Source organism: Engraulis encrasicolus, chromosome 6, assembly GCF_034702125.1.
Source record: "Engraulis encrasicolus isolate BLACKSEA-1 chromosome 6, IST_EnEncr_1.0, whole genome shotgun sequence".
NCBI classification, from domain to species: domain Eukaryota; kingdom Metazoa; phylum Chordata; class Actinopteri; order Clupeiformes; family Engraulidae; genus Engraulis; species Engraulis encrasicolus.
Window position 1 is genome coordinate 3,881,616 of NC_085862.1, and position 69,712 is coordinate 3,951,327.

Sequence of the window (69,712 nt, forward strand, 5' to 3'; positions counted from 1 at the left end):
TAACTTAAACTGATTTTTACACCTGAATCAGCTTTGTAGTAAAAGCCCCTGATCCCTTAGAGAGACACTGACTTCCTCTCCTGCTCTTCTGGAGGCCTGGGCCGGTGGAAAAGAGAGGACACAAACAAAGAGCAGACATAGGAAAGGCATCGGGAAATAGCCTTGGCTACAAATACTATGATGGTTTCTATTAGGTTGTTACACAACATACATGCTGTGTACAGTATGTGTCCCTCTAAAGTAAAGTTAAGTTAAGTAAACTAAACTAACATCCAATCCACCACCAACTCTGACAGAGTCAACTTTTTACTCCCCCCACCTTCTCTCCATCCATCTCACCCAGGACCCAGGACCCAGGATCTCTCTCTTTCTCCTCTCTCTCTCTCTCTCTCTCTCTCTCTCTCTCTCTCTCTCTCTCTCTCCTGGGAGTATGTTGGAAGAGTCAGCTAATTACCCAGGGCCAAGCGGGGGGAGAGGAGAGGAGAGGAGAGGAGAGACTCTGACAACACCGTTTCGTCATACGGTCTGAATCTACTGTAAGGTGTTACCATAGCGGAGGGGAAAGAATACAATACATCCGAGGGGAAAATGTGTTCATGAAATACGGTCTTATGAAATAGTACAAGTATGTAGTGTGCAGTTGGTATGTACTGCAATTTCATGTGTCTGCATTATTAGCCTAAATGTTTAGCTATTTATTATAGTAGGCCTATAATATTGATTTTGAATCTTTATGTGTTAATATTCTTCACATCAACTCCAACTATTAACTGACTTACTATTAACACATTTTTGTGCACATAATATTAAAATACCGTTTTGTCACTGTCTTCAGAGTGATGCTGAAAACATTTAGTGGTGGCGAAACATTGTGATTGACTTACGGTAATTATGATTTACCTCATATACAGCATAGTCTCAAGTGCATTTATAGTGAAATATTAAACAGTCGTTAACACTTTACAGTATGCTCTATCATGATTGGATCACTGAGGCCTTCACTTTGAGGACTGTTTAAATGAAAATCTGTAGGCTATATGAAATGGGAGACCAGGTTTCAGAAGATTGACTAAAATAGAAAGTCAGGCTGTAATTTGCATCTTGATGTCCACAACTCCAAAACTGAGTCAAACTTGCTCACAAAGTACACACACAGACTAACTGTCTGTTGAAGCATGTCTCCAACTGTAAAATATGCGACCTTGATAACTAAAGAGGTGTCGCGTAGGCTATAAGGTAAATGGGTCAGTGTGGAAATTATGGGCTAAATAAATGCATAAAATGAAAGTTGAATCTAACAGAATTTTTACCACAACCACAATGTTTATAGCCAACAGATAGGCCGGATTTAGAAACATGTAAGATGTCTTGTGACTTGTAATTTGTTCTAATGACAAGAGCATATGGCTTAAATTGAATTGAAAATTAGTAGAGTAGAGAAGAGTTGAGTAACTTTATTGACACCTTAATTTCCCCCCGGGGATCAATAAAGTTACTCTACTCTAAACTGCTAATTTTCTGGCCCAATTCATGAAACAAAAGAGCCAAGCTATAGGAGAAATTCAGTTTAACAATACTATAGAAGGATGGTCTAAAATGCATAATAGCACAAAGGGCACAAATAAAACCAACATGAACAATCCAAAATTAAACCACCCTTGAAAACCCATTCGGCTAAATGGAATATGAATGAACCTGAAGTGACTATATTTGTTTACTTCACATTTATGTGATCAAGATAATCAAACAAGTGAAAAAAGTACAACTAGCCTACACTCTTCTCAAAAAGATATGCATTACAATTCCAACATAATATTGCTGCTCTTTAATAGTCCACAATGATGCATAACGTATACTGCCACAGGCATAATTATTACACATTTGCGCAGCCTTAAAAAAACCCAAACATAAATCTGTTCAAGCCAAGTATAGCCTAGTGTGGCCTAGTCATAGTTGAAAAAATAGCTCACAAATCCTGATAAGTTAATGATCATACTACATCTGCATTTGAAACAGTATCGTGTTCAATACCTCTCCGTATTCCAGTGTCTCTTACAGCTGTGTTTTGTTTGTTCACCTGTCGCTGGCCTCCCAGCTGTAGGCTACTCTAAACATAGCCAGCATCCCGAGCCTGGATTTGGATATCGGCTGCGAGACTCTGTCAAGTTAACCAGATAACCTACTATAATTACCCGGAGTATTTAAATATGTTACCTTAAGATGTCTTGAGAGTGGAGTGCTGTGGTCTCTTCGTTGTGATACGAAAGCTTGGCAGATCGGGGTTCATTCTCCAGATGCGCTTACAGTAGCCATCCGTCTATTTGTAAATGGAAAAGGAACGCCCACCCGGCTGTGCCATTGGTGTAGCACGGTACTACTGGAGGGCGCTTTCTACGCCTATTTTGAACAAGGCCTCAAAAGCGTGGCGTGTGCCAGTGAATGAAAACTGTCATGCTAACGCTTTAAATAGCCTTTCGTCGGGAGACTTGGCATATGTGATTGCCATGTCTTTGACGCTATTGTTAGGTTTGATATTTTTGTTGCTTCACGTTTTTTTCCCTCTCCTCGCTCAGACGCTCTTGAGCAACTTGTTCCAATAGCCTAAATTAAAATAATTTCAGTCCCTTCATATGTTGCCTTGATATCAAGCTGATTTAATATTGAGGGGCTCTCAAAAAATGTTTATTATTGAGTTTAATTGTGTTTTGACGAAATGATGAAGTGTGCGGCAAAGGGAGACACAAGCAACTATGTGCTGTCAGGAAACTAATTGTAACTTTATTTAGTCTCCTGAAACCTTAACATCTCACTTGTCACCAGCATGCATCTTCTCCAGATATAATCTGCCTCAGAAAAATGTACTTTGAAGCCACATTAGCCTGTGGGGGTGAGAGGTGACTAGTGACGGTGGCTTTATTTAGTTTCTTGCAGAATTTGCTGTGAAGCCGTCATGTTGTCCACAGTCGGACATTAACAAGGCTTCACTTTGTTAAATGATAAACCAAACCAACAAAAAACAGTAAGCCTCGGCCATTTACTAAGACGTACAGTAGCCTACATGACCTTACGTGTGGAGTAGAGTCCTACAGTCTTCGTGAGGCGTTTGTCGATATGTGTATATTTAGAAGGGCTATATCCATCCCTACAGGCTCTTAATTTGGCATACTGTCTCCATGAAGAGAACCCAGATGATCACACCATCATTCAGTATGCATAGCGTAGGAACACTGGAGGTGCTTATTCAAGTGGGCCTAATAGAGTTATTTAGTCAAATGACCCCTATGACCTTTGGGGGTTCCGCATCGCCTGCTGCTTTGGGGCTACCCTTGGCTGATGTCAGGTGAAACGAATTGACTACCAGCTTAAAAAAAATGACATTACTATCTGCCTTGTTTTAGATTCCAAACAAAACAATAATATGGCGGATTTCTACTTATTGATGTGTTAGAAGAGGATCACCTCCTTGAGATGGTGTGCACAGGAATTCTGCCCTACAAAGGAGAAGTGCAGTGACTAGCCTACAGATTTTGTCAAGATATAGACTGAAAATCGTCTGCATTACACTTACTGTAATTACACCTCATTACACATCTTGTGACAAAGTATATGGCCCAAATATGTCCCGGTTTAGAGATATTGCTGTCAAATTTGCAGTGACTATGAAATCCAGTCTAATACAAAGGCTTTGAAGCCATCCTCAGTCTCAGTGTTATTTTTCCGAGTGAGAAGTCTGCACACTTAGAATCCTTTTTATTGTGTTTTATTTTTTCATGGCAGGGAACGTTTCGACCTCAACAGTCTTCTTCAGATTCTCCCTCTCCTTCAACTCAGTTTCAATGTTGGCATGGTTACTGTAGTTTGCCTTTGTAGGGCAGTATTGCTTTATTCTGTAGATCAATGTCTTCACCTTTCGACAGCTGATCCTTGCGCATGACTGCTGATATCAGGATGTAAAATACCTCATTTAGCAGCTGTTTACACATGCAGTACATAGTTATTTTTGGAAAGGCATGATTTTGGCCTCTTGTTTACACATAAATGGTGCTTTAGAACACCCTTTTTAAAAAACATCCCATTTAGGGGACACGCACCTATCACAATGTTTTTATTTGTATCCACCTGTTGTGTTTATACATAAATGGATAAAATATATAAAATGTGTGCATATATAAAATATGTGCATTTAAAAAAATTCGCAAATGTGTAACCAGTGCCTTACAGTCGGCACTTTTGAGTATTTAATGGAGCTATTTGTGTAAATAGGCCTACTGTAAATAGGCCTACTGTTCACTGAATCAGCCTGCACCATGCACTGATTTGGCCTACTACACTACAGCCTATTGCTATCAATATTACCGTAAGAGAATCTAGAGATGGGGTATTCAATTAAATGTCAACGAGGGCCAGTTTTTCAAATTCCTCCCAGTAAAGGGGGCGAAATTTCCGTATTTATTATGGCTGCCGACTGTCAATGAAAAAAATACGGGACACTTCATTGAGGTGGGTCGTCAGGGGGTCCTCAACCAGAAAGTTTTGCATTTCCTAGATGTAATTTCCTGCATTTTAACGTCCCGTGTCCCATTTCAGCTTGATACGGAACCAATACTTCTATCTCTAAATTCCAAAAAACAATTCCATATTTCAAGGGGCCAGAGCCTTGCCGTCCGAGGGCCGCACCTGGCCCCAGGGCCGCCATTTGAATAGCCCTGATCTACAGTATTCAAAGTAGCTTCCCTGTGGACAACCACTGTCCAGGTGCTGGTGATGTGCAGTAAAAGTAATCTAAGTAAAGGAAGGAAGACCGTCCACTGGTAGGCCTATTCTCTGCTGGTAGTTTATTAGGTGAACAGAGTGAACCTGATAAAGCAACAGCGAAACGTATTGTTCACCAAATGAACTACCAGCAAAGAATCTAGACTATATTAAGGTCACAGCAAATGAGATCTCTCAGAATGGAGAGATCTGCAAACCATAGACTCTGTTTTTAGCTGTTGCGCAACTATTTAAAATGCAGAGAGCAGTGAGTACAATAGTCCAAGAATGGCCTCTCATATCACCAGGCTAATACTCAGACTGTCAGGATTTTCTGAGAGAAAAGTGAAAGTGAACATTGTGGATCCAATAGCCCACTAACTGTACTATAGACATTGCTCCCTATCACATTGGTTAACATTTGGGAGCTCGATCACTTAAGGGCTGGGTTAGCATTTTCATGTAGCCTATGACATCTTCGTGAGGTCAACGCAGCATATGCTGTTTGTTATATTTAGAGGCAATAACTCACACATTTATTTTGGAAAAATTATTCTGCGCTGTTTTTAGGTACTCGCTTGCATGTCCTGTCATCACTCCTAAATATACCTCCCGATGTGAAATTCCTAATTTGTGATGAACCATAATCAGTTAGCAAGACACACATTTCTAATCGAAATTGAATGTGAATTAATTTACTACTTGATGGTGTGAGGCAGGCTAGGGAGCTCTCTATGCATATCCTCAGATGTAAGAATCGGCAATGGTCTACTCTACAACAACACTGACATTCTCGACGCAGTAGATAGACTTCTGTCCTCCTCACCACCTTCTATTCTGGGGGTGGGGGATTTACAGTATAATCGAGATTACAAAAAAGAAAAAGATAGGGAAGGAGATGGATGGAAAAAACAAATTTACAGTTTTGGACAGTGCTTTACCAACAAGGAGCTCATTTTTAAGTGTTCAAAATGCCTCCCTACTAGACACATAAAGTCTTTTATCATGTCCGTCAAGTTTTAAGGCAGTGCGGTCTATACAGTTATTCAAACCAAAAGCACATTCAGTACAGTGTACACCAATAATTGAAAAGTAAAATTTTGAACAATATTTCAAGAACAAGAGGAAGTTATTTCCCAAATGTGCAGAGTAAGTTTAAAGTAAATGTGTTTGTTAAAGTAAATGTGTAAGTAATGGTCTCATCAGAGACAAACAGACTAAAGATATGGATTGCTGGAGCCATGTCCTGTGGTCTGATAACACAAAGACAAACTTAAGCCTATTTGTCTTAGATGGTCTCAAGCATGTGTGGCGGTAACCAAGTGAGTAGTACAAAGTGTCACATGCTTGCAGTCAGTCTCTTTGTTTCTTTTTATCACTTTTTAATGTATTTTGTCTTTTTCCTCTTTTTCTATTTAATTATATTTATTTATTGACTCAGAGGGCCTGCACAAGAGTCCCTATGTGCTTGAACTAATAGTCTAAGAACTTTGAACTTTGGTAGTGGGACTGACGTGGGGACTTTGGGGAACATAATTTCACAAAAAATGAATTAAATGTTATATTGACCTTTCTTTTTCCATTGTAAACCCAACAGATGTTGTATTAAACTAACTTTAGGCACATTTTGGAAGTAACTTGAGTGCGTGATTATCAACATAATGTGCAAAATGTGACTTTCAAAAGGGTGTGTGTAGTCATTGTTGGTGTGCACTGTAAAGTGGTATGAGATGAGGGGAAATGATTCCCCTGTAGTGGGCCAAAGTGTCAAGGCGCAACCAGGGCCGTAACCAGACATATCCAAATACCGGGGTCAAATACTGCGTGCTGTACTGCATACTGTACATTTGGAATGCTTCAAACACTTCAGTCAAACTTCCAGGATCAAAAAACGAGAAAGAATTCTCTGACTAAGGCACTCCAAATTAAAATGTCTTTATTAACATGACAGGTCCTACACGGACATATCAAAAACAAGGCCCACGCATAGCGGCATGAGTGCCTTCTTCAGGGCAAACTTTTTTCAAACTCAGGTTAGTTTTCATTAATCACTGCCTTGAGGATAAATAGGGGTGGCATATATAGACTGAATTTATCATTGTTGATCATATATCAGTGTTCATCAATAGATACATTTTACATCACTGAAATAAAACATACTGAGGACATGACCTCTGTGTCCTCAATGGTAGTTGCGGCCATGGGCGCAACATTTGCAACAGCATGCTCGGCCGGCCATAACCTGAATTGGTGCCTCAGCAGTGCAACAGCGGTGTGTGGACATCATAGTCTTTTCAATGCACTGCTGCACATACACGAACAGTAGTAGGCCTGACACTGTGTTTGTATTCAGGGCTCGATGAGGGCCGGCCGGGGAGCCTATGGAGACGAGAGCACTTGCAAAGGTAGTGAGTGAGTGAGAAAAGTTTTTTTGCGTTTTCCCTGAAACTTCTCACTTCTGCTTTTGACAACATCAGTGGCCGCTACCTTTTGAACGTGCGGTGAGCTTGTCAGATTCAGAAATAGAACCCTATGGTTAGTGTGCATGTTAGAACAATTCTTTGTTCGTTGTATATCCTTTTTTTAGCCCCGTGCTTATCTTATTCAGAGCAGCGTAGTAGCTGGCCTTGCGCTCCTCAACCACCAAGACTAGCTACATGCACTACTAACCCCCACAGCACAGACAACCTCCCCCCCAAGCCCCCCTGGTCACCCCCCCCCCCATCACCTATTCTCTAAAAAGCAACTTCACTATAACCGTGAATTTACTGTCTTCTTTTCCTTTCAAATGACTACAGAAATGGAAAACAGCAAAACGGAAAACATTTAAATAGAAAACATACACAACAAAAACATACAAACTTTCGATTTCAATATATCTCTAAAATGCAAAGTTTTGCCTCTTTGTTTTTTCTTCAAATAGGCCTACTTTTTAAATGACAGGCAGACGTCTACACAAAAGTCCACTTCAATTTTTTTTCCTCAATGTTTTATAAGTAGTAGAATCAAAACTGAACAGAAAATGCAATGGTGGATAAACCACAGATTATGTCAGTCATTTCTTGTATTCATGCCAATAACATTCCAAAGTCGTTGTGCATCATTAGTTGTTGTAGTTGTTGTTGTTGTTGTTATTATTATTATTTTCCAGCTATGTGGGAACAAAACAATAGTGTCAGGGGTCACAGTGTGCATGCTGCAGTACATTTGCGTTTTCTTTTTATGCTGTCACACAGATGATGATGATGCAAAAAAGACTTCCAAGTAGGCGACTAGAGGAAGAGAATGTGTATAAACTTCTCTGTATGCCTCACTATAGTATTGTCCATAATGTTGTTGTGAATTTGCTATTCAACTCCTCATGTAAACCTGGGAGACATTCATCACTGGTTGGCCTAACAAGAGCCTTGCTTGTGGGCCTATCACAGTAGTTTTGTATAACACAAACAATCAGTGCAACATGATGTAGTCCAGTTTAAGAAATATTGACCACCAGGTTAGGCTAATGTCAGTCATCTCACACAACCATTTAGTGGGTCAAGATTCTTAAGCGTGGCGTGTTTTTATTGACATTAAATGCATTTTTGTTTTATCTCCCCAGGAATGTCCATGAGCCTTAATGAATGTGATGAATGGATTGCTCAGCAATGTGAGGGTGCAGGCTCTTGAAATGTGTCTCCATAGTAACCATTGAAAAGTTAATTGGATTCAGGGAAGAGAATGAAAGCACATGCCACACCAGGCCGAATTCCCAGCGGCTCAGTGCCTTTAACCCCACCAACTAATAATAGCAAACATGCATGCATAGGCGGGATAGCAATAATGACGGGTGAAATCATGGTTTTCAAGCGCCAAAATAGGCCTATAACAACACTATAATATTAGCCTATGTCCTTTGTGGTGACGCAGCGTCAATTTTATTTGTGCACTGAGAAGCTAAACGGACGAAGAGGCCTAGGCTACTATTAATTGACACAATTCTATCATTGGGCTATTTGGTTGCAACAAAGTAGCTGTTTCTTGGTTAATTTTGTAGCCTTAGGGAAAACATCCTGCAGTTCTTCAGAATTTCACAGACCGCCGATGACAGCCTATTTAAAACGTTTAAGTGCTCAAAGTGCATGGATCCCCCTCTCTATGGGACGAGCAAGTGTTGTCGCTGCATTGTGTCGGAGATTCCCAGTGAAAAGTCCATTGTTGCCACGAAGTTTTTAATCTGGGCTTTTTAAGAACATCACATGGTCAGTTGGAGTGACCGAACGCCGCCAAAACACACTAATGCACATTCCAAAAGCTCGCGTCTCTCTTTTTGCGCATTAGTTTACTACGCTTAGCCGAATGGAAATACTAAACCAACGGGACTGAGGAATCCTCGCGCAGCCGGTCCACTGCGGGCACCTGCAGCTCCATTTTGGAAACTGCGCGTGGGACCCCATCCAAGTTTGTTGTTCGTTACCAGGGGAATTACTTTGCTTTTCCATGAGACTTCTCTTGAACTAAAAATGACCTATTCTTATAGCCAACGGTCTTTAACGGTGCTCGCGTTGCTTGGAGTTTTATCTGCTATAATGTCGGTTCTATCCGTCCTGTTGATTTTTCAACTTCAGTCACAGCAAAAGTCTATCAGGGAATCTACGTCGTCTGCCTTTCCTGCTGAAGTTTTACTAGTTCTCATGCCAGTTGCAACAGTCCTCACTGCCTTGTCTTTAACACTGAATCTGAGTGCAGCAGTGGTGTGCCTTCTGCATAGCTATTTCACCGCCGAGATTTGCAGAGGGGAAGAAGACACGGAGAGGTAGGTTGTTTACTCAGTTGGGGGAGTCTGTCGTCTGGACAGCACAGCTATAACTCACAATGTTTTGGCCATATGTCAAATTCCAAGCCGTTTCAAATTTACGCACGAATGAGATATAGCCCAACTCAGTGGTGGCACTCTAATGGGTGACCTCGTTATCATTTGAATGCAATTCCCACCGAGTTAACCATTCATGACCCACGACATAACTTTGCTTCACTCACATAAACATGCCAGGCAGTGAGAGTCTTCATACAGTTTAGACAACTGTGACACTGACCACACCAATGTTAACTGTCCGACGCAACACATGTACGATAATAATAACTGTAACTGTGGTTTTGTCTACTTTGTGTCTGTCTTTACAGAGCTGACTGGTTTCTGCTGGACAGTCGAGCAGTCCGGCATGTGGCCATAGGTTTATTTTGTCTCGCCGTGTCTGTTTACCTAGCAGGTAAGCAAAAATAGTGTTTGTTTGTTCTTGCGTAAGAGCGCATGTTAGGTTACATGTCCTCGGCTGCTACTCATAAACCTCCCCGAACATCGGTGAACTTGAAAAGAAGAACACTAGTACCTCGTTATTTTACAACAATATTATTTTAATCAACCAATAAAGAAATATTAACAATAATCATTGCAAGCAACAGTGCAATTGATGCTTTTGTAGTAATGCACAGAGGGAGAAGGGAAAAGAAAAGAAAATACATATGCTAAGAAAGAAATGTTTTGAGGCTCACTGAAAACAAAAACCCTTCAGGGTGTGTGTGTCAGTCCATCAGCACCTTAACCTGCAGCGAACTCCCTGTCGAATTCCTCAGGAGCACCGGGCATGGGGCTGAGAACAATTCCCTCTTTTACAGCCGTTCGTTCCCAACACACACGCTAATGGCGAGCCTGGCAGAGCAGAGTGGCAGGTGTCCTGTCCCCAATGGGGAGGTACTGCGTGCGTTACAATATGCAACCTTGCCTCCTCCACTTGTGCTTGTCTCCTTGTACCAGGAAGTAATATGTCATGATGACATCACTGACAACAGCATTGTATTTCAATATCTTGCAAAAGCTCAATTGTAAAGTCTTTTTCTCATTTGCAATTGGGATGGTGAATGAAAAACAGTTCCTCAAAACTTGTTGTGGCTAGGCCGACAGCTGGGAAATTTTATCACTTTCTCCACGGAAGAGGGGCCAGGAGGCGGGACGAGGAGACGAGCACAAGTGGAGGAGGCAAGGTGGCATATTGTAATGCACTCCCTGTTTGGAAAGGTCCTGGTATGCTGATGTAGTGGCCGGCCCTCACAGGATTAAGGGGACAAGGAGCCTTTTTTTAAGAAGTAGCCCACCTCACCTCCCCATTGCTGAAAGCCAGAGGAGGGGGGCTGTAGTGGAACCACTTCAGATTCCTGAGCCGTGCTTGTCGCCCGCTTCCTTCGACACAGTGGGCTCCCCCGCTCGTTTCCTGCACAAAAATAGTTGACACAACACAACAGAAAAGATAACAAACTGTCAGAACCTCGGCATTCCTTTGTCAAAACACTTACTGTACATATGAAGAGCTCTTTTCCAAAATGAGATATATCCATTTTATAGAATGTTGGGCATTCCATTGAAATGCATTGCAAAATGCATTTTTACAGAGGTTTTAAAGTATGTTCTCAAAATATTTGAATGGCAAGAATTCACACATAGATGATAGGACATCTTAACAGTCAATTCCAATGTTAAAATGCGAAAAGTCAAAAATGGTGGATATAGCGTTTTGGAAAAGAGCTCTTCAATATATATATATATCCAACTGTGACCCCCCCACATCTTTTTCAGCCATGTCTATCTACATGTTGCTGGTGTTTGAGAGCGAGACGGGCATCGTTTCCTGCACCAAAAAGTTGACACAGCTCAACAGAAAAGATAACAAACTGTCAGAACCTCGGCATTTCTTTGTCAAGACACTTACTGTACATCATATACATATCCAACTGTGCCCCTCCCCCTCCCCCTCCCCATCGTATCTTTTTCAGCCATGTCCATCTACATGTTGCTGGTGTTTGAGAGTGAGACGGGCATCGCCGGCGTGTGCGTGCTGTCCTCTGGCATCCTGGTGCTGCTCATCATCGTGACCCACTCCCTAGCGCGCGCCGCCCGCACCGGCCGACAACACCCCCACCCCCACCCCGACGACGAGCTACAACTCCACGCGGCGGCCATGTACCAGAACAAGCCCGACGACGGCAGCCCCGGCGCCCTCATCCTGGAGCCCAGTCATCTGGACGCAGCCAGGGCCCAGCACCGCAGCAGCCAGCCCGGCCTCCAGCGCCAGCTGTCATACCCTCCCTGCCCCAACGCTAAGCAGAAACAACAACAACAACAACAACAGTATTCTCCGTCCAGCGGAGCGCCGAGCCATGCCAGCGACATTAAGGACAGCTATGGCGGGGCTCCTCGCATGCACCGGACCCTGTCGGCAGAATCCGGGCTGCTCCAGTCCCCGTCCAAACCTTGGAACGGGGTCAACAGCGAGATGAGGACTGTGCTGGCGCGAAAGTCGGGTGCCATTGGCAAGGACTCCACTCTGGTGTGATGTACAGTACAGTACAGTGCAGTACATGCCACTAATGCATGTGGTCAGCAAGACCAGGACACGGCTTCCATTCAGACGCAGTCGCAGTAGCTCAACTTTCAGAGGAGTAGATGCGTGCACATCCCACCCGATGGGCCAGGTACAGGACAATAAAAGCAATAATCCAGGTAAAAGGGAATGAAGTCCGCAACACTGCTCGTCTTCTGTGAAAATTTAATATTTAACATAATTTAAAAATTTTGGCCATATGCCTGATGAAGACGTGAAGGTCAAAACGTTGCGCTCTTGCTATTACATTTTCACAGAAGACAAGCAGTGTTGCAGACTTTATTCCTTTTTACCTGTAGTAGTTCAACTTGCCAGCACCACAACATGTACAGAATGATGGCATCATTCCAGACAGTCAGAAGGCTCAATCTAGTGTGATACATTTTAAACCACCTGGTTTTACATTTGCGAGTTTTACAGGTTTACATGCATTTGTTTTGCCTCTGCCGGGTTGGAGTTGAGCTAATTAAACTGGATGGATCGGGTATTGTACATTTCAGAGAAAGTTTGCCTTCTGCTGCATAAATAGATTTTAAGGTCCATGCTTTTGCATTGTGCCATGTGTTTGGCATAACAGACCATTCTGATGAGTTACTCTTTCAGCTTCACACAACACAAGCAATTAGTAATGTGGTGGTCAACCATCTCATTTACATCTCCAACTGACCATGTTAAAGCTGAATCAAGACATCATACGTAGGTCTATCCAACCAGACAGTTTTCCGTGGATTAAGGATAACCCATTCATCGCTGTCTGAACTGCTGACCACATTGCGATGGAAAAAAATTGACGTTTCATATTTTTTTGTATTATATTAACTTATTAGTTTACTTTTGGTTGTGGTCTTCTTCATATGGGCACAAATACATAACAATAAATAGAATTTTGTTAACTATCTGTTTGCAAGTGATGGTCTATACGATAACTATGTTTTAGAATACATAATAGGCCTATCACTCTTCATGCATAGACAAAGATATTTGGGCTTCTCAAAGCCTTGCTAACCCATTAATCTAATGTGTCACTAGAGTGTTTTTTTTAAATAGACCTACACCAAAAGAAAAAAATGTTGCCACTGTTAACTAATTAACTAAACAAAGTTGTACCATTCTGTCAATCAGCCTCCATGTAGCCTGATATTCCAGCTAGACAGATTCTGCTTCCCATATATCACTCTTTTTTTAAAACACTCAAAAGTGGGGAAAAACCCATAATAAATTAGAAGAAATACATCCGTTTTACTATTTATATGTGGAAAACAGAGGAGGAGGAGAAAAGGTGAGTCTATTTTACACACATTATAAACATACTCTAGTGTAAAAGTCAAGCTGGAGATTACCCTACCAAGCCTTTGATACAGCTCCCATATTGTGATTTTTAGATTAGACGGTTTATTCCCAGGTTTGTTTTTATGTACAGGCCCCACCATAACAGAGATGTTGTTAGATGACGTGTGAATGTACAACCCAATATTCCCGCATACATAGGTGGTAAAGGCCACATACAGTACATGATGGAACATGCTAGCGCACATGGCCACCGTGTAATCACAATGCATTCTAGTTGGACATTTCTAACCAGAATGCATTCAAGTTCATAAAGGTTGGAGCAGGCTTCCCTCAAACAGATTTTTCTTCTTTTCAGGATACTGATCAAAATATTGTAAAATTAAAAAGTTTGAAAAAAAAAAGGTTGCACCATGCTTTAACTTTCTTTTTATTAATACACAGACGCGTTTCGACACTGAGGAAGGCAGAACACCGAAACGCATCTGTGTAATAACAAAGTTAATGCATGCTGCGACCTTTTCTTACTTTTCACTAAACAGAATGCATTGTAATTTTGTAGTCCGCATGTGTGCACTGCCCTGTACATATTTGCACAGCATGCAGCATCATGAATGTGCCTAACAGCTCTCACTGGTGAGTGTACTAACCATACTGACCTTTATCACATTTGGTCAGTGATCAGGAGGCAGAGGATGGGGAGGGGTCAGGGGGAGGAGTAGGAGGAGGAGTGGGAGTCACACCACTATTGTGCCATCAAACATGCCAAAACAAAAGAAACATGACAGCAAATGAAACAGAAGGAACAAAAATGGAGAACGAAAAAATGAATATGTAAAACAGAAAATCTGAATGGTATTGAGTAAAATAAAGAAGATAACAGAATAAGATGCAGCAAAAAAGACGAATAATTTCTTTTTTTAATCTGAAAAGTGTTATGAAAGTAATATCTAATGTTTTGTCCCATGTGTGTTTCGTATGTGGGCTCTACTTTAAAGGTACACTATGCAGGAAGTGGCCAAAAAAGGTACTGCAACTGTGCAGCTCATTGAAACTGGGCTGCCTCTTGCCAAATTTGTTCTTCTCATGAAAGTTTACTAAGTAATACACTAAAATGTTCTAGTATGGTCCAAGTACAGTCATTTTTTGCAGCTAAAAATGTCTATTTCTGGAAATTCAAAATGGCGGACCATGGAGAAGATCCCCCTTTTCCTGTATGAAAAGTGCATTTTTTTCCAGTCATAATGAATACAGAGAATTTAATGGTGGTGGTAAGTATTCATGAAAAAGGTAACAGTGAATGGGTAGCATGGATTCTGGAAATAAACAACTAAAAATCTTGCACAGTGTCCCTTTAATATTGCCACTGTTCACAACTTGCTATTATGTCTTAGTAATAATTGATACATTACGCAAATGATGACCTCTACCTGCGGCCTTGGGTATTGTTTATCTGGTCTTTCATGGAGATGCTCTGACGCAGTAACCCCTCTATGCTTTTGAAGTAGAGGCTACTGTTGGTCATGCTTTTGACGGCACTGTGGAGAAGAAGGTATTCATTACAAAAAAGTATGTTGGCTGCAGTAATTTAAGTCAAGTCAGCTTTTATTTATTTTAAGTAAACAATGTAAAAAATAAGAATAAAAAAATAAATCAGGCAGTTTGCTAGACCAATAATATCATACATCACCTGCAGGCATATTCCACAGTATAAATGGCCCCTTGACTTTGCTCTTCCCAGCTCTGCATATCTGACTGTCAAGTGAAAGAAACAGAAACACAGATACACACACAGACAGACACACTCACACCTTATTATGCCTAGTTATGACTGTCATTAGGCTGCTTTTATCATTTTTTTTATGACAAGCCGAGAAGGGGCTGCTCTGCGCTAAATCCAACAATACCCAGCCCGAGATTTTAAATTCAGTGACACATTTAATCTGTTAAAAGTACAGAAATCAAATCAATCGAGCCACTGTCATGAGGAAAGACAACTCACTTTGTGTTGGACTAGTTCTGGCAGGGACCTCCTCACATGTTCCTGCAGTCTGTACAGTGCCACGGACGGTTCATTGGCCAACACGTACATGCTCTCTGTAAACTTATCCGTCACTAGGGTGGAAAACATGAGCATTTTAGTAAGATTAGGTAAATATGTTTACATCTATTCGAAAAATTGCCATCAGGGTATGTCAACTGATCAGCTGGCTACTGCTAACCACTAGCACACCAAGCTGAGTCATTAAAAAGACTAAGACAGTCAAACACACTGACACAAGAAAAGGGTATTGAGGAACATAGTCACGATAATTATATAACATCTTACCTCTTTTGACTTTGAGCTGCATTTCTTGGTCCTCCATTTCATCAAGTTATGGTACACAAGCCACCAACCACACGTCTTTTCTTTTCTGCACCGCAGCTCTGCTAAGCTTAGCTGTCCTCTTGAAAATATGCACGATGTTCCTCAACAGCAATGGAAAACAGTTCCGACCTTTGCAAGTTTGACGACAGGTTACATTTAACTGGACATGTTGAAGGACAGCAATTTGTACAATAATTTCAAAACATAATTTTAAAAACTAGAAAGAATATTGTTTAACATTTTAACTACACATGGATAAATACATTTTACAGCTTTACTCAAAAAACAGTCAATTGCATCATGGGAATGCGCGAAAATTCGCTTTCACTTTTGATAAGCATCCCTCACGAGCGTCTTCTGGATCCAAAACATCGAGTTGAAAAGAGTTGTCCCATTGCAAACGTCGCTGTGTAAGATGTAAGGGTAAGGATCCACTATTAAGTATCGAATGTGATGAACTGTCTATTTTATAGTTTTTTAGTCGGACTTATCAAACGGTGCTAGCATTCTCAAAACTTCACTGGTGTCGTAGTAAAAAAATAACCATGCCTTTTATTGAAACCTTTACTTTTGATTAAAGCCTGCGCTGTATTGCAGTAGCGACACAATTGGTGTTATATCCTAATTGGGTAGCTGGAGAAATGACTACTGTGAACAAAGCAATGAGAAACAACTTCCTGTTTGTTTATGCGTGTTTTTTCTTTCCTCTTGATGGAATTTGACGTGATAGGCAACGATGGACAAGGCTGCCTCAACTCCTAACTCCACTCTCACAAACAGACAGCGTGGAAATGAAGTTACAGTTCGACCAGCAACATTAGACAGTAAGTCCTATCCACAGTGTGGTGAGATGCTGAACCCAGCTCCTTAGGTTCCTTGACAACTGGAAAAAACTTGATGTGACTTAAGGTTCACATTGATACAGCTGTTTTAAATACAGTGTGCTGATAACGAGGCCTACTCTACTGTTTCATGAATCCTAATGTAAGTCAGCCAGTAGGCTACTGTCATTACGGTAATTGGCCTCCACTCCCTGCTTCATTGTAGGCCTATCTATTCACCAATTGGCTGCTCAGGGTGACATTCCACAGCTGACCATCCATCTTGCCAAAGGTAAGGTCATTGACTTCAAAACACAAAGACCATTCGTATCCAGTCCATAGAAGAACTGCCCCAACAGTATCTTGTTTTTAAAAGAAATTAAACAGATAAGACCTTTATTTTAATGCCTTTGGTGATAGTTATATACTATCTATAATACTTTCTAAAATATACTTTTGTCTTCTCTCTTCTTTCTTTACTCTTTAGCACATTGAATGACAGTTATGTATGATGATGGTCTATCTATATAAATAATACTGATTGATTGATTTGGGTCTTGAGGAGGAATGTGTTTAACCCCTATCATCCTTTTAGATAACGCCTTGCTGAACAGCACTGACAAATGTGGATACACACCGCTCATGTGGGCCTCAGCTTTCGGTGAAATTGACACAGTGAAACTCCTCCTAGAAACAGTAAGCTGCACATTTTGGTTTATGATGAATGCACTTACATACACAGTTATATGTCCACAAAGTTAGTGATTTACTTTTCATTTATTCGATTTAAGGGTGCAGATCCCAATGTTCTTGCTAGGGAGCGAGAAAGTGCCTTGACATTGGCCAGCTCCAGAGGCTATGCAGACATTGTCAATCTTCTTCTGGAAAAAGGTGTTGATGTCGACTCGTACGACTGGGTAAGGCTTCCTCCTTTCGTTCATTACTACTACGGGATTCTTTTATTTGTTGACGTCTCCCCCGTTTTGAAAACATTTTTCTGCGCTGTGTGTTCAGAATGGAGGAACCCCTCTCCTGTACGCCGTGCGAGGTAATCACATCAAATGTGTATTTGCCCTGTTAGGTGAGTTGACCTCCCTATTTAATAGTTATAAATCATTTTTTTTATTACAACCAATTTGTAGACCATTTTGCAATAAAATCCAACATTAGTAATCATGTCCGTAACTACCATTGAGGACACAGAGGTCATGTCCTCTGTATTTTTTTTTCAGTAATGTAAAATTATCTTTGATGAAAATTCGATATATGATTATAAGTTCAGTCTGTATATACGCCACCCCCATTTATCCTCAAGGCTGTGATTAATGAAAACAAACCTAAAAGTTTGACTGAAGTGTTGTAGCATTCTAAATGTACAGTATGCAGTACAGCATTTGACCTCTGTATTTGAAAATGTCTGGTTACGGCCCTGATAGTAATCAAGTTTAAACTATTTCTTGTCCATACTACAGCCGGTGGTGCGGACATCAGCTTTGAAGCGGACTCTGGGTATAACCCAATGGATCTGGCCGTAGCTCTGGGGCACAAAGAAGGCAAGTTTACATGACAACAATCAAATGCTTTTACTGACATTCTGTTGACTGATCAGTAAACATACATAATTTATATTTACAGTATGAACAGAAGATCCCTGTGCTTTTAGGTGTAACACTGCTCATTCCTTACAGCTCAAAAGGCAATTCAGGACCATATACTGATACTGTTAAAACACAAGACGCGAGGTAGCATTGAAAAAGCACTCAAAGCTCAAAAGGAAAAAATGGAAAAAGAGGAAAAAGCGCGTCTGGGCTCAAAGGAAAAGGAGGATGGGAAAAGATGACTGGCGTTCCAGGCAACAGAGGAACACAACTAACTGAATAAGGGACCAAAACAACTGAGTACAAAATATTTTTTACACTATGGTTTGTATATGGGTTCTCCTCATACTTTAAAAGATGAATTTTCAAGAATTAAGGCACTCAGCATGGGTGATGGAGTTTTCTAAAGATGCTTTACTGTTCTTGTTTTCTTTTGGGGGTAGACCACCACCGTAACAAAAAACGTAGAATGTTTTTTTCCATCCATGTTGCAAAGCCTGCTGTTGGATTCTTTCCATAAGTTTTTTTTTCATGATTGGCATTTTGATGGAGCACATGTTATAGCAAACATTTGAAATCACTTGTTCTTGCCTTGAGGTAAAAAAAAAGAATAATAACATAATAAAGCAACATTATTATGAATATAGCACAGATCTGTCGTCACTGCATTCTCTCTCCCAAGATATCCAAAGAGTAAACAATTATTCTTCCAAAAAAGTCGGCGCTGTTTTCGAAGACTATTTTTATCCTGCGCACCGGGGGTCCCTCCTGAATGGGAAAGCTGTGGGTGAGCAGTTAAGGACGGGGCATAAACATGGAGAAGAGGGCCTGTCGAGCGGAGTGGAGCACGTTTTGGGTGGCAGCCAACAACAGAAGCAATGGGAGCAGACAGACCAAGCAGGCTTACTGTGCTACATGTCTGAACAGCAACCTGAAATGTCTTTTTCATTTATTGAAGGTTGAACTGGCATGAACTGAACTGAGCTCAAGGAAGACAAGGGGTTTTGTAAGCCGACCATTTCCTGTGAAATCAGACACTTTGGCCGACTGACCAACAAAGATTTTTAATGACACTTAGTGTGCCTTTTTAGTGGCAAAGTAGGACCCCAGAACTGTATTTGCATGAAGCTGTCATCAATATTAAGGGAGAATCAGATTAAGAAAGTCTTTATGAATAGGGTAGGACACTATACATCCATCCTTGATTAAGTCAATGTAAGTCTCAAATTAAGGTTATTTTAATGTTGTTTGAAAGCTCTTTTATGGCTCTACAAATTGCACAAACAAAATGGAACACAACAGCTATCCGAGTATGAATTTTGAGATATTAAAATATTAATAATTGAATATCAAAAAAGCCTGCAATGTCATGAACAACATCTGAAATGTTGATGTTTGGTTCTTAAGCCATTGCAGAGATAATGTGACTTTTAAAGGTTGAAATGAGTTGTAATAAAGTAGTAATAGAGTAGAGTTGAGCTGCCTGCACACCAAAGAGACGCGAGCAGACTTGCAAGTCTGACCAAGCAGTTGTCTGTCTGTCCCTTGGCGGTCTTGATCAAAGTTTTTTTTTTCCCCCTCTGAATACACCAGGTCGACTTCACCCGTGGACACTCCCCCGGGGTGGGGTTTGGTGGGGTTTCTTAGCTGCTTCCGTGTTTGAGAGCTCGTGGCTGGCCCTGTGAAGTAGCCTAATGTTTTCATGAGGTCGCCACTAAGTTCATCTCTTTACTTTTCACGAGTAGCCTTGTGAGTAGACAAGGTCTTTGCAAAGTCTGTCGCCCATTCAAAATATCTCCAATTACATCAGAAGATGTTCTCGAGAGGACGTTCTCTGTCCCTCACTCTCAAAAGAGCAATAACATATCTGTCCCTGCCCATAATTCATTATTTCAGTGGAAGGTGTCATTTCTTAGCCTGGTCCTGACCATCCCATAATACTACCATTTCATTTCGTATTTATGGTCTGGCATTTGTTTGCTCTGAAGCGATTGTAGAAAGCAGGAAGTTTGCACTCAGTTATAGTTTGAAATTATTGGACACCTCTCACCCAATCGCTGGCAGTTACTCAACAACAACATAGCGCAGACCAATGGCTCTGGCGCAGATGTGTACGTCATTGTCACGAGCGTTCTCCCCCTTTCGTCCCCACGTGGGGGGCGTATTCGATTATTGGCTGTTTTCTGGGGGGGCGTTGCAATCAAAATTCTACTGCTGCAAGCACTCCACAGAGAAGCACGGCCAGACTACAGTAGTGGAGCCAATCCTTTGGCGGAAGTACGTAGGATGGCTCGCGAGGCTAGTAATTTCTCCCAATGCTTGCTTGTTTGCAAAGAAACAATGCCTGCTGTGGTAGCCTATAAGAGGTTGTAGCCCCTTCATACACGTCGTACCCTCAGTGGCAGGCTGTAATAGTAGTAATTGAAAAGTTAAGTACGATAGTACTACAACACATGACATAACACAGGGTCTTTAGTAATGCAAAACGACTTGGTCATTGCCACTCTGGTAACAGCACTGCAAATGTATAGTGCTGTTTCTTAAGGGGTTAAGACATGAGTACAATGCAATGTCATTCTTATGAAACTTCCAACGGGTCCTGCTTGCAGTTAGCACAAACCAATCAGTCTGTCATGGAACCCGACCACCGATGGGCTTCTCAACCCCACTGAGCTTGTTGGAAATGTTCCAAAGCAGACCCATGGGCACCGCCGCCCTCCAACCCCCTCAAACATACCGTGACACAATAAGCCAATTCTTACCGACTGTCCTCAAAGCTTCGGTGTGGAATTGTCTTTAGAGAAGAGACATGAGTACCAGAGAGACTGGATAAGAGTGTGACTACCAGACCTGAGTAACCTATCTGACACTCCACCCAAAATGCTAATGTTAATTTGGGCAGAGTATCAGGTGGGGTAACACATGTTTCTGCCTTACTATTAGTGCCAGGTTCATGCCAATGAAGTTCTGGGGTTCTCCTCTGCCACTAAAAAGGCACACTATGTTTGGCGACCCCCAGGTTGGGGACGACTGTTCTACAAAGTGAATATAAGGGCACATGAAAAGTTGGTAAACCAGACAATGGTAGGTGGGTCTCTCTCTTTCTCCTAATTTGCCTGTAGGCCTATTCTGTGATTTTGATTGAATACAACAATAAACCATACTGTATAAAAGGATATTTGTAACGAGTTGTCATCCTCAGGGTAAAAGTCTGTGACGTGTGTAAAATCATTCTCCTGTAAGGCACCTGGTGAGAGAGACAGACAAGTTATAATATGACACAACATCTAGAACTAGTCTGCAAGTTACACTGTAGCAGTGTAGGGCATCCTGCCATCAATTTACAGTAGCTAGCTACATTGTTTCAACCATTCACAGATTCGACATTAATCTTTGTTGTGTGCACACTGCACAGGTATACCAGCTGATTTTTGGTATCTGCTGATAGGTCTACTAATAAGTAATTTTATAGCATGCCCAGGACTCGGCTACGTTATTACCGTGTAGTTTACACGTTCTCCCCGAAAATCCACCCTGGAACTGCAGCTTTACTTCATTCACGCGCACATCCTGAGGGAATTCCAGAAGCACCCACTGCGAGTCGCCCTGTCACAACAGATAAAACAAATAGGTGGTCCATCCATATCAGTTTGATCCGCTGGGAAATATGTAGCGAACTGTTGGTCGATGTCGCTTATTGGGATCGGCGTAAACCCACCTGGTCTGAATTCCAGCAAGTCTCTTCATTGGCATCAAACATAAACTTCTTCCCGAACTGTTTTACATCTCTGTTCAGCACTGAGCTCACTCTGTCGGAACACACAAGCTAGGTTGGTGTAGCAGCACACTGGTAGGTACAATTCTCTGTTGAGAGATCATTCCCACCAGCGTCCCATAAAAAAACGAAATAAATGACACGTTTCCCACATGTTAAGTCCCCTTCTCCGACACTGTCGTTATTCATTTAGAAGCATTTGCATACCTGCTTTGGGTGTTACCGCATATCAGTGATACAGCCATTTGTGTTCTGCATGTGCTGAAGCAGCAAGGGGGTTCCTCTCAACACAGGAAATAGGAAACTGTAGTTGGTTTGATCGCCTCCTAGTGGGCTAAATTCATATTGAATAGTGTAGACTTGAGAATCTGAAAAATACACCGATTTGCCTATGATATTTAAAGTTGTAAATGTACCTGTGTTTTGTAATGCATATGGAGGCCTCAAACCATATACAGTCCCAGGAAAAAGTTTGTACACCCTTTGAAATGTCTTACATTTTTGTCAAAATTGATCATAAAACATGGTCAGATCTTCCCGGAAATCTCAAGAGGGAACAATCAGAGTCTGCTTTAATTAATTCCACCCAAACATTTACATGTTATCATATTTTTATTGGTCATAAGGCCATAATATTCACAGGAGAGCAGGGCATAAGTAAGTACACCCTTGCATTAAGTAGGTTTTAACCCTCAGTTAGTTGCAATATTATCAACCAGACTTGTCCTGTAGTTGCAGATCAGATTAACAAAACAATCTGTTTGTATCTTGTCTCCCTCTTCTTTAGAGAACGGCCTCTCGTCAGCAAGGTTTGTGGGATGTCTGGAGTGCATAGCTTTCTTGACTTCATGCCATTTAATCTCAATTGTTTTTGTCAGGGCTTTGACTGGGCTATTTCAGAATTTGTATTTCATTATTATGAAGCCATTCTAAAGTCGATTTGCTTCTAAAGTATGGGTTGTTGTCACATTGCAGGACCCATACTCTTGTGTGCTTCAACTGTGTGACAGACTTCCTCACGTTTTTTCTGTAAAATATCACAATAAACTTGAGTTCATTGTTCCACTGATAATAGCAAACTGTCAAGGGCCTGAGGCAGCAAGGTAGCCGCATATAATGATGCTCCCGCCACCATACTCAGAAGAGGAGATGTAACCAAGAGTAGCTAAAAATGGGATTCATTCTGCCAATCTAAAATGAATGGGGTTTTTGTCCAAAAAAATATTGCTGCACCTTTGAGGTTTGCGAAAAAGCATTTATATGCTTCATAGAATTACTGCAAAATATTCTGTAGACCAACGCTGAAACCAAAGTTGAATTGTTCAGGGGAACACACAATGTCATGTTTGGAGGAGAACTGGAGAACCACACCTTCACCAAAACATCATCTCCGCCTTTGAGTATGGTGGCGGGAGCATCATTATATGCGGCTACCTTGCTGCCTCAGGCCTATTTGAGTTTGCTATCATCAGTGGAACAATGAACTCAGAAGTTTATCGAGATATTTTACAGAAAAAAAGTGAGGTAGTCTGTCACACAGTTGAAGCACACAAGAGGATGGGTGCTGAAATGTGACAACAACCCATACTTTAGAAGCAAATCGACTTTAGAATGGCTTCATAATAATGAAATACACATTCTGGAATAGCCCAGTCAAAGCCCTGACGAAAAACAATTGAGATTATATGGCATGAAGTCAAGAAAGCTATGCACTCCAGACATCCCACAAACCTTGCTGACGAGAGGCCGTTTTCTAAAGAAGAGGGAGACCAGATACATCCAGATTGTTTTGTTAATCTGATCTGCAACTACAGGAAACATCTGGTGGAGGTTATTGCGACTAACTTAGGGTTAAAACCTATTGAATGCAAGGGTGTACTTACTTATGCCTTGCTGTCCTGTGAATGTTTACATCTTATGGCCAATGAAAATATGAAAACTTGTAAATGTTTGGGTTGAATTAATTAAAGCAGACTCTGGTTGTTCCTTCTTGCGATTTCCGGGAAGATCAGACCATGTTTTATGACAAATTTTGCCAGACAGGTAAGAAATTTCAAAGGGTGTACAAACTTTTTCTTGGGACTGTATCCATGCTAAAGTTCAAAACCTTGTGAATTGAATGTGATTGCCCCCTTCAAAATTAGGAATCCATGCCAACATGACCTTATTATAGTGTGTGTGTGTGTGTGTGTGTGTGTGTGTGTGTGTGTCTGTCTGTCTGTCTGTCTGTCTGTCTGTCTGTCTGTCTGTCTGTCTGTCTGTCTGTCTGTCTGTCTGTCTGTCTGTCTGTCTGTCTGTGGAGCCCCCCTGGTAGCGCTCAACACACACAGAGGTCTGGGAGGATAGCAGGATTCGATTTTCACAGTCAAAAAATATTCGGAGCATTTATTGCTTCAATATCATGGCAGCTTGCATTGAAGAGTTACAGGATATATTAGACTATTTTGACGCTTTGGAGATCAACAGAAAACGTTTTTGAAGGAATTTGTTGATATTGAAGCAATGAATGCTCTGATTAGGTTTTGACTGGAGAAATGGAATCCTGCTACATACTCTCAGACCTAGAGTGTGTTCCATTCTCCACACTGTGCACTGTGTACTGTGATACAGTGCACTTTCCACCCTCAACTTAACGGCTAAATTTGAGGATGAAGTGCAGGTCCAATTCACGTTCCATCTGATACACTTAACAGAAATGACGGTTGTTGCGTGTCATCAGAGTTTACCAACCACCAATATACAATTCTACAATTCATCACGGAAGACACTGTTCCTTATGTTGACTTTTTTTTAAAGTTACCCCTTTCTCTTATACACGTGGCTATTGTCTTTGGAATCAAAACTGCATCACAGAGATTCAGCAGTTTGACTGATCTGACACTCAATCAGAGAGGAAACTACGTAACAAACATGGCGGCCATTGAGTGTGAAAAGTGTACATAACTCCACACTTAAAAAAACGGCCGGTTTGAGGGCGTTATCCGGGTAGTTTACAGTACACTTCACCGCCGTGATTAGAAATGGAACCGCCCTGCGTACCCAAGCACAGTGCAGGGAAGGGCGGAAAGTACGAACATTGGAACAGCCTCCTAGTAGTGGAGCTCATAAAGCTGTGAGGAACTACAGGTCAGGCAAGAGCCAATCAAGCCTTATTAGACTATATGTATACTTTACTTTTGAGTCTCTATAATTAGTTTCATTGAACAACGAGGAATAACTGGTATGAATAAGGATATTTACTGAGCAGTTGTGGCCTAGTGGTTAGAGAGTTGGTCTTTCAATATAGGGGTTGCCAGTTCAAATCTCCCTACATCTCCATCCATGGCTGAAGTGCCCTTGAGCAAAGCACCTAACCCCACATTGCTCCAGGGACTGTAACCAATACCCTGAAAAATAATAGTTGTAAGTCGCTTTGAATAAACGAAAGCGTCAGCTAAGTGCAATGTAATAATGTAATTTACATGAACAAGGTCCACTGGTATAAGCAAGGTCTACAGGCCTAATTATTTCACTATGTCACCTTTGTTTCTGTTTGCCGGTGATAATTATGTAGTAGACAGCAATAATTACAAGCGGTAGGAACACCAGTACCACCATTTATCACACATATCCAGTCGATGTGGCTTAAATCCACTAGATGGCAGTAGCGCTCTATTAATTCCTGATCTCTCTCTCTCTCTCTCTCTCTCTCTCTCTCTCTCTCTCTCTCTCTCTCTCTCTCTCTCTCTCTCTCTCTCTTTCTCACACACACACACACACACACACACACACACACACACACACACACACACACACACACACACACACACACACACACACACACACACACACACACACACATAAACCAGTGAATTGGCAATAAACAACTTACAATACAATGACACATTGATATAAAATTGATGACTTATGTTGCATTGTGACCAGCGTACATGAGAGCCGAGATTTTACTTCCATCCAGCAAGCCCAAGGTTCCACATGTTCCTTTCAAATCACTGTAATTCACAAATTCCTCTCTTCTTTTTCTGTCCTTTCCTGATAGACCATGCTCTTTCACGGAGGAAAGATTGTCCAGACCAGGGGCAGGGGGTGATGGGTGGTGTTTTTATTTTTTTGGAGAGGCACAGGACAGGAGTTTCTCAAGGTGATGAAAAGCAGCGTGGCCGGCCTGGTTACGGTGTGCTGTGCAGCCCCACTGTGGATAATCAATAAGTCTGAATTACAAAAGCTGATGGAACTGGGCTGGTGTGAAAACTGCAGAGGTTGCAGGTCTGTGGAGGACACCCTTCCTCCTTCGTCTGAGATATACGTACGCTGACATCACTGTAGACGCCGGCATCCCTGCAGTTTATGATGTTGTCTTTATTCAGCATAAATTTATTTATTTATTTATTTATATTTAAATCACTGCCAATGGGGGTATATTTATCTGGCATTGTAAGGTTAGTTTAGTTGCGTCATGCATGAACCCCTTTGCACAGCTAGTGCCTATTTTAAAACCTCACTGTTACCAGAATTGTAATGGCTATGACTTAATCTGTTACTTAAGGCTCTCTGAATGTCATAGCAGTGTTGTTATGATGTAGTTGAGTATTTTCAGCAAATAGTGAATTGGCCCGTCGTCGACCCCATCTGCACATAAAGGCTACAGTATGTACAGTAACAAGCACATTTTAGGTAAGGTTGCAAACCAGCCAATGGACAAAAATGATGAAGATTGGGTTGTGATCAGTGTGTGGATCTGGGGCATGCCTTGATGAAAGGTCTGTGTTCTCAGCATGTTGTCTAGTTCCTTTTGATGCTTTGCAGGTCAGTTTCTTCTTTAGTGCGTATAAATATGTAAGTCTACGATACTCAGTATTCTGTTTGACATGCTGGAGGTAAACAAGCCAGTATCCAGCACAGAACACTTTGTTAGTGTGTTTGTGCACATGAGAACATGTCACCTACCGTAGTGAGTGCACAGTATGTGTTAGTGTGTTTATGCATACACATGAACACACATCACCTAATGAGTGTACAGTAGGTCTATGTGTTAGTGTGTTTGTGCATACATACAGATGAGAACATGTCACCTAGTGAGAGTGCACTGTATGTGTTAGTGTGGTTGTGCACACATATGAGCACACGTCACTAACTGAGTGTGTTAGTGTGTTTGTGCATACACATGAGCATGTAGTGAGTGTATTCTTTCTGCTGTGTTTCTAGAAGAGGTAAATAATCCTCATTTCTGTGTGTGAGTCTGATCCATTCAGGGCTTTATGAGCTGTGGACACTTCAGCAGATTGTCCTGTGGTGCGCTGCGCTGGGTCATTAATCGTAGCGTAGGAGCTAATAGGCCCTCATCTCTCTCTCTCTCTCTCTCTCTCTCTCTCTCTCTCTCTCTCTCTCTCTCTCTCTCTCTCTCTCTCTCTCTCCGCACAAGGAAGTCAGGATAAGGTGTGTGTTCACTCACAGCAGTATTCACCCGTTGGTGTGTTTTTTAGCAGACGAACAAATATAGACCAGACGCCTGATGTGTACGAGGTGTCCTTTTTTATATGCCATTTTGAATAGGCGAAAACTTAAAGTGTTTAGTGCCAGACAGTGGTAAAAGAGAAGTAGAATACAATGGATCTAGCGGTAAAAGCAACATGAGCATCTGCTGGTAAAAAAGATACATGCCTCTAACATTGACATTGATTACAATGAGAAGTGTGCAATGCTTTGCTGTTTTTAAAGAGTAGCTTTCCAGGCACTTGTCCTCCACTACACCACTCGTGATGGGATGCAGTGATGCATATTAGCACATGCAGCATTTAATGTGCCTCTTAACACCCGACATTACAATGCACTGAAAACCAGCATCAAGTGACAAGGCACGTCCGCCTGTGAGCACATAATTGGGCGTCTGAGTTTATGTCGTTGTGACTGTAGCATGCCACTTGCTCATTCACCACAAGAGTTGAGTTTCCTGCTCCACTGTTGAGTGAAGTTCTTAATTAAGCCATTAAGCAGCAGAGTATTTGCACACCATGCCTCACTGCCTGCATTACTTAACACAATCTTTTATCATTTGTTCCCTGACAACGGTAGTAAGCAGTTATTTCTGTCAAGGTCTTTTTGTTTCCTTGCATACCCATTCATTTCTGAGTGTGTGGAAAAACATTCAAATCAGAAACCTCTGCACCGCACCAGGGCTGGACTGGAGGAGAAATAGGGACCGGGCGCTTTTGGCTTAACCCATTTTAGCCTAAGCCCTTTTTGGGAAAAGGTGTCCCCAGCCTTTAAATCCTAAATATTCCAGCCTCAGAAGCACATAAAGACATGAAGTTGCATTTAAAAGCTAGGATCCTCATTTTGCATTAGAATGTGTCCATTCAGCTCTAACATACCCACTTTTTAAATCAAATAACTCAAATCTCAAGAACCTAAATGCAGTGTAGATGTTGTTCCAGGCTACAATGGGTTAAAGGTGCCCCTAATTAGCGGTGCAGAACTGACTCACCGGTGGACCCCACACCCTCGTGGACCTCTATTTTCAGAAATGTAAAATAAAAGATTTTTTTTTTTTTACATTTCTGAAAATAGGGGCCCACAAGAATGCGGGGCCCACTGGGAAATGCCCGCTATGCCCGCAGATGGCCAGTCCAGCCCTGCACTGCCTTAGTTACTAGATACAGATTGATTGATTGACTGATGGCAGCCAGGGAGAGATTTATTGTGTAACTGATTGCCTATTCTTGCCGTGTCGAGCTCTGGAAGCTGTGTGAATATAAGGCTGATGAAATTAGAGGTTGATTTCAGACAAAACTTGCCAGAAGTCTATGATTGCATGATTGGCTGTATGGCTGGGTCTGAAATGCGTGTGGATCAATGGACATGTGGATTTTTTGAAAACGAAGAAGTAAAAAAAAGGAGAAATCCCTGACATGTACTGTAGGCGAGTGCATGGCAACATGCCCAGTGGATATCACGTACGGTACGGTACATGCAAAGCCCAAGTGTTCAATCACCGTGCAGAACTGCCCTCGGCAGTGACACAGGCCTGTTTAGCACCAGGAGAAGCAACAGAACATAACAGAACATAACTGGAAGTGTGGGGGATTTGGGTCGTGCGTGCGTGCAGTGCACCCCTCTGTGCCCCTCCTCTGCTGGGCTGCTGCAGTGTGCAGTGTCTGTCCCTCCCGGCTGCCTGGGTGCAGGACCGGTTCTAATCAATTTGGTGCCCTAGGCAAGCACCAATCTTCCCTTTTTGTGGAATTTGACTTTGGCATAGTGTCATACATCTGATTGAGGACAGCTGAACTAGTAACATTATTCTAAATGTACTGAGTGCCTATTTAAACTTGTTGTCAATGGACAGTTCCACTCTTAATTTTGCTTAATATTGTAATTCTGTGGGCGATGGTGCCCCCCAAGACATTTGGCGCCCTAGGCGACCGCCTAGTCTGCCAATGCTGCCAACCCTGCCTTGGTGTCAAGAGCTCCTGCAGAAGAGCTGTATCAGCAGACTTCATGAAGTGTGGCCGTGTCGCTGAGGCTTAACACTTCACTGGTCAACAATCCCACCCCCCAAGCCCAGCCCAGCACCCCCGGCACCCCCAGGCGAGACGAGGAGAGGAGAGGCACAAACCCCACTGCTATGGGACACGGAGTCCAGGCAAAGCAGGTCTTACTGGACACCGCTCTATTGTTCAAGAAGCATTGCAGCCACCTCTCCATCCCAGCAAAGAGGGATTAGTGCTAATCGAATAGGTACAGCTACACAGCTCAGCTGCAAATTATGGTGACATGACTAAACAGCTAAAACATATACAGTACAGCAGGAGCCGGTTATTTTCTCCTCTGCCATGCACATGCAATACCATACGACTTCCTCAGGATATCCAGGGGGTTAATGAGTGGGCAGGGCCGGATTATAGAGGGTCTGGGCCCCGGGGCCAAGAGTTTGCAAAGGGACCCGCCCGTAGATCACGGGCCCACTGATTGCTGTCCCTGCCACCCACCCCCACCTGGGTCCCTGGGCTCCAGCCCCACTGGCCCGATCCATAATAGGACCTTGCATGGTGCAGTCAAGGAAACATTACATTACACTTTGCTGATGCTTTTATCCAAATCGACTTAGAATTATTTTTCAGGGTATTGGTTACAGTCCCTGGAGGGTCAGGTGCTCTTGCTGGCCTTGCTCAAGGGCACTTCAGCTAAGGATGGAGGTGTGGGGAGGATTCGAACCTGCAACCCTCTGATCTTAAGAGCACCTTCCAGCTAACCAACAGGCCACAGCTGGCCATGTAGCGAAGAAAACCGCACACCGATGAGCTCCCATTTAAGTCACGAAATAAAATGGCTTAATTAAATGGGAGCTCATCGGTGTGCGGTTTTCTTCATCACCTATGGATTAACTTTTTTGAACCTGCACCCGAAACCAGTCTTTGGATGTGCGTGAGTTTCGATTGGCACAGCTGCCCATGTAAACATGTTAGCTTACCAAATCAGTGGCTCCTACTTTATGGGCACAAGGAAATGGCAACATGAGGAGAACTGTTGCATCGAGCTTTCGGGTGTCTGCAAAATCCAGCTTTAGACTATAGGACAGATGCCAATCTTTCACTAAATATCCACTAAATAAATTCACACAAAATGTATGAATGTGAATTGTTTCCAGAGTTGGGAGAAGTTAACTTGGCTCTGTGTGGGCTCTGCCGTCTAATTTGTTTGTTTTTATTTTCTGATTTTGTCCCCTATGGTTTAACTACTTGTTTTGCTTCATAATCTGTTGTGGTGGTGTTTGCAGAAAGAATAGGAAATCCCTTGATTTGGAATGTTTCCCCTCATCTTTTATACATTTTCTTCACAAACACCTTTCCCCCATTTGTACTTTGGTTTTGGCAGTGAAATTCCACTTCTTTTCCAAGTAAATAATGGAAAGTCTCAACACTCTCCTCCTTGCTTTAAAAGGATGTGGTGCAACAGCGGTTTGCTTTAGAAAAAGTCTTGGCTGGACAATAAAGCTTTTTCACATTTTCTACTCTGCTGTGCTGTGAAAGTGGCCACAATGTGTCCATGCCACAAGGTTACCCTTCAGCTCTGCTAAGCTGCGTGCCTTTGCTAAAGCAAATTCCTTCTCTTGTCCACATGCTGCCCGCCTGCCTGGCCGCCTATCCCTGTCTCAAGAGGGTTGGGCACATCCCTTCTCCTGTGCTGTGTGATTCATGAAGGCTGGCCATCAGGGCTTGCAGCACCCTTAAGAACATAATCTGGGACTCTGGAATGAGGTTTGGTGTAATGAAGCTGAGCAGGAGACAGTTGGGAGGTGGTCGGGGGTGGGGGGCAAGGAAGCCAACAGAGGGTGAGAAAGGGGCCAGTTGTCCTGGGCCCAGGGAGAAGGGGACCCGGAATTCAGTTCCTATTACATTGAGTGAGGGGGCTTTTCAGATGACTTTGTTCCCGGGGCCTGGTCAAAGGGCGGTGGTCAAGGGCAGTCAAGGAGTTCAAGGTTGATTGGTGGTTTCATCCTCAGAAATAACCACAGCCCACAGAGATTACTCCATTAGCAGCTGAAGAAACCAGCAGACCATTTGAGCTGGTTGGAAAAGAGAACTGTTTTTTTGCTTGTTGGTTTTGTTTAACTTTTGTGATTCAGGTGGGAATAGTCAGTGGCATTATTTAGGATAGAGGGGCAGTGACGTTTCAGCAGTAGCACACATCAGGGCGGCGCAACGACAGTCAGTGTCACTATTGTATGTGTAGCGCCCCCTAGCCGTTATCAAGTGCTAAAAGGACGAACCCCAGGTTCCTGTGATAGCCTGGATAAATAGTTAAAGTTTGTTGCCTCCCCTAGTTAAGGTGTCTATTAAATATCTACCGCTATTTACCTTTACCAAGTGCCCTCGTATAAAACTCCTAGACATGAACACTTACACCTCAGTAAATATACCATTAAACACACAAGTCAGTATTATATTTATAGTGGTTTATAGTGAATTTGAAAATAGTACTTAAATTGAAAACAAAACAAAAGTTATGATTACTAATACAAAATAATAATAAACCCAAAATATGTATTCCTTGAATACCTTTAAACTCAAATGATCCTTACCAGTTCTGTTACAAATCAAATTAAGACACCTTTAAATTTGTTATAAATTTTGACACTAATCAACCCCCATAATGGTTGACTAGCCTACAGTGAACCAAGAGCTCTGTTAACTCAGTCACTTAGACCTTAAACTTAACATTCACCTTCAAACATAAAATGTTGTGGGCCCACACACACACACACACACACACACACACACACCCCAGTCCCAGCCGGCATATTAACTGAACCAAAGTTAGTTCTAACGTTGCAACGTTGCAGGCCCGGTGCGTGGCTTGTGTTCGTAGTGGCCAACAACAGCCCCTTCACTCACGAGTGAGCCGACAATTAAGCGATACCTTATATCCAAACGTTCACGCGAAGTGCAGTCACTTAGCTGGCGATGTTCCCATGACGCTGGATGGCTTGTGTCGTCCTTCCAAACCTCGCGAATGCAAGCGCGAGCCGATGTTCTCACAGTCTTTGTCGGCGTAACGCGGTTCTCCCCTCCCAAAGCTTAGCATTCCGTGCTCGAACTCGCCGTCGGATTTACTCAGATTCAGGAGCGTAAACTTGGGTGTTCACAAAGTCTATGAAGCAAAGTTCACACACCCATTACCTAAACCAGAACCTAAACTTCAACAACTGCTACATAATACAACTTAAGTTTGTCACAATACTCATTTTCGTTGCCCCTTGTTCCAGTGCTTGTTCCGAGGGGAAAAAAGAGCTTCCCCGCTTCGCAATGTCCTTTTTCCCAACTCCCCTCACGATGACCCTTCAACTCTCAAGTCATCATACATTCGGAAATATCAAATGAAATTATAAAACGTTTGCAGGAAACACATTATTCAAACAATGAGCTTACATTTACATCTCACTTCTCCAATGACATGTTTACATTGTAGTTACAAGCAATAGTTTAAACATTTCTACCAAATGTTAGAAACAGCACTACACTACCCATAGTTCCTTTCTGTTAACCAAAGCGTGACTCTTGGTTTTACCACATTTTTAGATGCACAATATTTATTCCTTTTTTTAAAACCTAATATTTCTCTAGTTATGAGTTTTTATGGACTACAGTGATGAACTATTTTAACCCAACTTATTTAGTTGTTGTTTTATTACAGCGTTACACTCTCCCCTTCTAAATACTAGCATGTCCTCATGCGACTTAAAGAAGAATAAAACCTCTACTCTCAGGGGCAGGATTTCTATGTGCACACTGAAAACACTGGGCCATTGGGTGACACCAGTAGGTCTTACATGTCTTTCTCTTTGACCGGGGGTTACTTATGTGAACAACCATGCCTCGATGAATTACAGTAAGCTGTCTATCAGCCTGTTTCCCAGGCTCATCATAGGTAAGTCGGGTCACAGGCTTTACTTGTCTTCTAGGGCGTTCTGAATGTACAGGTTCTTCACTGGGTGCTTCATCAGCTGAATCTTCTTCAACTGCTTCATTTCCAGATAGATGTTCTCCCCCTTCAGACTCCATGGCTACCGTGGGGTCTTGAAGTGGCTGGAGACTATTTTCCACCTCATCATCTAAAGGTATTTCCTCAAATTCTTCCAGGCCTTGGGCTTGGTCGGGCTCCAACTCAGGTGGCTGCTCATCTGGAGTGTCACCCTGTGTCGTCACAGGTGGTGGCAGCTGAAGTAACTCTCTAACCTCCTCCCTTGTAGGGAAATTGGGCCCTCCATAATCCTCATCTGATGAAGATTCTTCGAACTCAGCCTCGCCATCCTCATTTTCACTACCTGCAGGTCTGGTTGCGTTCTTTACAAGTTTCTGTCTAGACTGAGCTCTGGTCACAGGCCTGCAGAGCTTCTCTTTTGGATTCTCTGGCGTCAACAACCTCACAGATTCTCCTATTGGGTGATCTCTGTGCAGTGTTCGTATACCTCCTGTTCCCCTTTCAGGCCTCAAACGGTACACTGGCAGGTCTGGCAATTTCCGCATCACAATATATGGTAATGAATTCCATCTGTCTTGAAGCTTGTGCTTGCCAGTCAGTCCAAGATTCTTAATCAGCACTCGATCTCCTTCCTCTGAAGTTTGATGTTTCACTTTCTTGTCATACTGCTTTTTGTTCCTTTCATGACTCTTTTGTGATGACTCCAAAGCTAATTTGTATGCATTCTGAAGCTCTTTCTTCATATTTTCCACATACTGCTGATACTTCACTGGTCCTTCGCTCTCAGCAGAGGTATTAAAACAGATGTCAATAGGTAACCGGGCTTCTCTACCAAACATGAGAACGTACGGTGAGAAACCGGTAGCCTCGTTCTTGGTACAATTGTACGCATGAACCAACTGACTGATGTTTTGACTCCATCGTGACCTCTTGGCAGGGTCCAAAGTTCCCAACATGAATAACAAAGTCCTGTTGAATCGTTCTGGCTGTGCATCACCTTGTGGATGATAGGGTGAAGTGCGAGATTTGCGTACTCCAAGCATCCCAAGTAGCTCTTTGATGAGGCGGCTTTCAAAATCTCTGCCTTGGTCTGAATGGATGCGTGAAGGCAGTCCGTAATGCACGAAAAACTTTTCAAACAGGGTCTTAGCCACAGTTATGGCCCTTTGATCTCTGCAGGGGAATGCTTGGGCATAACGGGTAAAATGATCTGTAACCACTAGTACATTTGCAATGCCTGCAGAATCGGGCTCAATAGACAAAAAGTCTATGCACACTAAATCTAGGGGCCCAGTACTTGTGATTTGACCCAGTGGGGCAGCTCTTTGCGCAAGTGTCTTCCGAGTGATGCACCTTCCACAATCCTTAACATACTTCTCAACATCAGACAACATGTATGGCCAATAGAACCTATCTTTGAGAAGTTCACTTGTCCTTTCGATTCCCAGATGACCTGCGTCATCATGGAGAGACTGCATGACCATATCATGGTACTGTTTGGGCAAAACAAACTGTTGTCTCTTGTCACCGGACTGTTTCTGCACTATCCTATATAAGAGGTGGTTCTTAATGATCAGCTTGGGACCTTGTCTCTGCAGTTTCGCTACAACTGGGTCAGTATTCTTGGCCATGAATTGCAATTGGCCAGCCTGAACAGCTCTTTTCACAGGGCCAATGGATGGGTCTTGATCTTGGGCTTTCCTCAAGTCATTATGGCTCAATTGCTCCAGGTTGCCCATCTCCAACTGAGTTGGGCAGGCATAGGCAACAGGGATACTTTGGGAATGGGCCCCCAGTTGGTCAATAAGTCTCCTCTCTGCATGCTTGTCGGAAAGGGCTAACTGACAGATTGCTTTGACCCCATGTGGTGATATCTCTGTCCGGGACAATAAATCAGCATCAATGTTGTGTCGCCCTGGGCGATACTGGACAGTGAAATCGTAGGTGGCAAGGGCTGACAGCCACCTATGGCCTGTTGCGTTCAATTTGGCACTGGTTAAAACATACGTGAGCGGATTGTTATCCGTTCTCACAGTGAACTTGGCCCCATAAAGGTAATCGTGAAACTTGTCCACAACCGCCCACTTTAAGGCCAGAAATTCCAATTGGTGAATGGGGTAACGCTGCTCGGGACCACTTAACTTGCGGCTCGCAAATGCAACAGGCCTTAGCCCTTCAGGGTATTCTTGGTTAAGAACCGCGCCAAGGCCATTCAAGCTGGCATCAACATGTAGTACGTATGGCTTGGCGGGGTCAGCAAACGCCAACACTGGTGCATGAGTCAGGCAGTAAATGATGTCATAAAATGCCTTGGTGCACTCCTCATCCCAGCGTTCACCGAAAGGCTCCCCCTCTTTAAAGTAAGACTTATCAGGGGAGCTCGTGCATCCCTTCCTAACTGGCGGGTAACCCTTTGTGAGCTCTGTAAGAGGACGAACAATGGCGGAATAGTTCTTGATGAATCTGCGATAATATCCACAGAATCCGAGAAATGATCGCAAGGACTTCAGATCAGTGGGCATTTTCCAGTTCTCCACAGCGATTACTTTCTCCGGATCTGTGGCTATTCCTGCAGCTGACACAATGTGGCCAACGTACTTCACTTGGGGCAGACAAAGTTGGCACTTGTCCAGGGATATCTTTAGACCACATTCTTCCAATCGGTCAAGCACCTTGAGGAGCCTTTCCTCATGCTCCTCCAATGTCCGTCCAAATACAATTATATCGTCAAGGTAGACAATCACCTGTAGCAGATGCATGTCACCGACTGCTCTCTCCATCAATCGTTGGAATGTGGCGGATGCGCCAGTGATTCCTTGTGGCATTCTCAGAAATTCATAAAATCCCAGAGGACAGATAAAAGCTGTTTTCTCTCTGTCCTCGGTGGACATAGGTATCTGGTAATATCCACTTCGTAAATCCAACACTGAGAACCAACAGCTGCCAGACAGACAATCTAACGCATCATCTATCCGTGGAGTGGTATACTGATCAGGAATTGTTCTGTTATTCAAGGTGCGATAATCAATGCACATGCGCACACTCCCATTTTTCTTCCTGACGATTACTATTGGAGATGCATAGGGACTCCTTGATTCCTTGATGATGCCTGCTGCCAAAAGGTCTTTTAGGTGGCGACGCACATCGTCAATGTCAGCTTGGGCAATGCGCCTGGAACGTTCTCGAAATGGTCTAGGGTCATGAAGTCTGATGTGGTGCTCCACCCCCTTTGCAAGACCAACATCCCACTCATCCAATGAAAACACATTACCTCGTTTAGCCAACTTCTGACCTAACCTCTCCTTCCACGCCTCTGGCATAGGGGAATCACTGAAGTCAAACAGCTTTGCATCAAGAACTTCGCCAGACGGGGGTCTCGCTGCTGAGGTAACTGTATCAGTGGGGTACACATTTGCAATGATTGCTCCAGCTGGCATAGTGGCATCCTTCAGAGTCTCATTTCTCAGTAAGACATTAAAACTGTTGGTATTCATGGAATGAGATGGTAGTACCACTGGCTGAATGATCACACCAGCTGGCAGACTAACACAAGGTGGCGTTTCGACCATGACTATGTCTCTTTTCAGGGGTTTCCTGCATTCGACTTTGCAAACCGCTGATCTTTCTCCCCTGGCTGGAATAGCTAAAGGGCCTGGTCCCATCCACTTCACCTCACCAATGGGTTCATCCATTTCCATCTCTTGTTCGGATTTCAGCGTCGCCACTGGCGTCTGTGATAGGATTCTTAGAGAATGCGCCTGCATAGAATCATCAGGACCCTGGCACAAAGCCGCTAGACGGTGGAACAGGTTAGCATTGGTCCCAATGATAACAGGGATGTGGTCCGGACCGCTAGGCTCGGGACAGACCAGGGCCAACACAGAGATGGTCTCACATGCTCCGGTCAAAGTAGCTGGAAATTGTACATCCACTACTACGTAGCCATGGTAGGGGTAGCTAGATGAACTCAAACCCCATATCGCTAGGCCAGTGATTGGGTGAATCGGGACTCCAGGTAAGAATGTCTTGTACCACTTGTCAAATATTATCGTTACTTGGGACCCACTGTCTAACAGTGCTTGGCACGTATGACCGTTTATCTTCACAGACATGGTGGAGGCAGGTCCTACCAACCCGGTTGGGAGATTGGACACAGCTGGTTCACGAACATAACTCTTTCGGGAAAAAGCAGAACTGTTGCTTGCTGTCTGCATTTGGCTTGTCTCACCTTTGACTTTCTTGAGAGACCTAAGTAGCTTTCGGATAACCTCGGATGGATTTTCAGCTTCTTGACACCGGCTAGCAATGTGTCCATCGGCACCACATCGATAACAAAAGAAATCCCCACGATCAGCTGGCAACCAACTGCTATCGCTTTCTGTTGCAGCTGGCTGCTGGGTCTGCTTTCGTCTAGGTGCCGTGCTGCGATCTACTCTCATAACTGTCAATTGATGTTGTAATTGCTTAATTTGAGTTTGTATGTCTGGTACCTCCATTTCCGACTGTGCAGTCGCAGAGGTGGAAGAATGCACACCTTTATGCTCTGCTGCCTTAGGTGTTGCATGTGTCTTGTGGGATTCTTCCAGCTTAAGACGAAGCTCTCTGATCTCGGCTCTCAAAGCTTGGACTTCAGTTTGCTTTGGCTCAGAAACATCTTGAGGATGGACAGTTGTGGCTTTCACATTGATCTCGCGTCGCTTGGCCTCGTTCTCTTCTTCCTCACGAATTTCTTTCAGCAAATTCAAGAAAGTAGGAGGCGTTTGCTTTCTTTCCCTCAATCTTAACTGTAACAGCATCATGTCGGATTCTACTGCTCCTCTTATGAGCTGTTCAACTCTTGCTCTATCAGCTTGTGCAGCGGGGAGCCCCCCTTTCTGCACCACTTTTGTCAACGACTTCTCCATCCGGCGCAGGAACTCGGACAGAGTTTCTCCAGAATTTTGGCGGAGAAGTCGGAATGCAAAATACAGATCTTCGCCGGATTCTGAAGTACCAAAGGCACTGTCCAAGGCTACTATATAATCTGCAGCACTGGCCTCATTGCTGGACAATCTAACAGCCTTCACTATCTCAAGAGCAGGACCCTTTAGGCTTTCCACGATACATTTTCGTTTTTCCTTTTCACTACAGTCACATTCCGATATCATGAGTTTAGCCTGCTCAATCCAATGTTCCATGCTTTCTTCTCCAGAAGGTGTGGGAACCACACCTGAAAAGACTCTTAACCGTTTATATGCGGTACCTTCATTGGAATTCTTGTTCTTTTCCAGAAGTTCTCCTATAGCCTGAATGACAGCTTCAGGTGAACTGGCAGGGAGGGGGGAGAGCAATGCCTTAGCATCGGCTAAAGATCTGCCTTCAGTATCTAGCAACCTCTTCAGCTTTGTTGCAAAGTCCTCAGGGGCGGGCGGACTACTTCCAACAAACTCGACCTTCCAAGCCTGCTCGCTGTCCTTTGGCAAAATTTCAGCTGGCACACGGCCTTGATCGAATGTCTCACGGCATTCACACAGTACCAATTGACTGTTGGTGGAGGGTTCAGACTTAGTAGCTCTGACACGAACTCTGCCAAAAAGTTTTACTGCTGCTGCTGTTTCTTCAATAAGTGCTACTTCAGCATCTGCAGGGACACCAATCAACAATATTGCCTTATCTGTTTGAATCATAGCATCATCACACCACTTCACAAGCTCCTCTTGTGAAATGGAATTGCTTCTTACCTCCATATTTCAAGTTCAAGGGGAAAATTTACAGAAAAAAAAAAAAACGTTTGAACAAATTTAAAACTACAGGGAAATCAACAAACCGCATCCCGGACGAGCCCCCATTTTGTGTAGCGACCCCTAGCCGTTATCAAGTGCTAAAAGGACGAACCCCAGGTTCCTGTGATAGCCTGGATAAATATTTAAAGTTTGTTGCCTCCCTTAGTTAAGGTGTCTATTAAATATCTACCGCTATTTACCTTTACCAAGTGCCCTCGTATAAAACTCCTAGACATGAACACTTACACCTTAGTAAATATACCATTAAACACACAAGTCAGTATTATATTTATAGTGGTTTATAGTGAATTTGAAAATAGTACTTAAATTGAAAACAAAACAAAAGTTATAGTTACTAATACTTAATAATAATAAACCCAAAAGATGTATTCCTTGAATACCTTTAAACTCAAATAATCCTTACCAGTTCTGTTACAAATCAAATTAAGTCACCTTTGAATTTGTTATAAATTTTGACACTAATCAACCCCCATAATGGTTGACTAGTCTACAGTGAACCAAGAGCTCTGTTAACTCAGTCACTTAGACCTTAAACTTAACATTCACCTTTAAACATAAAATGTTGTGGGCCCACACACACACACACGCACATTCACACACACACCCCAGTCCCAGCCGGCATATTACTGAACCAAGCAGTTAGTTCTAACGTGGCAACGTTGCAGGCCTGATGCGTGGCTTGTGTTCGTAGTGGCCAACAACAGCCCCTTCACTCACGAGGGAGCCGACAATTAAGCTATACCTTATATCCAAACGTTCACGCGAAGTGCAGTCACTTAGCTGGCGATGTTCCCATGACGCTGGATGGCTTGTGTCCTCCTTCCAAACCTCGCGAATGCAAGCGCGAGCCGATGTTCTCACAGTCTTTGTCGGCGTAACGCGGTTCTCCCCTCCCAAAGCTTAGCATTCCGTGCTCGAACTCGCCGTCGGATTTACTCAGATTCAGGAGCGTAAACTTGGGTGTTCACAAAGTCTATGAAGCAAAGTTCACACACCCATTACCTAAACCAGAACCTAAACTTCGACAACTGCTACATAATACAACTTAAGTTTGTCACAATACTCATTTTCGTTGCCCCTTGTTCCAGTGCTTGTTCCGAGGGGAAAAGAGAGCTTCCTCGCTTCGCAATGTCCTTTTTCCCAACTCCCCTCACGATGACCCTTCAACTCTCAAGTCATCATACATTCGGAAATATCAAATGAAATTATACAACGTTTGCAGGAAACACATTATTCAAACAATGAGCTTACATTTACATCTCACTTCTCCAATGACATGTTTACATTGTAGTTACAAGCATTAGTTTAAACATTTCTACCAAATGTTAGAAACAGCACTACACTACCCATAGTTCCTTTCTGTTAACCAAAGTGTGACTCTTGGTTTTACCATATTTTTAGATGCACAATATTTATTCCTTTTTAAAAAAAAACTAATATTTCTCTAGTTATGAGTTTTTATGGACTACATTGATGAACTATTTTAACCCAACTTATTTAGTTGTTGTTTTATTACAGCGTTACATATGGATTTTATTTTAATAAGCATTATTAAACTATTTAATAAGCATATTCATTCCAGCATATCAACCAGCAATTACTAATTAATTTATGGGCTTTGAATGTCATTACTCCACCTGAGTCCCAAAAAACATCTTTCAACCGAATACAGTGTATCATATTTGTGTCCATATCACACAGGCTGGCCCGTTGAGGGTTTGCGCTGCTGCTGGGGGCAAATAACTTGACCCTGCAAATTGCATTTGCTAGCGTTACTGTAAACAGCTCTTCTAATTAGAGTCGTGATGACTACCGCATATGACAACAGCAAACACCTGTGTCACTTTGCATCATCTAGTTTATGCATGGGAAGTAGGGTGTGTGTGTGTGTGTGTGTGTGTGTGTGTGTGTGTGTGTGTGTGTGTGTGTGTGTGTGTGTGTGTGTGTGTGTGTGTGTGTGTGTGTGCGTGCGCATGTGCCTGTGTGTGTGTGTGTGTGTGTTTGGGCTGACCCATTGCTATGCAAGACGTGTCACGACATGCACGAGGCAAAGATGCAACACCGTAGTCAGGCAGCATCTTTAATGTATCCAGGCAATACCATCGTCATGCAGCATCTTTAATGAGTCCAGGCAGCCTTGTAATTGTAATTGGGTCCATCGCAGAGCAAGACAGACACAGATGAGGCCCCGAGCTCCTTGATTCCCAGGCTTGGTTTTGCCACTCTGCTCTCTGATCCTCAGGTTTGGTTTTGCCACGCTCACGCTGCTCTCTAATTCCCAGGTTTGGGTTTGCCACGCTCACGCTGCGGGAAATAAAATACTGTGGCTGATCAGGCATGGCATTGTCACCAAGGGTCAAAGCTGTGTGTCCTCTCATTCAATTTAACAACTCAATGCATTCAATTCCCTTTGAAGAGCGACATCTCTCTCTCTCTCTCTCTCTCTCTCTCTCTCTCTCTCTCTCTCTCTCTCTCTCTCTTTCTTTCTCTCTCTCTCTCTCTCTCTCTTTCTCTCTCTCTCTCTCTCTCTACACAATGGCTCCCATTTCCCATTTCCATTTCCAATGAGATTCAAACACTTCAATCTCAGTTCAGTCCTGGCTGTGCGGTGTCCTCATAATGTGGGTCTCTACGCGGCCAGCCGGCCATTGAAGATGTGAGCGCTGTGCGCCGAGAGAGAATGATGGACTTTGCTGACATATGGGGTGGCCCATAAAGGGGAGCTTTGGATGTCAAGCAGAGTCATCATTTTGAATGCATGGGTAAGTTCTGAATTGTCCTGTGCCCCCTCAAGGTACTCGGGATGAGCCTTATGGTGACTCTTGATGTGCTGAATTAAATCAGCCAGCCACGGCTCTCTGCTCCGTATTTGAGACCTGACACGTTTCCTCACAGTCGTTTTCAAGCGGCTTAAATTCTCGTCTGTGATTTATTTTTCTGATTGTTTCTCTTCACGTGGAGGAGGAAAAAAACATTTTGAAGTATTAAAGAATATGTAATGAAAAATGGCTGAAATGAAAAAAGGAAAAAAAAGATTATTATTTTTATCTTTTTTTTTTTTTGCTGTGATAGAGCCCTGTGCAACCGTAATTAACTGCTGTGTCAAAAAGTAAATGAACAATCCATCAGAAGAAGTGGCTGCAAGTGAATTATCTATCCCAGAATCCTTCAGCAAGTGCCGGCGTTTATTTTTGACACCTCGCAATGCATAGCAAGTGGCATTATCCTCGCCATCTTGGTGGGATTATTAAGGAACTCTGAGTGGAGGAAAAAAGAAATCTGCTCACTGACACACAGAACACATTTGACTGTAACAAAGCGTAACCCTGAAACCTATTTTTGGTAGACATGAATGGAACTGCCATTGTGTGTGTGTGTGTGTGTGTGTGTGTGTGTGTGTGTGTGTGTGTGTGTGTGTGTGTGTGTGTGTGTGTGTGTGTGTGTGTGTGTGTTGGAGGGTGTACATTAAATGAGTGTATGGTTGTGTGTGTTTTGGGGGGTTTAGGCAATAGCCAGGCAGTGGAGTGAACCAGGTCATAAGCATTTAGGCTAAAGAAGAAGAGCAGTGTATTGGAGTGGAAGTGTGCCGAGCCGAGTTGTTAACTCAAAGTTGAGTCAATACTGGAGATTAAATATGAAAACAAACACTTGCCGCAGAGAAACAGCAGAGCTCTATCAGACATCCCTTAATGCAAAAACATCATCATCAACAACATTGCATGTTTCAGGCCTTTTACATGCAACATGGTATTTGGTCCAACATCCATTGAGAGTGGACGTGACACAAGATGCATTCCACTATGCGACCTTGCGTCCTCCACTTGGGCTTGTGGCCTCATGTTTTGCTGATGCCCCGCCTCCGTGGAGAAAACATTTAAGCTTCCCCGGTGTCAGCCTAGCCAAAAAACATTTTTGGGGGACTATTCTTCATTTACCATCCTGTTTGAAAATGAGAAAAATACTTAACAATTTAGCTTTTGCGAGATATTGAAATATAATGCTGTAGTCAGTGATGTCATCACGACGTATTACTTCCTGGTACGAGGAGGAGGACCAAGTGGAGGACACAAGGTCGCATATTGGAACGCACTCGGAGAAAGCTGCTGGAAACCATCTTCTTGCCAGTGAATGATTTGTCAACAGAACCCCATTATGTGACATCTGCCAATAGAAATGCATGTTGTCTTGTATATGTGGATATTTTTACTCCACGCTCAAGTGAAGTTGTTGCTGTTAGACACTCAAAACAATTCAAAAGCTAATGATGGAGAACACACAATGGAGACAGAATTGGATTCTTATTATGTGTCGTTTTCCTGTTGTGGGTGGACCATGATTGAGAATCAGACTGAAATGATATGCAGGAAGAGAAACAGCAGGTTGTCAAGCAGATGTTGACACGGCAGAAAATAAGACAATTAGTGGTTGGAACCTGTCAAGATTTGTTAGTTTACTTTGACGACAAAAGCTTTTGTTCAGCATTCAGCTCCCTCCACCATTTTATCCAGACTGAAGTGCAACCAACTGTATGTGGGCCCACTAACGGAGATTGGCCATTTTATCATGAAGTGTAACCAACTGTATGTGGTAACCAGGGCTGTAGTGGTCAAATTAGAGGTGGGTAAACTATGAATTTTTTGATCAGACAGACCGTGACGCGACGCAACACAACACAACACAACACAACACAACACAACACAACACAACACAACACAACACAAAGCGACGCAAAGCAACACTCCAAGGCCTTTCACTTTTTTGCAGATTTTGCATCCAAGATATTCACCATTGACAATAAGCCAAGGGGTTATCTTTTTTAAACTGTATGTGTTGATTTTCTGTCCAGATACTGGGATGGCATCTGCTCTCTCTTTCTCCTCTCACTGTGTCTTCAGTCTCATATTCTGCATCTCCCTACTTCAGACTCTCCACTCTCCATCTCTCCTGTCCCTGTTTCTTCTCTTACTCCTCTCGCACTACCTGTTTCTTCATCTCCTATTTCATCTTTCTCTGTTTCCTCATTCTCTGTTGGTCCTCTTTCATTTCCTCCTCTTTCCTCTTCTATCTGATCTCCTGGTGTTTCTCCTCTCCCTGTGATCTCTGCCTCATTGCCTGTACCATCACTGCCTGATAAAAGTAGATTAAAGAGTTGTGGGGCTGAGAACACCAGTTAAGCAGCCTGCCAATTACACTGACAAAAAGTTAAAGGATCACTCATGTAGGCTATAACTACCTATACCAATAGCCTATACAGCATGTTTTTTTGTTATATTGTTTTATATTTAGAAAATATAAGATTGCTATTTTTGTTTTACACGTGCCAGTTCAATGGCTGTTTAAAAAAAAACATATATAAGCCATCATATAAATCGTATTTTTGCAGTATTTAGAATGACAATTGACCTTTTATTTGATTTGATACTCATTTCACCTTGAAGCACGAGAACGTCTCGTGCTGTAAAATTATTGTTGTAAAATTACACTGGTGGCATTGCTAGCTTTCGTGATGTAGAATGACTAGCGGTGGGTGACGAGTGCAATACAAGGATAGCATGACTACGCATTAGCTAATCTGAAAGCTCGTTCTGTCATTGCCATAATTCGTCAAGTCAAACTTATTTATAAAGCACATTTAACGACTCATGTAAATTGATCTCTGTCAGTCTAACTTTGTGGCCTACTTGAGGCCTTTTGCTGGCTTCTGCGGAAGTGGAAGCACTGGATGGTCTCTTCAAATATCTCCTAATATCCATGATGATTAACTTTGAACAGGTAAGCAGGCAGGCAACTACACAACGTGTATGTGTTAACATATTCCCTGGATCCTGATTGGTGTCGCCGCCGCAGCCGAAAGGCACTGATTGGAAGGTCACCCGAGTACAGAGCAGATGAAAATGATTCTTACTAAAGCGTTCAACAATATTTTTTAAATGACACCACATTTATTTTGGATTATTCAAACGGCAGATCACAAGGCGCAGGGAACTTTGACGTGCGTAATTGCCATTAAGAGCTGCGTAAATGCTATTTAGAGGTGGGTAAACGCTATTTAGAAGTGGGTAAACGCTATTTCCTAAATTCCAGAGGTGCGTAAACGGCGTTTACATGCGTTTACCCTCCACTACAGCCCTGAGTAACGGAGATTTGGCATCCTTGCCAGCAACTATTAAGGCCCATTAAAGAGGTTATGAAACGAAAACAAACGGTCATTCCCATTAAAGCCTTGTTTTTCTGATAGCATCGATGAGACTTTGAACCCAATCATCCTGGAGGAACTTGTGAAAATGGCAACTCAAAGTGTGAATTCTGTGAAATTTGGTTTGACTAATGAGCTGGGCTGTGACGTCAAAGAGGAAAGTCCCTGGTTTGCTAGTATGGCGATCTGAGAAAACAACACACATTTGATGGACCCACATCTTATAAAGGAACCAAAATTCTGATACAAACATCAGCGTGTCGAAAAACCGCACATCCAACCTCATGAGAAAAAAAAACAGCAGCACAAATCTATTTCAGAGGCACTGATACATCTGCAGAAAGTGACATGTCTGACAGGCGAAGTGACGATTGTTGACATAGCCTGACAGTTCGTTTTGTTTATGGTTACGGTTGCTAAGGGCGCTTTGCCATGACCCAAAGATGACGTGGCGTGTTTATTTGTTGACAAATGATTCAATTACGCGATATAGTGTGATTGAAATGCATGTACATGCAAAAATATCATCAACTACAGAAAAAACTGAGGTATTAGGCTGTTGGAAAAACACCCTAGATAGCCTGAGTCCTCAACATATTTTTAGCGTTTATCATTATTACTATTTTTTGTGCTCAAAGTCACAGGCGTCGCGTGTCCCTCAGCCTGACTCTGAGGACGAGGTGTGTCCAAACGTCAACCACACGTGCACCACAATACTAAAAACAAACAATCAAACGCTTCAAAGTAGGCCTACGCTATATCTCCGTTTATTCGCTAAGCAGTAGCCCAGCAGTAGCCGGATATCCTCCAAAAACCAATTTATTGACCAGTTGAATGGCAATCAACAAAAAGTGCATATCCCGAGAGCATTCGCATCGGTTTGGCATGTAATGTGCATTACCCTTTCCTGAAAACAACATACAAAGCAGATGGACAAGGTAAAACGAGTAGCCTAAAGCAAAGCAGTGCACTCACCTGTCTTCGTGCCCTAGCAGTTACAGAGGCAGTTTCAGTCTGCACGCCAGCGATGTCAATTGTTGGAACTGCTTGAGGCAATAGCATTCTCTTCAGTCCAATCATGCCCGCGATCTCCATATTTGTGGTGAAGCATGAGGGGTGGAAATGTGCCGAGCACAACAGTGACCACGAGCTTGCTTCAAAACCACGCCGGTGCCTGCGTACGAATTGAATCCACAGAGCCTTTGTTTTAGCCTTCTCCTCGTCGGCCACAGTTCCATCATTCTTCACAGAATGGAACTTGTGCAAAGATATTCCTTCTGTCAAGTAGCCATTTTTGCAGCTGGCACCTTTCAGCCCTCCAGCATCACAGTGCTTGACACTGCGCTTTGTTTTGGTACTAGCCGCCATTGATCTGAACAAGGTGGAATGAGGTGAACTTTCCCCTTCTATGTCACGCATATCATTTGCATAAAATTTGCATGTCGCGAAAAAAAGTAAACATAACACTTTTTGGGAACGTTTTAACATGACTTTTAGGACAAAATATCACCCAGACAATATCCCATTTTATTCACAAGGCTTAGAACTTTCAGAATCTGTCCTGGAAATGGTCAAATTCCTTTACTTTGTTTTAGTTTCATAAACCCTTTAAGCTGCATGGACCTACTCCAATTATTTTTTTTGGCCCAGTGGGTCACCCGTACTTTTACGAGCTGCTGCTGCTGCTGCTGCTGCTCCTGCTGCCCCTTTCTTCCTGAGAGGAAATGGCAGATCATATGTCTGTGCAGCCCTTTCACTACCTCTGCAGAGACTACTGCGCAAATAACAGACACTACACACAGACACAGACACAGACACAGACACACACACACACACACACACACACACACAGCACTCCATGCGCAGACATTACACATATATAGGCACACATACGATCACATACAGTACACACCAGTATTTACATGTATGTCTGTAAGCCAATGTCCGTCCACGTACTCCCCCTTCGTGACTGTCTGCAGCAGTGGTTCTACCCATTTGGGGGCCCTAGGCAACATGTAGACATGGGGCCCTTTTGAATTACTTTCGCTGGTATTTACCATGGCGGCACTGAAAATCCAAGGCACTCTCCTTTTGAAAAAGTTAAAAAGCCTTTATTGTGATGGCTTTGTCATGTTAGACATTTAAAAGACCCCAATGCATTTTGTTTAACGGTTTTACTCCCTGAAGAAGGCATGACTGCCAATACGCGTTGGGGTCTTTTAAATGTCTCAGTATGACCAAGTCATCAAAATAAAGGCTTTTTATCTTTTTCAAAAGAAGAGTGCCTTGGATTGTCTTCAGTTTTTCATTTTCAGTTTTTTTCACTATCCAAAGAGCACCTCAACCAAACTTTTTCAGAGTCCAGGAACTTTTTTGATAGGCATGGGTCTCTTTTTAATTACTTTCGCTGGTATTTAACATGGCGGGACTGACTGTTGGGGGCCCCCTACACCCTACAATGGGCAAATGTGGTGGGGCCCTAGGCAACTGCCTAGTCTGCTTATTGGTAAATCCAGCTTTGACTACTACACAAATAACAAACACACACACACACACACACACACACACACACACACACACACACACACGCACACACACCACACACCACCACCACACACACACACACACACACACACACACACACACACACACAGATATTACACGTAGGCTACGTACACACAAGGACCACCAATATTTACAGACACAGCAAGAAGCAACACGTGTAGACTAGAGAGCCTTTATTCAGCAATGTAATTGTGAGAGGAGAGGAGCGTTGGTACAGTGTGTGTGGGCTGTTGGAGTTGTGAAGCTGTGAGGGATGAGGACGGCATTTCAGCTGTGCTAGCAGGAGATTAGTCCTATTACTTTAAATTCCTGTTTGCTTTTAGACCTGCTGTGAACTCAGCCTTGTCCAGACGCCTCCGCCTTTCCCCCGACCCCCCCTTCACTCCTTGACTCTCTCTCTCTCTCCCCCTTCTCTCCTTGACTCTCTCTCGTTCTGGGTCATTCCACGCCAAATCAACAAGAGCCCGCGCACTTAGGTCTCAAAAAATTCTGAAAATATTACCAAGTGTACCCGTGGTACTTAAGAGAAACACTGTAAATTTATTTGAATGAAAGATGTATACTCTCCGTGTTACAGCCAATTTTACTGGGGGAGGGGGGTGCCCATTTTGTTCACACTCTTTTTTTTGTCAAAGTTCACAAGCCCGTAGCTCAATAACTAAACCATGTAAGTTCAAATTTGGCATGCTGGTACATAGATAGATAGTCTTCTTTTTAAAAATGCCAATGAGACTTGTCTTATGTGATGTTTTCTTTTTTAATTTCCAACCTGAACATGGGCAACATGCACATTGAGAGCAATATGTTTTCTATGCGTTTCTTCCGCTGCCATCTGCTGGTCAAAAAAAGTAACAACATGACTCTTTGTGCCTGACCTACTGTCTCTTTTGGTGTGCGAACCTGCTCCCACATTGAACGCTCCTGAAATCATTAAAATTGAAAGGGATACCTGCACCCCTGCACAGGGACTCTCGGGTGATCATGTCCAGGCAAAATTTGCATTTGATTATTTAGTATTTACATTAAATGTTATCGAAATCATGTTGCTCTCTTTTTGCATTTTGCCCATGTTCAGGGTGGAAATTAAAAAAGAAAACATCACATGTGGGAATACATCTACTGATGCACTCTGGACACATCGTCAGTGATGTTCCTGGTATCATTGGGGGGTTTCGGGTCTTTCAACATCATACCCCCCGTCAACCAGGCGACCCAACTGGGGGTGATCAGGCCCCAGCTTGTGTTCAGATGGCGCGCTAGCTACCACGACTCCATGGTTCTCCTCTCTTGAGCCACAGCCATCTTGAGGCTCTCTCTGCCGCTTCAGTGGTATTGCGGATGGCTCTCCTCTTATGCAGTCCGACGATGCCTAAATGCCCTAATGCACTGGCCAAGGACCGGGCAGCAAAGCCTCTGCATCCTACCTCGACTGGTAGGCACTTCGCCCTCCAACCTGACTGCTGGCACTCACTGACCAGCCCTGCGTACTTGGAGAGCTTCCTCTCAAAAGCTTCTTCCAGGCGGTCTTCCCACGGGACTGTAAGTTCCAGCAACACAACCTGCTTGGTGGACTCTGATACAAGGACGATGTCAGGGCGGAGGGTGGTGACTGCAATGTTGCTGGGGAACCTCAGCTGTTTCTCAAGGTCCACCAGAAGCTGCCAGTCTTTTGCTGAGGTCAGTATGCCTGTTGGTGCCTTGTTTGCTGGGGTAACCTGCTCTCCAGCCTTGACAAAGGTGATGTTGTTCTTGGGGGTACGCTGCTGCTTTGCCCATACCAGTCCTGTGCTGATAGCTTCGGCTATAGTCTTCAGGACTTGATCATGCCTCCAGCGGTAACGCCCTTCACCTAGTGCTGTTGTACAGCAACTAAGGACATGTTCCAAGGTGCCTCTCTTGGAACATAGTGGGCAGGCTGGTGACTCTGCTAGACCCCATGCTTGCAGATTTGACGGACTGGGCAGCACATCGTACACTGCCTGGATAAGAAATTTAATGCGGTGGGGCTCAGCTCTCCAGATCTCATTCCAGGTTACTTTCCGCTCCAGCGCATTCTCCCATCTTGTCCAGGCCCCCTGCTGTCTCATGCCCACGGCCCTACAGGATCGCATCTCCTCCACATCAGCCCTCACCTCCTCTTGAATCTGGTGCCGCCTCTCTTTCCCCCTGGTGTTCATTTTCGGGGTTGGAAAGGATCCCAGACCCGCTCTGCCTCGTGTCACCACTCCCACCAAAGCCTTGTGGCGCAGCCTAGCTTCAGCCGTCTGTACGGCCTCTTCTGCCTTCCACTTCCTGCCCGTCCTCACTTGGATTCCAGCATTGGCCACCTTTGGATCACTGGAGTCCCTGTACAGCACCACCTCTCTAACCCTTGCTACCTTGAACTCCTCCTCCAAGGATTTAAAGGGCAGCTGCAGCTTGTTATTGCGCCCGTAGAGTGCGATGCTGCTCAAACTTTTAGGTAACCCCAGCCATCTCCGCAGGTGGTTGCTGACTTTCCTTTCCAAGGTCTCTACTGTGGAAACTGGGACGGCATAGACAAGGAGAGGCCACAAGATTCTGGGGAGGATGCCATGCTGGTAGACCCAGGCTTTGAACTTTCCAGGTAGCCCAGATTTGTCCACGGCTTTCAGCCAGCCCTCCAACTCAGCACAGGTGGTCTGGATAGATGTTGCATCCTTCAGAGAGCTGTCAAACACCTTTCCCAAGCTCTTGACTGGCTTCTCTGTGATCGTTGGGATTGCGGTGCCTGTGATGTTAAACCGGAACTTGTCCTCTACCTTTCCTTTTCTCAGCACCATGGATCTGGATTTGGCTGGCTTGAAACGCATTCGGGCCCACTCCATCATCTTCTCCAGGCCCTTCAGTATCCACCGGCATCCTGGGACTGATTCTGTGGTGACTGTAAGGTCATCCATGAATGCCCTGATGGGTGGCTGACGTTGTCCAGAGTTCATACGTGGCCCTCTGCACTCTGGCTCCGCAGACTTGGTGAGCATATTCATGGCCAAGGAGAACAGCGTCACAGAGATGGTACACCCTGTGATGATGCCTATGTCTACCTTGTGCCAGCTTGATGGAGTTGCTCCTGCAGAGACCCTCATACTGAAGTTGTTGTAGTAGTCAGCGATGAGGTCTCTGCACTTGCTGGGGACATGGTGTTTCACCAAAGTGAGCTGGACAAGCTTATGGGGGATGGAGCCAAATGCATTTGCCAGGTCAAGCCAAAGTACTGACAGGTTACCCCTGTTTTCTCTGGCCTCTCGGATAAGCTGTGTTACCACACCAGTGTGCTCCACACAGCCCGGCATGCCAGAAATGCCACCTTTCTGGACTGATGTGTCGATATAGCTGTTCCTTGCCAGGTAGCTGCTCAGCCTCTTGGAGATGGTGCTGAAGAAGATTTTGGACTCGATGCAAAGGAGGGAGATGATGCGGAACTGATCGAGCTGGGTGGAACCTTCCTCCTTCGGGATCCAGACCCCTTCTGCCATCCGCCATTGTTCTGGGATCTTCCCCTTCCTCCAGAACACTCGCAGGATCTTCCACAGCCGTAGTAGCAGTTTGGGACAGTTCTTGTACACCTTATACGATGTACCACTTGGTCCTGGAGCGGAGCCTGCTCTAGCTTTATGGACAACCTCCTTGATTTCCAACAGCTTCAGTTCCGCCATGTCAAACTGCACCTCTGGTTCGGGTGGATCAATGAGGATATCACATTCACCCAGCGCCTCCTCTCTTCTTGGATCACTGAACATCTGTGCGAGATGCTGGTCAATGTCTTCCTTTGAAGAGGATAGTCTACCGCTGCGCTTTTGGCCTAGCAGGTCTTTCGTGAACTTGTAGGGGTTCGCGATGAAGGCCGCTCTTTTACGTGATCTCTCCCGTCGCCTCCTCCGATGCCACTCTGCCCGGCGAAGAGTCCTTATCCTCCTCCGGTGCATGGATATTAGTTGGGCTAGGCCAAAGCGTTCCTCATCTCCTGCCTCCTTGTATTGAGACTTCAGTGCTTTCATCTCCTGCCTTATGAGGTGGACCTTCTGTGCTCTGTGGTTCCTTGTGTAGGACGTTCCCGAGCTCTTCCTCTCCTCTTCACCAAACCTCTCAGCCGCCATCCTGACAATGATCGTTGTCATGGCTTGCAGCTTCCGTTCTGCCTCTCCCTTAGCCACAGACTCCAGAATTTGGTCCACGTCATCGTCAAACTGCTTCCACAGTGTAGTCATGGTAGTTGCCGGCCACTTTATCCATTACGACTGGGTGCTTGAGGACTGTGGCACCAACACTAGGAGGTTCCGAGCACTGTGGGGTGACTCCGGGCAAGGCCCCTCCTGCGACTCACCAGGTGGAACACCTGTGCGTTGTGTTGCTGCCGTTCCCCCCAAGCACTTCATCTTAGCTTGGTGGATTTTGAGACCGCGCACGTTCTTGCATACCTTCCCACACGTACACTGTGCGCTCATAGTCGTTTGTCCATTGCCTAGGTCTATTGCCGTTGAATCAGTCCGGTTGGGGTGCTCATTCTCCCCCCCTCTCGGGCACCCCTGGGGGTATTTCTCCATTAAGTTCATCGTAGCTTGTTTTGGGTGTTCTCCTCACGGTGAACACAGATTGGGTTGCCAGCCCGCTCTGCCCCGATTGCCGTCTCTCCGAGCCGTCACTGTCTCTCCAGTAGTCACCACTCTATTCGTGGTTGTCAACCAGTCTTTCCTGGCTGTCACTGATGTTCACAGGGTACTTACTGTGGGAATACATCTACTGATGCAATCTGGACACATCGTCAGTGATGTTCCTGGTATCATTGGGGGGTTTCGGGTCTTTCAACATCATACCCCCGTCAACCAGGCGACCCAACTGGGGGTGATCAGGCCCCAGCTTGTGTTCAGATGGCGCGCTAGCTACCACGACTCCATGGTTCTCCTCTCTTGAGCCACAGCCATCTTGAGGCTCTCTCTGCCGCTTCAGTGGTATTGCGGATGGCTCTCCTCTTATGCAGTCCGACGATGCCTAAATGCCCTAATGCACTGGCCAAGGACCGGGCAGCAAAGCCTCTGCATCCTACCTCGACTGGTAGGCACTTCGCCCTCCAACCTGACTGCTGGCACTCACTGACCAGCCCTGCGTACTTGGAGAGCTTCCTCTCAAAAGCTTCTTCCAGGCGGTCTTCCCACGGGACTGTAAGTTCCAGCAACACAACCTGCTTGGTGGACTCTGATACAAGGACGATGTCAGGGCGGAGGGTGGTGACTGCAATGTTGCTGGGGAACCTCAGCTGTTTCTCAAGGTCCACCAGAAGCTGCCAGTCTTTTGCTGAGGTCAGTATGCCTGTTGGTGCCTTGTTTGCTGGGGTAACCTGCTCTCCAGCCTTGACAAAGGTGATGTTGTTCTTGGGGGTACGCTGCTGCTTTGCCCATACCAGTCCTGTGCTGATAGCTTCGGCTATAGTCTTCAGGACTTGATCATGCCTCCAGCGGTAACGCCCTTCACCTAGTGCTGTTGTACAGCAACTAAGGACATGTTCCAAGGTGCCTCTCTTGGAACATAGTGGGCAGGCTGGTGACTCTGCTAGACCCCATGCTTGCAGATTTGACGGACTGGGCAGCACATCGTACACTGCCTGGATAAGAAATTTAATGCGGTGGGGCTCAGCTCTCCAGATCTCATTCCAGGTTACTTTCCGCTCCAGCGCATTCTCCCATCTTGTCCAGGCCCCCTGCTGTCTCATGCCCACGGCCCTACAGGATCGCATCTCCTCCACATCAGCCCTCACCTCCTCTTGAATCTGGTGCCGCCTCTCTTTCCCCCTGGTGTTCATTTTCGGGGTTGGAAAGGATCCCAGACCCGCTCTGCCTCGTGTCACCACTCCCACCAAAGCCTTGTGGCGCAGCCTAGCTTCAGCCGTCTGTACGGCCTCTTCTGCCTTCCACTTCCTGCCCGTCCTCACTTGGATTCCAGCATTGGCCACCTTTGGATCACTGGAGTCCCTGTACAGCACCACCTCTCTAACCCTTGCTACCTTGAACTCCTCCTCCAAGGATTTAAAGGGCAGCTGCAGCTTGTTATTGCGCCCGTAGAGTGCGATGCTGCTCAAACTTTTAGGTAACCCCAGCCATCTCCGCAGGTGGTTGCTGACTTTCCTTTCCAAGGTCTCTACTGTGGAAACTGGGACGGCATAGACAAGGAGAGGCCACAAGATTCTGGGGAGGATGCCATGCTGGTAGACCCAGGCTTTGAACTTTCCAGGTAGCCCAGATTTGTCCACGGCTTTCAGCCAGCCCTCCAACTCAGCACAGGTGGTCTGGATAGATGTTGCATCCTTCAGAGAGCTGTCAAACACCTTTCCCAAGCTCTTGACTGGCTTCTCTGTGATCGTTGGGATTGCGGTGCCTGTGATGTTAAACCGGAACTTGTCCTCTACCTTTCCTCTTCTCAGCACCATGGATCTGGATTTGGCTGGCTTGAAACGCATTCGGGCCCACTCCATCATCTTCTCCAGGCCCTTCAGTATCCACCGGCATCCTGGGACTGATTCTGTGGTGACTGTAAGGTCATCCATGAATGCCCTGATGGGTGGCTGACGTTGTCCAGAGTTCATACGTGGCCCTCTGCACTCTGGCTCCGCAGACTTGGTGAGCATATTCATGGCCAAGGAGAACAGCGTCACAGAGATGGTACACCCTGTGATGATGCCTATGTCTACCTTGTGCCAGCTTGATGGAGTTGCTCCTGCAGAGACCCTCATACTGAAGTTGTTGTAGTAGTCAGCGATGAGGTCTCTGCACTTGCTGGGGACATGGTGTTTCACCAAAGTGAGCTGGACAAGCTTATGGGGGATGGAGCCAAATGCATTTGCCAGGTCAAGCCAAAGTACTGACAGGTTACCCCTGTTTTCTCTGGCCTCTCGGATAAGCTGTGTTACCACACCAGTGTGCTCCACACAGCCCGGCATGCCAGAAATGCCACCTTTCTGGACTGATGTGTCGATATAGCTGTTCCTTGCCAGGTAGCTGCTCAGCCTCTTGGAGATGGTGCTGAAGAAGATTTTGGACTCGATGCAAAGGAGGGAGATGATGCGGAACTGGTCGAGCTGGGTGGAACCTTCCTCCTTCGGGATCCAGACCCCTTCTGCCATCCGCCATTGTTCTGGGATCTTCCCCTTCCTCCAGAACACTCGCAGGATCTTCCACAGCCGTAGTAGCAGTTTGGGACAGTTCTTGTACACCTTATACGATGTACCACTTGGTCCTGGAGCGGAGCCTGCTCTAGCTTTATGGACAACCTCCTTGATTTCCAACAGCTTCAGTTCCGCCATGTCAAACTGCACCTCTGGTTCGGGTGGATCAATGAGGATATCACATTCACCCAGCGCCTCCTCTCTTCTTGGATCACTGAACATCTGTGCGAGATGCTGGTCAATGTCTTCCTTTGAAGAGGATAGTCTACCGCTGCGCTTTTGGCCTAGCAGGTCTTTCGTGAACTTGTAGGGGTTCGCGATGAAGGCCGCTCTTTTACGTGATCTCTCCCGTCGCCTCCTCCGATGCCACTCTGCCCGGCGAAGAGTCCTTATCCTCCTCCGGTGCATGGATATTAGTTGGGCTAGGCCAAAGCGTTCCTCAACTCCTGCCTCCTTGTATTGATACTTCAGTGCTTTCATCTCCTGCCTTATAAGGTGGACCTTCTGTGCTCTGTGGTTCCTTGTGTAGGACGTTCCCGAGCTCTTCCTCTCCTCTTCACCAAACCTCTCAGCCGCCATCCTGACAATGATCGTTGTCATGGCTTGCAGCTTCCGTTCTGCCTCTCCCTTAGCCACAGACTCCAGAATTTGGTCCACGTCATCGTCAAACTGCTTCCACAGTGTAGTCATGGTAGTTGCCGGCCACTTTATCCATTACGACTGGGTGCTTGAGGACTGTGGCACCAACACTAGGAGGTTCCGAGCACTGTGGGGTGACTCCGGGCAAGGCCCCTCCTGCGACTCACCAGGTGGAACACCTGTGCGTTGTGTTGCTGCCGTTCCCCCCAAGCACTTCATCTTAGCTTGGTGGATTTTGAGACCGCGCACGTTCTTGCATACCTTCCCACACGTACACTGTGCGCTCATAGTCGTTTGTCCATTGCCTAGGTCTATTGCCGTTGAATCAGTCCGGTTGGGGTGCTCATCCTCCCCCCCTCTCGGGCACCCCTGGGGGTATCTTTCCATTGAGTTCGTCGTAGCTTGGATGGGTGTTCTCCTCACGGTGAACACAGATTGGGTTGCCAGCCCGCTCTGCCCCGGTTGCCGTCTCTCCGAGCTGTCACTGTCTCTCCAGTAGTCTCCACACTATTCGTGGTTGTCAACCAGTCTTTCCTGGCCGTCACTGATGTCTCAGGGAAATACTGTGAAAATACATCGGCTGATGCGACTGGACACATCGTCAGTGATGTTCCTGAAATCATTGGGTGTTTCGGGTCTTTCAACATCATACACCCTCAACCAGGCGACCCAACTGGGGGTGATCAGGCCCCAGCTTGTGTTCAGATGGCGCGCTAGCTACCACGACTCCATGGTTCTCCTCTCTTGAGCCACAGCCATCTTGAGGCTCTCTCTGCCGCTTCAGTGGTATTGCGGATGGCTCTCCTCTTATGCAGTCCGACGATGCCTAAATGCCCTAATGCACTGGCCAAGGACCGGGCAGCAAAGCCTCTGCATCCTACCTCGACTGGTAGGCACTTCGCCCTCCAACCTGACTGCTGGCACTCACTGACCAGCCCTGCGTACTTGGAGAGCTTCCTCTCAAAAGCTTCTTCCAGGCGGTCTTCCCACGGGACTGTAAGTTCCAGCAACACAACCTGCTTGGTGGACTCTGATACAAGGACGATGTCAGGGCGGAGGGTGGTGACTGCAATGTTGCTGGGGAACCTCAGCTGTTTCTCAAGGTCCACCAGAAGCTGCCAGTCTTTTGCTGAGGTCAGTATGCCTGTTGGTGCCTTGTTTGCTGGGGTAACCTGCTCTCCAGCCTTGACAAAGGTGATGTTGTTCTTGGGGGTACGCTGCTGCTTTGCCCATACCAGTCCTGTGCTGATAGCTTCGGCTATAGTCTTCAGGACTTGATCATGCCTCCAGCGGTAACGCCCTTCACCTAGTGCTGTTGTACAGCAACTAAGGACATGTTCCAAGGTGCCTCTCTTGGAACATAGTGGGCAGGCTGGTGACTCTGCTAGACCCCATGCTTGCAGATTTGACGGACTGGGCAGCACATCGTACACTGCCTGGATAAGAAATTTAATGCGGTGGGGCTCAGCTCTCCAGATCTCATTCCAGGTTACTTTCCGCTCCAGCGCATTCTCCCATCTTGTCCAGGCCCCCTGCTGTCTCATGCCCACGGCCCTACAGGATCGCATCTCCTCCACATCAGCCCTCACCTCCTCTTGAATCTGGTGCCGCCTCTCTTTCCCCCTGGTGTTCATTTTCGGGGTTGGAAAGGATCCCAGACCCGCTCTGCCTCGTGTCACCACTCCCACCAAAGCCTTGTGGCGCAGCCTAGCTTCAGCCGTCTGTACGGCCTCTTCTGCCTTCCACTTCCTGCCCGTCCTCACTTGGATTCCAGCATTGGCCACCTTTGGATCACTGGAGTCCCTGTACAGCACCACCTCTCTAACCCTTGCTACCTTGAACTCCTCCTCCAAGGATTTAAAGGGCAGCTGCAGCTTGTTATTGCGCCCGTAGAGTGCGATGCTGCTCAAACTTTTAGGTAACCCCAGCCATCTCCGCAGGTGGTTGCTGACTTTCCTTTCCAAGGTCTCTACTGTGGAAACTGGGACGGCATAGACAAGGAGAGGCCACAAGATTCTGGGGAGGATGCCATGCTGGTAGACCCAGGCTTTGAACTTTCCAGGTAGCCCAGATTTGTCCACGGCTTTCAGCCAGCCCTCCAACTCAGCACAGGTGGTCTGGATAGATGTTGCATCCTTCAGAGAGCTGTCAAACACCTTTCCCAAGCTCTTGACTGGCTTCTCTGTGATCGTTGGGATTGCGGTGCCTGTGATGTTAAACCGGAACTTGTCCTCTACCTTTCCTTTTCTCAGCACCATGGATCTGGATTTGGCTGGCTTGAAACGCATTCGGGCCCACTCCATCATCTTCTCCAGGCCCTTCAGTATCCACCGGCATCCTGGGACTGATTCTGTGGTGACTGTAAGGTCATCCATGAATGCCCTGATGGGTGGCTGACGTTGTCCAGAGTTCATACGTGGCCCTCTGCACTCTGGCTCCGCAGACTTGGTGAGCATATTCATGGCCAAGGAGAACAGCGTCACAGAGATGGTACACCCTGTGATGATGCCTATGTCTACCTTGTGCCAGCTTGATGGAGTTGCTCCTGCAGAGACCCTCATACTGAAGTTGTTGTAGTAGTCAGCGATGAGGTCTCTGCACTTGCTGGGGACATGGTGTTTCACCAAAGTGAGCTGGACAAGCTTATGGGGGATGGAGCCAAATGCATTTGCCAGGTCAAGCCAAAGTACTGACAGGTTACCCCTGTTTTCTCTGGCCTCTCGGATAAGCTGTGTTACCACACCAGTGTGCTCCACACAGCCCGGCATGCCAGAAATGCCACCTTTCTGGACTGATGTGTCGATATAGCTGTTCCTTGCCAGGTAGCTGCTCAGCCTCTTGGAGATGGTGCTGAAGAAGATTTTGGACTCGATGCAAAGGAGGGAGATGATGCGGAACTGGTCGAGCTGGGTGGAACCTTCCTCCTTCGGGATCCAGACCCCTTCTGCCATCCGCCATTGTTCTGGGATCTTCCCCTTCCTCCAGAACACTCGCAGGATCTTCCACAGCCGTAGTAGCAGTTTGGGACAGTTCTTGTACACCTTATACGATGTACCACTTGGTCCTGGAGCGGAGCCTGCTCTAGCTTTATGGACAACCTCCTTGATTTCCAACAGCTTCAGTTCCGCCATGTCAAACTGCACCTCTGGTTCGGGTGGATCAATGAGGATATCACATTCACCCAGCGCCTCCTCTCTTCTTGGATCACTGAACATCTGTGCGAGATGCTGGTCAATGTCTTCCTTTGAAGAGGATAGTCTACCGCTGCGCTTTTGGCCTAGCAGGTCTTTCGTGAACTTGTAGGGGTTCGCGATGAAGGCCGCTCTTTTACGTGATCTCTCCCGTCGCCTCCTCCGATGCCACTCTGCCCGGCGAAGAGTCCTTATCCTCCTCCGGTGCATGGATATTAGTTGGGCTAGGCCAAAGCGTTCCTCATCTCCTGCCTCCTTGTATTGAGACTTCAGTGCTTTCATCTCCTGCCTTATGAGGTGGACCTTCTGTGCTCTGTGGTTCCTTGTGTAGGACGTTCCCGAGCTCTTCCTCTCCTCTTCACCAAACCTCTCAGCCGCCATCCTGACAATGATCGTTGTCATGGCTTGCAGCTTCCGTTCTGCCTCTCCCTTAGCCACAGACTCCAGAATTTGGTCCACGTCATCGTCAAACTGCTTCCACAGTGTAGTCATGGTAGTTGCCGGCCACTTTATCCATTACGACTGGGTGCTTGAGGACTGTGGCACCAACACTAGGAGGTTCCGAGCACTGTGGGGTGACTCCGGGCAAGGCCCCTCCTGCGACTCACCAGGTGGAACACCTGTGCGTTGTGTTGCTGCCGTTCCCCCCAAGCACTTCATCTTAGCTTGGTGGATTTTGAGACCGCGCACGTTCTTGCATACCTTCCCACACGTACACTGTGCATAAGACAAGTACATAAGACAAGTCTCATTGGCATTTTTAAAAAGAAGACTTCATGGAGAATGAAGAAAAAAATAAAATAAAAATCTCTGGACAATCCCACAAGGGGTTCTGGAGCTCTGAAAATGACACCCAAAATGATTTGTCAGACTTGTGAGGTCTTCTGGTCAAACACTGATGGGGTTTCCTTTCTATTTATAGCTTTTTATGAGGCTATGTTGGGCACAAATATGTCTTCTGAAGGCCTAAACAGAGCACAGCCAAAAACTCCAGTACAATTTGTATCATCTTTGAGGGAATGCTATTTAGCTGTTTAGCAACAAATTATTCCTATCTATGTACCAGCATGCCAAATTTGAGCTTCCTACATGGTTTAGTTATTGAGCTACGGGCTTGTGAACTTTGACAAAAAAAAGAGTGTGAACAAAATGGGCACCCCCCTCCCCTGGTAAAATTGGCTGTAACACGGAGAGTATACATCTTTCATTCAAATAAATTTACAGTGTTTCTTTTAAGTACCACGGGTACACTTGGTAATATTTTCAGAATTTTTGAGACCTAAGTGCGCAGGCTCTTGTTGATTTGGCGTGGAATGACCCTTCTCTCATTCTCTCTCTCCCTCCTACTCTCTCTCTCTCCCGCTCTCTCTCCCTCTTTCAATTGGAATCTGAGGCCTGCAAATAGAGCAGCACATTAAATTATCTACGGTCTCTTTCCTTCATTCATTGGTTTCTTTGGCTGAGGTGGCTTTGGTAGGCGGCGGTGTCACATAAAGTCTCTCTTTAGGCCGAGGCGAGCGCATGCAGGCCATTACTCAGCCGGCAGATTGGGCTTTTATCGATGCCACTATATGACCTCTCCATTCTGGAGACTCATTTGAATGAGCAGAGCACTTAAAGGTCATCAATGGCAGCGAGGTCTCAATCACCCAACAGACAGACAGACATGTCGACATGCTGGGAAGGAAACGACGAAACAGGAGACGTCTTGGAAAAGATGTGTCATGATGCAAACAGTCAAGATGGCAGAAGAGCCAGCATTATACAGATGTTCTCCGCTCTGTGTCTCTCTGTCCCTGTCTCTGTCTGTCTGTCTGTCCCTCTGGCCCTCTGTCTGTCTCTCTCTCTCTCTCTATGTATTTTTATTGAACCTGTATATATAGCATGTGTGCACGACCAAGGATGGAGTGTATGTGCGTTTGTGTGAGTGTGTGTGTGTATGTGTATGTGTGTATGTCTGTATTTGGCCTTGACAGCCAGCTTCATATACACCATGTTTGTAGTTTTGTTCAAAGCTACTGTGAAGAATAAATGGTGAAAGAAAAAATGCTCCTTTGAAAGATGCGCTCCCATGTTTTCCCACCCACCACCCATTATATATTCCATCTTTTCTCTAATAACTCAGCTATTCTTCGTTTTTTTTCTCCCCCCCATTCATTCATATTATTTTCCTGTAATGGCCAAGGGCATAGAGACAGATGAGATCCAGCATTCGGGTTACTGTGCCGCTGACAGCTTTGGCTGGGCCCAGGACAAAGTCATGTGAAAGGGCCCCCCACCCAATACATGTAATGTAATGAGGACCCAGTTATGCGCCCCCCCATTTCCCTGGGCCCAGGACAGGTGACCCCTTTGTCCTCCCTTGTGGGCGTCCCTGATCCAGGTTACTGTGCCGGTCTGCTTGCATGCATGAAAGGATGAGTCAGACTCACAGTAGTGTTCATGCATTTATGTATTTCTCTGGACCAGAACAAATAGGGGTTTGGGCTCGGTAACAAATAGGGGTTTGGGCTCGGTAATGGTAATGGGCAGGGTTGGGCTGGCCGACGGCACGATACTATACAGACAATCTGCTCTAATTAATAAGTAAGGAGTGAAGTATGTGTGTGTGTGTGTGTGTGTGTGGGGGGGGCTGTGTGAGTGTGTGTTGCTATGTGAGTGTGTGTGTGTGTGTGTGTGTGTGTGTGTGTGTGTGTGTGTGTGTGTGTGTGTGGCTGTGTGTGTGTGTGTGTGTGTGTGTGTGTGTGTGTCTCTGTGTGTGTGTCTCTGTGTGTGTGTCTGTGTGTGAGTGTGTGTCTGTGTGTGTGTCCGTGTGTGTGTGTTTGCATTAGTGTGTGTGTTTGTATTTGTGTGTGTCCCTGTACATTAGCGTGTGTGTGTGTGTGTGTGTGTGTGTGTGTGTGTGTGTGTGTGTGTGTGTGTGTGTGTGTGTGTGTGTGTGTGTGTGTGTGTGTGTGTGTGTGTCTGTACATTAGCGCGTGTGTGTGTGTGTGTGTGTGTGTGTGTGTGTGTGTGTGTGTGTGTGTGTGTGTGTGTACATTAGCGTGTGTGTGTGTGTGTGTGTCCCTGTACATTAGCGTGTGTGTGTGTGTGTGTGTGTGTGTGTGTGTGTGTGTGTGTGTGTGTGTTTCCTTGAAAATTGAAACTATACACAAACTGCTGAGATGTGCAGCTTGAATGTGTGCCTGTAGTTTTGATGGACAGAGGAAATATCCCTTGGACACCATCCCTCTTGTCTTGTCTTGTCTTATCTTGTCTTGTCTTCTCTTCTCTTCTCTTCTCTTCTCTCCTCTTCTCTTCTCTTCTCTTCTCTTCTCTTCTCTTCTCTTCTCTTCTCTTCTCTTCTCTTCTCTTCTCTCCTCTCCTCTCCTCTCCATCTCTTCTCTTCTCTTCCCTTCCCCATCACTCTCTTCTCTTCTCTTCTTCTCTTCTCTTCTCTTCTCTTCTCTTCTCTTCTCTTCTCTTCTCTTCTCTTCTCTTCTCTTCTCTCCTCTCCTCTCCTCTTCTCTTCTCTTCTCTTCTCTTCTCTTCTCTCCTCTCCTCTCCTCTCCTCTTCTCTTCTCTTCTCTTCTCTTCTCTCCTCTCCTCTCCTCTCCTCTCCTCTTCTCTCCTCTCCTCTCCTCTCCTCTCCTCTCCTCTCCTCTCCTCTCCTCTTCTCTCCCCTCCTCTCCTCTTCTCTTCTCTTCTCTTCTCTTCTCTTCTCTTCTCTTCTCTTCTCTCTCCTCTCCTCTCCTCTCCTCTCCTCTCCTCTCCTCTTCTCTTCTCTTCTCTTCTCTTCTCTTCTCTTCTCTTCTCTTCTCTTCTCTCCTCTTCTCTTCTCTTCTCTTCTCTTCTCTTCTCTCCTCTTCTCTTCCTGTGGGCCTCTGTTATGATTACTGTGAAAACAGGATGCAAGCTGGTGAATAAACAACACCAACAAAAAAAGATAAAATAAAAAACGCCAAGCTTATCCATCCATCCCTTGTCGCATTACCTTGGTGACCACAGTGACAGCCAGGGCCGGATTACACTGTAATGCACAGGCTAGATATGGCTGCAGCCTAGGGCCCCCACCTGCCAGGGCCCCCCGGATTGCCCAAAAGTGAAAAATTGCAGAATTGGGAGAAGATGCAATATTGAAAAATTGATCCACTCTGTTGAGAACAGTTGGCAGACATGTTATCCTGAATTTCTAGCTCGAAATTATGACACTTTCTCTGTACATTTTTAACGAAATTTGCCTTCTGGGGGGTGGGGGGGGGTGCAGAGCAACCAGTAGCCTGGGGGCCCAGGGCCACCTTAATCCGGCCTTGGTGACACCACACAGTGTAGGACAGTAGTGTCAAACATAAAGCCCAGGGCGGGGGCCAGATGCGGGCCATCAGATGCTTCAATCCGGACCCAGACTTGTAGAGAAAAAGAAGCTGAGTATGTAAAAACGAAGTAAAAAGAAGTAAAGAAGTAAATCTCTAGCCTGTTACAAAGTTGCTGCAGGTGTCTGAGACTTCAGGCTTTTAATACTTGAGAACAAACTTGCTGATTTTGCTTGCCATTTACGCTGTCATCCACCTCAAAATGATGAACTAGCAATGTGATTGTGACATGAAGCTGAAATTTGCGATATTTCGCAAGTACGTTAGTGGTCCGGCCCATTTGAGATTGATTGGCTGTGTGTGGCCCCTTAGCCAAAATGAGTTTGATGACGCCATTGAGGTGTCTGTATATGAGCCTGTTCACTCTTGGCTGAAAAGACTATAACAAGATGATAGCAACATTGCTATGACATTGCAAAGATCCTTAAGTAACAGATTAACCCCTTAGTGCAGAGCCTATGTTATAACCTCAATGCCACCAAAATGGTAATGGCTACGTCTTAATCTGTTACTTAAGGCTCTCAATACTGTCATAGCAATGTTGTTATGATGTGGTTGAGTATTTTCAGCATTTAGGCCTAGTGAATTGGCCCGCCGGCGACCCCATCTGCAATAAGAGGTTACGACTTGGCCATTACAATTTTGGTGAAAATAAGGTTATAACAGAGGGTTATTAATTCCTCTGTGCAAAAGGGGTTAAAAGGAAATGCACATGTACGGGCAAAATGGTGGAACAATGAGCTGTGGTGGGATGAATAAGCAACCAATTAAGTGTAGCAGCTGGCTGATGATGAAGCAAAATGTCCCACTGTCTATTATTCATTATTACATGCTGTCAGACTGCTCATTGTACGAGAACAGCGTACATTTGCGTGAAACAAAAGAATTAAAAGATCATCATGTGTGTTATGAATGGTTGGAGTGACATTAGTGTTCAAGCATAAAGCGCTGCTGCATGTCCCTGGCATTTGCAGCGCAGTACAAAGCTCATTCCCATTTGTTGTGAATTTCATAACAAGCCTTGGCTGTCTAGTCTCATAAGTCAATACATAGGGCCCAAAATTGGGTCCCTATTATATTGTATGTATGCAGGGCTATAAAAAAAACTTTTTTCGCAACATCTACTCACCAATTTGGCAAGTAGATGTCACATCTTACTGTCCAAGCAAGCTTACACTCTCTACCAGCTAATTCAGAAACCTGATTGTGTGCATTGAGTGGGGTAGCCTTTCAGATGACTTTGTCCCGAGACATATGATACGTAGTACACGTGATTAAAGGACTGTCCAGGGCTCTTGTATTGAGAAGGATCTTCATGTTGCATGTGCCCCCTATTGGAAATGTGCCCCCCCCAAATGTCAGTGCACACCAGTGCTTACACATGCAGATGTAGCTTCATTCACATTGACCACATTGGGAAAATGAAGATGAGATGAGCCAAAGAGAACTCTGCATGGCCCTGCCGTGGCCTAACTGTATAGGGCACTGGGTTACTACACCGGCGACCCAGGTTCGATTCCAGCCCGGGTCATTTGCTGATCCTTCCCTGTCTCTCTCTTCCCACTCATTTCCTGTCTCTCCTGCACTGTCCTGTCAAAAAAATGGAGGCAAAAAGGCCATATTATATACGCATAGGGCAGCCATGGCCTAGTGGTTAGAGAGTTGGTCTTTCAATCTAGGGGTTGCCGGTTCGAATCCCCCACGACCTCTCCCTACACCTCCATCCATGGCTGAAGTGCCCTTGAGCAAGGCACCTAACCCCACATTGCTCCAGGGACTGTAACCAATACCCTGAAAAATAATAGTTGTAAGTCGCTTTGAACAAATGAAAGCGTCAGCTAAGTGAAATGTAATGTAATGTAATATAGAGAGAGAGAGAAAAGAGAAGAGAACAATGTACTGTATGTCTCAAAACAGAACATTGTGATGACAGACTATCTCAAAACATCAGTGTCTCACAGTAGGGGCTCAAATTACAAGAGCTATTTTTTTGTGTGAGAAAAGGCAGAAATGTGTTGACGCAAGCGTATGGTAAATGAAATAGAGAAATGATGATTGGAGCAGCGTAAGCACACCCAGAGCATCTGCTGTTTCCCTGAACAGGGGGACTATTTACTGGGACACTGGGACTAGTGTGGCATGGCTTCAAGGAAGAGAGAGAGAGAGAGAGAGAGAGAGAGAGAGAGAGAGAGAGAGAGAGAGAGAGAGAGAGAGAGAGAGAGAGAGAGAGAGAGAGAGACAGAGAGACCCCTTGGAGAGTCGGTGTGTGCTGTGTGTGTTTAGGGGCGGTTGTCTTGTAGAAATCTGAAGGCGGTAAGGGGGAGACATTTTCAGGGCACACCATATGGCTTTGGCTGTGTCCCAAAACATACCACTGACTTAGACAGGCCAAGATGTCCTACACTGTCTTATCTAGAGATGCACGCCTTAGCCAGCCCATTTAAAATGACCAACATTACAAAGATGATACTATTGCACATTTTTTGAAACGTTTGTATGCATTTACTTTGTTGCGATTTCAATGTTTTCTATTAAGTTGAGCAGCGACATTGTTATACAGTCAATGTCAGTACAATCCAGTACCATTATAAACAAACAAAAATGTTCTTCTTTTTGGCCTTTTCTTTCCCTCTGTAGCCTTGTTGGATAACACAGCACTTCCCATCTCTTCCCGACTTCTCTGATACAAAAAGACACAGTTTGTAATTGCACGGAGGTCGCAACATATTGCAGCCAGTGTTTGCTTCCTGATAGCATCTCTCAACGCGGGCTGTCAGTAAAATGGAGGTCTCCCCTACATCAGCACATCCCTGGGGATGTAGAGACTTATCATCATTTTTATTACAGCGCTACCAGATAGCAAACTGCATTGGGCAGCGCGCCGCTACCAGATAGCAAACTGCATTGGGCGCCGCGTCACGTCAGAGCGGCTGACTGATATTGGAGGTGGTGTGACAGTCACTTTGGTTAAGGCCCCAGGACTAGAGCCTAGAGCCCTCCCTGTTATGAGTCCAGGCGGATGTACAGGTGGATGTACAGCTTATGGCTGCACAGCACTAATATCCAGTTAAAGGATGGTCACCATCCTAAAAGGACCGCTGATCATCCCTCACATGCAGATACTGGCACTGGAACTGTGCACAGCACCGGTAAGAAAATGCTGTATTACAGTTTTTCTCGATTGCCTACACACAATTTTCGGAATCGGTCTTCGAATTCTCAAAACTCTACACACAAATCTCCAAACCTCACACACAACGGGCCAAACTCTTCACTACCTCTGAAAAATGCACGTCTTGTCTCAAAACAATGTACTCCCTTCTAAAAACCTCATTTTGTCGTCAAATGACACACACAGACAGTCACTACAATACACATTTGCAGACCCATTAAAACACTGTTGGGCACAGGGTAAAACTAATTTCTCCCAGTAACTTGGGCTTTTTTTGTTCTGGATTGCATGGATACTGTGACATAAGTTGGAAAAACTTCATTCCCACAACACACAAACAGACACAGAAAGATTTGTATGTCTTTTTCACAAAAATAACACAAAGATAAACCCCACTGCCTATTTGGCAGTACAAAAACCCCATTACATTACTGTATAGCCTATTGCTATGAAAAAAAACTCTATACTCAACTTGAAACACAGTAGAAACTTATTTTCTTCAGTGTTCTACTTACTAAAGAGGGTATTTTTCTGTAGTAAAATACTGAAATATTGTTTTTAGACTCGGAGTACACAGACGTGTATATATTTTACATATTTTTAAAAATATTTAAAAATTGCACTAATGTATTGTAAAATATTGGGTAACCACATGAAAGTTATGTCTTGTATAACATATTTTTGAGTTCAAAAACTAAACAAATGGGTTTTCTCCTTGCATCCACTCATTTTTTATCAATATGACATGCAATGTGTGTCCTTATGGGGTGATGATTTCAGATTGTAAACCGGTATGAAGAGAGTTTGCCCATGTGATGAGGAAGTGAACATAGTTGCAGTTGATTGTAGTGTTGTGAATGACAGTGTGTTCCATGAGAAACCCAGTGTTTTTCTTTATGAAAATTGAGTGTAATCCAGAGAATTGTGTGTAATGGTGTGAAAAGAGTGTGTTTTAAAACTGGAATTTGAGTGTTAAGTAGGAATTGTGTTTAGTGTTCAGTGACATTGGTTAGGGGAGTTGGGAAATGGGTGAGATGTTCCGAGAATTGTGTGTGAAGTACCAGAACTTGTGTGGAGGCAATCGAGAAAAACTGTAATATCCAGTTAAAGGATGGTCACCATCCTAAAAGGACCGCTGATCATCCCTCACATGCAGATACTGGCACTGGAACTGTGCACAGCACCGGTAAGAAAATGCTGTATTACAGTTTTTCTCGATTGCCTACACACAATTTTCGGAATCGGTCTTCGAATTATCAAAACTCTACACACAAATCTCCAAACCTCACACACAACGGGCCAAACTCTTCACTACCTCTGAAAAATGCACGTCTTGTCTCAAAACAATGTACTCTCTTCTAAAAACCTCATTTTGTCGTCAAATGACACACACAGACAGTCACTACAATACACCTTTGCAGACCCATTAAAACACTGTTGGGCACAGGGTAAAACTAATTTCTCCCAGTAACTTGGGCTTTTTTTGTTCTGGATTGAATGGATACTGTGACATAAGTTGGAAAAACTTCATTCCCACAACACACAAACAGAAACAGAAAGATTTTTATGTCTTTTTCACAAAAATAACACAAAGATAAACCCCTCTGCCTATTTGGCAGTACAAAAAACCCATTACATTACTGTATAGCCTATTGCTATGAAAAAAAACCTCTATACTCAACTTGAAACACAGTAGAAACTTATTTTCTTCAGTGTTCTACTTACTACACGTAAAGAGGGTATTTTTCTGCAGTAAAATACTAAAATATTGTTTTTAGACTCGGAGTACACAGACGTGTAGCCTATATATTTTACATATTTTTAAAAATATTTAAAAATTGCACTAATGTATTGTAAAATATTGGGTAACCACATGAAAGTTAAGTTGAGTTCAAAAACTAAACAAATGGGTTTTCTCCTTGCATCCACTCATTTTTCATCAATATGACATGCAATGTGTGTCCTTATGGGGTGATGATTTCAGATTGTAAACCGGTATGAAGAGAGTTTGCCCATGTGATGAGGAAGTGAACATAGTTGCAGTTGATTGTAGTGTTGTGAATGACAGTGTGTTCCATGAGAAACCCAGTGTTTTTCTTTATGAAAATTGAGTGTAATCCAGAGAATTGTGTGTAATGGTGTGAAAAGAGTGTGTTTTAAAACTGGAATTTGAGTGTTAAGTAGGAATTGTGTTTAGTGTTCAGTGACATTGGTTAGGGGAGTTGGGAAATGGGTGAGATGTTCCGAGAATTGTGTGTGAAGTACCAGAACTTGTGTGGAGGCAATCGAGAAAAACTGTAATACGATACTTGACCACAGGGGTGTCAAACTGTCCAAATCTGGCGTGCGGAGCCACCCACCATACTTCTCCCATTCCAGGATGCCCCACAACCCATGCTGGGGTCCCTCGGATGGCTAACACAGCAACATACAAAGAATATTGTTAGGATGTTTTTTTGAAGAGTTGATGTGTGATGATGGAATAGTTAACAGAGATACAGCTCTGTATTCTCCTTTCAATGCCTGTGGTTGCTGTTCTTTCAGTGACAGTGAAACAAGTCATTTCAGACTCACTGATGCACAGTCTATTGAAAAAAAAACCCAACAACACGAAGCGTCATAGAGGGAGCATATACAAGCATTCTTATGACATTTTGCTCAGTCAAGGAAAAAAAGGGGAAAGCTGCTGTGGGGCAAGAGATCCCTCAGGATCCTCATCTGTTGTTTGTTTGCTGCTGTCCACTGGCCAAGCGTGGCTGATGGGAAACGCTTCCTCATCGACTCCTGGTGGCTGATGGGAAGTGCTTCCTCATCGACTCCTGGTGGCTGATGGGAAACGCTTCCTCATGGACTCCTGGTGGCTGATGGGAAACGCTTCCTCATCGACTCCTGGTGGCTGATGGGAAACGCTTCCTCATCGACTCCTGGTGGCTGATGGGAAACGCTTCCTCATCGACTCCTGGTGGCTGATGGGAAACGCTTCCTCATCCACTCCTGGTGGCTGATGGGAAACGCTTCCTCATCGACTCCTGGCCCTCGCAGGCCCTCGCAGGCCAGAGGCATCGCTCACCGCACTGCACTGGTGCAAAGGATCAGGCCAGAGGCATCGCTCACCACACCACACTGGTGCACAGGATCAGGCCAGA

The 69,712-nt window shown here is 44.7% G+C and overlaps 8 protein-coding genes across 12 annotated transcripts in view; 2 read left to right on the forward strand and 6 right to left on the reverse strand.

The window, feature by feature from the left end:
• mef2b (myocyte enhancer factor 2b) overlaps positions 1 to 2,293 on the reverse strand; it is a 27,938-nt gene extending 25,645 nt beyond the window's left edge. The window contains exon 1 of one of the 2 annotated variants that reach the window (XM_063200006.1): positions 2,215 to 2,293. The gene's annotated coding sequence lies outside the window, so the exon portion shown is untranslated. The remainder of the gene's footprint in view (positions 1 to 2,214) is intronic. The other variant, XM_063200005.1, reaches the window with a different exon arrangement.
• Positions 2,294 to 8,612: 6,319 nt separating this feature from the next.
• Positions 8,613 to 14,106, forward strand: tmem221 (transmembrane protein 221). Its single transcript, XM_063200477.1, has 3 exons — positions 8,613 to 9,547; positions 9,916 to 10,001; positions 11,560 to 14,106. Exons 1-3 carry the CDS (start codon positions 9,255 to 9,257, stop codon positions 12,117 to 12,119), a joined length of 939 nt encoding a protein of 312 aa, XP_063056547.1. The 5' UTR covers positions 8,613 to 9,254; the 3' UTR covers positions 12,120 to 14,106.
• On the reverse strand, positions 10,126 to 15,923 carry borcs8 (BLOC-1 related complex subunit 8). 2 transcript variants are annotated; one of them, XM_063200482.1, is made up of 6 exons: positions 15,784 to 15,923; positions 15,457 to 15,569; positions 15,145 to 15,209; positions 14,885 to 14,992; positions 14,114 to 14,199; positions 10,126 to 11,000 (listed from the first exon to the last, which is right to left on the reverse strand). In XM_063200482.1, the coding sequence occupies exons 1-5, from the start codon at positions 15,818 to 15,820 to the stop codon at positions 14,136 to 14,138; spliced, it is 387 nt and encodes a 128-aa protein (XP_063056552.1). In that variant the 5' UTR covers positions 15,821 to 15,923; the 3' UTR covers positions 10,126 to 11,000; positions 14,114 to 14,135. The 2 variants fall into 2 exon arrangements, with proteins under 2 accessions (XP_063056552.1, XP_063056553.1); XM_063200483.1 differs by lacking the exon at positions 14,114 to 14,199.
• A 45-nt stretch (positions 15,924 to 15,968) lies between these two features.
• On the forward strand, positions 15,969 to 18,887 carry rfxank (regulatory factor X-associated ankyrin-containing protein). 3 transcript variants are annotated; one of them, XM_063200479.1, is made up of 8 exons: positions 15,969 to 16,239; positions 16,553 to 16,646; positions 16,870 to 16,935; positions 17,239 to 17,339; positions 17,435 to 17,560; positions 17,658 to 17,724; positions 18,116 to 18,196; positions 18,332 to 18,887. In XM_063200479.1, the coding sequence occupies exons 2-8, from the start codon at positions 16,559 to 16,561 to the stop codon at positions 18,481 to 18,483; spliced, it is 681 nt and encodes a 226-aa protein (XP_063056549.1). In that variant the 5' UTR covers positions 15,969 to 16,239; positions 16,553 to 16,558; the 3' UTR covers positions 18,484 to 18,887. The 3 variants fall into 3 exon arrangements, with proteins under 3 accessions (XP_063056549.1, XP_063056548.1, XP_063056550.1); XM_063200478.1 differs by having other exon boundaries at positions 16,048 to 16,245; XM_063200480.1 differs by having other exon boundaries at positions 16,048 to 16,245; positions 18,307 to 18,611.
• Positions 18,840 to 22,310, reverse strand: nr2c2ap (nuclear receptor 2C2-associated protein). Its single transcript, XM_063200481.1, has 5 exons — positions 22,224 to 22,310; positions 21,960 to 22,050; positions 21,742 to 21,847; positions 21,420 to 21,488; positions 18,840 to 19,023 (listed from the first exon to the last, which is right to left on the reverse strand). Exons 1-5 carry the CDS (start codon positions 22,259 to 22,261, stop codon positions 18,902 to 18,904), a joined length of 426 nt encoding a protein of 141 aa, XP_063056551.1. The 5' UTR covers positions 22,262 to 22,310; the 3' UTR covers positions 18,840 to 18,901.
• A 26,906-nt stretch (positions 22,311 to 49,216) lies between these two features.
• On the reverse strand, positions 49,217 to 52,257 carry LOC134450152 (uncharacterized). Its single transcript, XM_063200007.1, has one exon. It carries the CDS (start codon positions 52,172 to 52,174, stop codon positions 49,295 to 49,297), a length of 2,880 nt encoding a protein of 959 aa, XP_063056077.1. The 5' UTR covers positions 52,175 to 52,257; the 3' UTR covers positions 49,217 to 49,294.
• Positions 52,258 to 52,882: 625 nt separating this feature from the next.
• LOC134450153 (uncharacterized) lies at positions 52,883 to 55,887 on the reverse strand. Its single transcript, XM_063200008.1, has one exon. It carries the CDS (start codon positions 55,810 to 55,812, stop codon positions 52,933 to 52,935), a length of 2,880 nt encoding a protein of 959 aa, XP_063056078.1. The 5' UTR covers positions 55,813 to 55,887; the 3' UTR covers positions 52,883 to 52,932.
• Positions 55,888 to 56,564: 677 nt separating this feature from the next.
• On the reverse strand, positions 56,565 to 59,527 carry LOC134450154 (uncharacterized). The gene has a single exon (XM_063200010.1). It carries the CDS (start codon positions 59,442 to 59,444, stop codon positions 56,565 to 56,567), a length of 2,880 nt encoding a protein of 959 aa, XP_063056080.1. The 5' UTR covers positions 59,445 to 59,527.
• Positions 59,528 to 69,712: the final 10,185 nt, after the last annotated feature.

Bases quoted from the DNA above. Each gene is read 5' to 3' on its own strand.
- LOC134450153 (XM_063200008.1), bottom strand. From the start codon at position 55,812: ATGACAACGATCATTGTCAGGATGGCGGCTGAGAGGTTTGGTGAAGAG.
- nr2c2ap (XM_063200481.1), bottom strand. From the start codon at position 22,261: ATGGCTGTATCACTGATATGCGGTAACACCCAAAGCAG. The intron at 22,051-22,223 runs GTATGCAAATGC...GTGTTCCGACAG, and splicing joins TGCGGTAACACCCAAAGCAG to AGTGAGCTCAGTGCTGAACA. The intron at 21,489-21,741 runs GTAATAACGTAG...CTCTCTCACCAG, and splicing joins GAGAACGTGTAAACTACACG to GTGCCTTACAGGAGAATGAT.
- tmem221 (XM_063200477.1), top strand. From the start codon at position 9,255: ATGACCTATTCTTATAGCCAACGGTCTTTAACGGTGCTCGCGTTGCTT. The intron at 9,548-9,915 runs GTAGGTTGTTTA...CTGTCTTTACAG, and splicing joins GGGGAAGAAGACACGGAGAG to AGCTGACTGGTTTCTGCTGG. The intron at 10,002-11,559 runs GTAAGCAAAAAT...TATCTTTTTCAG, and splicing joins CGTGTCTGTTTACCTAGCAG to CCATGTCCATCTACATGTTG.
- borcs8 (XM_063200483.1), bottom strand. From the start codon at position 15,820: ATGGAGGACCAAGAAATGCAGCTCAAAGTCAAAAGAG. The intron at 14,993-15,144 runs GTGATGTATGAT...TCTTCTCCACAG, and splicing joins ACTGTGGAATATGCCTGCAG to TGCCGTCAAAAGCATGACCA. The intron at 11,001-14,884 runs GTAGAGGTCATC...ATTTTTGTGCAG, and splicing joins AACAATACCCAAGGCCGCAG to GAAACGAGCGGGGGAGCCCA.
- LOC134450152 (XM_063200007.1), bottom strand. From the start codon at position 52,174: ATGACAACGATCATTGTCAGGATGGCGGCTGAGAGGTTTGGTGAAGAG.
- LOC134450154 (XM_063200010.1), bottom strand. From the start codon at position 59,444: ATGACAACGATCATTGTCAGGATGGCGGCTGAGAGGTTTGGTGAAGAG.
- rfxank (XM_063200479.1), top strand. From the start codon at position 16,559: ATGGACAAGGCTGCCTCAACTCCTAACTCCACTCTCACAAACAGACAG. The intron at 16,647-16,869 runs GTAAGTCCTATC...GCTTCATTGTAG, and splicing joins TCGACCAGCAACATTAGACA to GCCTATCTATTCACCAATTG. The intron at 17,561-17,657 runs GTAAGGCTTCCT...CTGTGTGTTCAG, and splicing joins ATGTCGACTCGTACGACTGG to AATGGAGGAACCCCTCTCCT.